Below are 72089 nucleotides of genomic sequence, written 5' to 3' on the forward strand. Positions count from 1 at the left end.
GACTGCTTTCTTCCATTTGCGCAACATCTCTAAAATTAGAAATATCCTGTCTCAGAGTGACGCTGAAAAACTAGTTCATGCATTTATTACTTCCAGGCTGGACTACTGTAATTCATTATTATCAGGATGTCCAAAAAACTCACTGAAAAGCCTTCAGCTAATCCAAAATGCTGCAGCAAGAGTCCTGACAGGGACTAGAAAGAGAGAGCATATTTCTCCTGTTTTGGCTTCCCTTCATTGGCTTCCTGTTAAATCCAGAAATGAATTCAAAATTCTGCTCCTCACATACAAGGTCTTAAATAATCAGGCCCCATCTTATCTTAATGACCTTGTAGTACCATATCACCCTATTAGAGCGCTCCGCTCTCGCTCTGCAGGCCTACTTGTTGTTCCTAGAGTATTTAAAAGTAGAATGGGAGGGAGAGCCTTCAGTTTTCAGGCCCCTCTTCTGTGGAACCAGCTTCCAGTTTGGATTCGGGAGACAGACACTATCTCTACTTTTAAGATTAGGCTTAAAACTTTCCTTTTTTCTAAAGCATATAGTTAGGGCTGGACCAGGTGACCCTGAATCCTCCCTTTGTTATGCTGCAATAGATGTAGGCTGCCGGGGGATTCCCATGATGCATTGAGTTTTTCCTTTCCAGTCACCTTTCTCACTCACTATGTATTAATAGACCTCTCTGCATTGAATCATATCTGTTATTAACCTCTGTCTCTCTTCCACAGCATGTCTTTATCCTGTCTTCCTTCTCTCACCCCAACCGGTCGCAGCAGATGGCCGCCCCTCCCTGAGCCTGGTTCTGCCGGAGGTTTCTTCCTGTTAAAAGGGAGTTTTTCCTTCCCACTGTCGCCAAAGTGCTTGCTCATAGGGGGTCATATGATTGTTGGGTTTTTCTCTGTATCTATGAAGCGCCTTGAGGCGACTTTTGTTGTGATTTGGCGCTATATAAATAAAATTGAATTGAATTGAATTGAATGGACAGATAGAGCTGGGTGTCATCAGCATAGCAGTGAATATTTTTTGCAATGTCTTCTAATGATGCTGCCTAAGGGAAGCATGTATAATGTAAACAGAATTGGTCCTAGCACTGAACCCTGTGGAACTCCATAATTAACCTCAGTGTGTGAAGAGGACTCTCCATTTACATGCACGAATTGGAGTCTATTAGATAGATATGATACAAACCACTGCAGTGCAGTACCTGTAATACCTACAGCATGTTCTAATCGCTCTAATAGGATATTATGGTCAACAGTATCAAATGCTGCACTGAGGTCTAGCAGGACAAGCACAGAGATGAGTCCACTGTCAGAGGCCATAAGAAGATCATTTGTAACCTTCACTAAAGCTGTTTCTGTGCTGTGCTGAGCTCTGAAACCTGACTGAAACTCTTCAAATAAACCATTCCTCTGCAGATGATCTGTTAGCTGTTTGACAACTACTCTTTCAAGGATTTTTGATATGAAAGGAAGGTTGGAGATTGGCCTATAATTAGCTAAGACTGCTGGGTCTAGAGATGGCTTTTTGAGTAAAGGTTTAACTACAGCCAGCTTGAAGGCCTGTGGTACATAGCCGATTATTAGAGATAGGTTGATCATATTTAAGATTGAAGAATTAATTAATGGCAGGACTTCTTTGAGCAGTTTTGTAGGAATGGGGTCTAAAAGACACGTTGATGGTTTGGAGGAAGTAATTATTGAAGTTAACTCAGAAAGATCAATTGGAGAAAAAGAGTCTAACTTAACATCAATGGTACTAAGAGTAGCTGTAGATAATATTACATCTGTGGGATGATTATTGGTCATTTTTTCTCTAATGATAAGAATTTTATTTGTGAAGAAGTTCATGAAGTCATTACTAGTTAACGTTAAAGGGATGGTTGGCTCAAAAGAACTCTGACTTTTTGTCAGCCTGGCTACAGTGCTGAAGAGAAACCTAGGGTTGTTCTTATTTTCTTCAATCAGTGATGAATAGTAAGATGTTCTGGCTTTGCGGAGGGCTTTCTTATAAAGCAGCAAACTATTTCTCCAGGCTAAATGATGATCCTCTAGATTTGTGACACGCCATTTCCTCTCCAGATTACGAGTCATCTGCTTTAGGGTACGTGTTTGAGAATTATACCACGGAGTCAGGTACTTCTGATTTGAGGCCTTAGTTTTCACAGGAGCTACAGTATCCAGAGTCGTACGTAGTGAGGAGGTGAAATTATTAACAAGATAATCGACCTCTGTTGGGGTAGCGTTCAGATAGCTGCTCTGCTCTGTGTTGGTACAGGGCATTGGAGATGATAACAGTGGGTGGATTATATTCTTAAACTTAGTTACAGTGCTTTCAGAAAGACATCTACTTTGATAAAGTCTACTCTTCACCGCTGTGTAGTCAATTATTGTAAAAGTAAATGTTATCAGGAAGTGATCAGACAGGAGAGGGTTTTCAGGAAACACTGTTAAATGTTCAGGTTCGATGCCATATGTTAAAACAAGATCTAGAGTGTGATTAAAGTGGTGAGTGGGTTCTTTTACATTTTGAGAGAAACCAATTGAGTCTAATAACAGATTAAATGCCATGTTGAGGCTGTCATTTTTAGCATCTACATGGATGTTAAAATCACCCACAATAATTATTTTATCTGAGCTCAGAACTAAATTAGATATAAAGTCTGAGAAATCAGACAGAAACTCTGTGTAAGGCCCAGGTGGACGATAGATGATAACAAGTAAGACTGGTTTCTGAGTTTCACAGCTGGGGTGGACAATGTCAAGCATCAGGCTTTCAAATGAATTAAAAGTCTGTCTTGGTCTTTCATTAATTAATAGGCTGGTGTGAAAAATTGCTGCCACACCGCCGCCCCGGCCTGTGCTTCGAGGTTTCTGGTAGTTAGAATGGCTCGGGGGTGTTGATTCATTTAAACTAACATAATCATCCTGCTGCAACCAGGTTTCTGTAAGGCAGAGTAAATCAATTTGTTGATCAATTATTAAGTTATGTACTAACAGAGACTTGGAGGAGAGAGACCTAATATTTAATAATCCACATTTCACTGTTTTACTCTTTGGTTCAGATGTGGATACTGTATTGTTCTTTCTTTGTAATTGTTTATGTTTAAGTTGTTTGTTGCTGGTTTTTAGTTTGTTTTTTGTCTTTTTGGAAGCTGACACAGTCTCTATGGAGATGGGTTTTTGGGGGGGTAGCAGGAGGAGAGAAGCTGCAGAGAAGCGTGTAAGACTGCAACTCTGCTTCCTGGTCCCAACTCTGGATAGTCATATTTTGGGGGGTTTAATAAATTTGTCCATATTTCTAGAAATGAGAGCTGCTCCATCCAAAGTGGGATGGATGCCGTCTCTCCTAACAAGACCAGGTTTCCTCCAGAAGGTTTGCCAATTATCTATGAAGCCCACATCGTTTCTGGGACACCACTCAGACAGCCAGCAATACACAGTATTTACTGTGTGTTGGATCAATAACTGAGATTCATGGTATCACACAGCTGTGCTGCTGCTGATGTCAGCACATCTGGAACAATACGAGGTATCTGCTACCAGACTGAGCAGGACGTGAGACCTGTGGACTGTTTAAAGCTGTCCCTCCACAGCTCACTCAGACCTGATCCACACCTCAGTGATATTCTCTGACTTCCTCAGTAGAGACAGAAACCATTCAGATCTGGGACCATCAGCTGACTGATGATGTCACACAGACTGTGTTTTTCAGGAACAGTGATTCTGATGTGAGCCTGCTAGCTGACAGCAGACCTGATGAAAGCACATGTTCACATCTGTGAGGACAGACTGGACTCTTTGACTGCACCTTGGTTCTCCTCAGAGGTCTGTACAGGAGCATGTCCACCCCCACTGAAGATCTCAGTCACTGTGAAACATAGAAAGCTGCTTGTGTGGCCTCTGCCTCACATGTAGATACAGCTACAGGTTTCTCTGTCAGTCAGACTGAAACAGTGTCCTGATGCTGCATCATTCAGCTCTGTGCCCCAGTCAGCATCACTGGGAGCTACCAGCGTTTCTGCCCTTTTCCTGTAACACTACACTCAGCACAGGCTCAGCTGGTATCCAGTGTTGGACTTTGGCTTCAGCTGCTGTGATAGATTCTCTAACATAGATCAGCTCTGCTACATGTTGTTAGATAAGTGCAGCTGCTGTCATGTCCTGATGTTTCTCTGGCTCAGCAGCTTCTCCATCAGAGGTTCACATGGAGCTGATCCAGTATCTCCAGTAACTGTGTTCTGTGCCTCACTGGTTCATCCTTCTGTCTGTGTGACGTCAGTCAGATGTTGAAGTTCAACTCTGTAATCTTCACTGTGTCACAGAGTTCAGTGAGTCCCGTTATTCACAGTATCAATCAGATCATCAGAGAACAGCTGATCAGCAATCAGTGGTGCCAACAGCGCCTCCTGTGGTGAGAGGATGCAATAATGCAATGTAGCATTTTTCCACTCAACACTTGCAGTCATGGAAACTGTCTGTTGGATCTGTGTGACGTTGCTTTCTTGGTTAGAGTTCCTCACAAATGTCCAGATGATTCTTCTAATGAGGCGTCGACCATGTTTGCAGCTCTTTGGAAGAAAACGTCGCCCTTTGCCATCCTTACTTTTCTTTGACTTCTTCAAATGCAGCTGAACTCCAGCTGGTATTTTCTTGGACTTTGCAGCTGTTTCTGGTCATCAGTTCATTCCTGCAAACCTCTGAAGCTGAACAACAATGATGCTGCATTGCTGGCTGATCCCAAAAGGTTGATTCTGTTCATCTGGACGTTTTCAGAAACGTTTGCTCACTGATCAGGTGACTTCTTCAGTCTCAGCTGACTGCAGCTTTACAAGCTTACAAACAGCACATTTGCACAATGACTGAAAGCAGCAGCACCTGATATATATGATACTAATATAATACATATACATATATAATCCATACTAATGATGAAGGAACTGAGCTCACAGTCCATTGTTCATTCAGTGAACTACTCAGTTTATTTTGGGCCTCAGAAATGCTCACTCTGTTTGTACATCACTGTCAGCAATAGACTCATTCTGCTGTGTGGACAGGAACACATGTGACATCACTTCCTGTTTGTGTGTGACTGAAGAGGAAGAAGTTTACAAGGAATCATTTAGAAGAGTTTCAAACATCAACTGATTGAATCCATGAATCTGAAAACGTGTTTGTGAGTGAAAGAGACAGACATGTACAGACTGAACTATCTGTTCAACAGTCAGAGTGTTTCTGTAACAGGAGACACTCTTTACACTCCACTCAGCACAGGGACACTGAGGAAAAAAGAGACCAGTCTAACCTAAACCCAGGATAAAGAGTTTGAGTGAATGTGGTGTTGAAGGTGTGGAGGTGGATCAGAGTGTCAGAGGAGACTCTGTAGAAGGACAGAGTGCCAGCAGGACAGTCCACATACACTGCTGCTCTGTTAGAGAGAGAGGAGGAGGAGGAGGAGGAGGAGGAGATGGATGTTTGTCTCTTATTGTGCCTGACAGACTGAGGACCATCATGAGAGCAGCTCAGACTCCAGGACTGATCATTGTATCCAAACACACAGTCATCACTGTCTCCTTTCCTTCTGATGCTTCTGTAACTCACTGATATAGAAATGATTCCTCTCCACTCGACCTCCCAGTAACAGCGACCAGTCAGACCATTTCTACACAGCAGCTGATGACGAACATCAAATCTGTCTGGATGATCAGGATATGACTGAACCTTCCACACATGTGTCACCTTCCTGTTGTTGTCAGACAGTTGGAGGTTTGTGTTCACTGTGTTTGTGTCGATTGTGAGTTGACAGGAATCTGATGGAGAGAACAAACACAATCCAGCTGCAGTTATTGATCCATCATCTGTTCATTGATTGACACTTTGATGATGACTCCTGACATGATGAAGATGGTTGAATGTGTGCTGCTTTGTTTTCATGAATCCCATTAAAAACACACTTACACTTCCTCAGACCTGGTCTCAACCATCGGACTCCAGCAGGCTCCAGCCTGAAAGGAGGAGGGGGGTCAGAGCAGCACAGTCAGCATGCACACATGGACATTACATGGCTCTCACACACACACTGTTACACACTGAGCTCAAAGCTCGGCTCCACTGTTTTATTCAAAGAAATCTACATTTATTTATCAGCACATTTAAAAACAGCTTGAGCCAAAGTGCTGCACAGAGTAGAGAGAAAATAGGAAACATACACAGTAATGACTATAAAGACTGGTCAGGATTGAAAGCTACAGAGTACAAATGTGTTTCCAACCGGCTTTTAAAAATGTCCAGTGTTGGTGACGACCTGATGTGAAAGGCGACTGTTCCAGAGTTTGGCTGCAGCCATCGATAAAGCTCACCTCTGTTTTTACGTCTAGTTCTGGTCAGAAGCTGCTTATCTGCAGACCTGAGGGCTCCACTTGGATTCTTTTGTTAAAGAGAGATAAGATGGAGCCAATCCATTCACAGATTTAAAGACAACCAGATCTGGAAGTGGATTCTACCACGTACTGGTAACCAGTGGAAAAAGCTGGTGATAGGTCGTCTAGCACAGACCCACCGCTGGAACCAGACAATTCTACTACAACAGGATTGGAAACCAAGCAGAGCTCTATGAGCTCATGCACGAGATCAAACTCTTTTGAGTTTACAGTTTTCCCTTTCTCTATACAACTTGAGCAGCTATTGCTAAGTAGGCCACTTTGCTCTGCTAAGGATTTATGTGACCATGATAGAAACTCTGATAAGCTAATGCTGCTAAGCTAATGCTGTTTATGGGCCCTGTTAGAATCAATATTTCATTCCCATTCTGTTGTTTGAGAACAATAACAGAAAAATGTGAACTTCAGAACAAATTTATTGTGAATTCAGCTGTGAATGTACAGTTTGTCATTATTTAAGCTTCCATTTCCACATGTTAGATGACACTTTATTAGGTACATCGGCATCTATCTCAGGTACACCTGTGACCTAAATGTTCCTGCAACCAGACTCCTTGGAGACCCCTACATAAATATCCATGTACTATCCAGCTAGACTAGTGTGTCTGTCCCTGAAAATATTCCTGCATGTGTGATTGTTCATGTCTCATCTGCAGGAAACAAACAGAAAGTGAGTGAAAGACACAGGAAATGTTTCCAGCTCTTCCTCCTCTATCAGACATTCTTCATACCTGAGAGTGTCCAGTCTCCAGCCGGGATCCTTCAGTCCAGCCGAGAGCAGCTTCATTCCTGAGTGACCTGGATGATTGTAGCTCAGGTCCAGCTCTCTCAGATGGGAGGGGTTGGAGCTCAGAGCTGAGGCCAGAGAAGTACAGCCTTCCTCTGTGATCAGACAGCCTGACAGACTGCAGACACACAAAACAACAATCTATCTGTCAACAGTTGTTTTCTCTTTGTCACAATAACATCTATCCATTTACATCCATTCAATGTAACTTTATTTATAAGTGACAATACCCAACAGACAACAATCGTCATCTGAAGTTGTTTAACAGTGTAAGGTAACAGCCTCCACTGTGAGCAGCACTTGGTGGTGGTGGGAAGAAGAACTCCCTTTGACACAAAGATCCTCCCAGTGAAAACAGGCTCCAGGAGGAGCATCTACCATGACTGGTTGCAGGGTGAGGGGAAAGAGAAGACATGAGCTCAGAGACAAGAACAAAACACAAACTAAGGAGACAGAAGACAAAAGTTAAGGACATGCAGTAGTGACATATAAAAGCATCAGGAGTGAAAAGAGGGGAGTGGAGAAGAAAGCAGAGCATCATGGGAAGTCCACCAACAGCCTGAGCCTATAGCAGCATAACTATGCTGCTATAGGCTCAGGGTCACCTGATCCAGCTCGAACTATAAGCTTTATCAAAAAGGAAAGTTTGAAGCTGATCTTCAAAGTAGAGAGGGTGTCTGTCTCCTGAACTCAAACTGGGAGCTGCTTCCACACCCAGTCCAACATAGCCAGGCTTTCTTTGCTGCTTTGACAAAACCTCAAATCCTAGTCAGAGATGATGAGCATCATCACAGTGATGATCATTTCTCTGTAACCCAGGCTTTCTGCTTCAGGATCTGTGCACGCTCACAGAACAAGGAGACCTTTAAACATCATTTCACTAAATGGATGGACTGAGCACAGCCTACAGTGGGGCCTGTGGGCCCGGGTGGCACTGCTGCACTGGGCCCCGGTCCGGATGGGCCTGGGCCCCCTTTCCCTGGCGGGTCGCGGAGTATGGGGGTGCCTACTGGGGTGAGCGTTGGACCTGGCCCCAGGGAGGGGTCACTTTCCCTTCCCTCCCCATCTCCACCTCCCTCTTCCCGCTCCACCACAACCACCCACACATGCAGGGCCTTGGAGTAGGGGTGTGTCACCAGGGTGCAGAGGAGGCATCCCCCCCTCTGTCCCCTTCTGGCTGCCTCTGCCTCAATTTTATCCCACAACTTAGACATTCACGTTACTCACACTCTCATTACACATACATATAGGATCTTGGGGGTGGGCACGCTACACGGAATCCAAATTACCATCAGGGTGTACACCTCACCCCTGGCGCCGTTGCCCACCTCTCAATTTTAAATACACGTAGACATTGAGGGCTAGCAGGAGGGGCTTTGTGCTTACCTGCTGCTCTCTGGCAGGTAGCTCCATGCCCTCCTGGGTTTTAAATGCGCCTTAGAACACACATGCATCAACACTACAATGAGCGGGTGGATGGAGGTTTGGAGTCGTCTCTCACCCGCCTTCGCCTACAGATCCAACAGAACCACAGAGGATGCCATCGCCCACATCCTACACACCACTCTCAGCCACGTGGACAAGAAACAGGGTAACTATGTGCGAATGCTGTTTGTTGATTACAGTTCAGCGTTTAACACAATAGTGCCCTGCAGACTGTTCACAAAGCTCAGGGATCTGGGACTTAACAGCCGTCTGTGTGCATGGGTTCTGGACTTCCTCACTGGCAGAACTCAGGTGGTGAGGGTGGGCAGGTGCTTCTCCAACAGCATCACCATCAACACAGGAGCACCTCAGGGATGTGTCCTCTCGCCACTGCTCTACTCCCTCTACACTTCAGACTGTGTGGCCACCCATGGCTCCAACACCATTGTGAAGTTTGCTGACGACACAGTGGTGTTGGGTGCCATCTCCAACAACGATGAGGCGGCCTACATGGATGAAGTGAAGAATCTAGCATCGTGGTGCCAGGACAATCACCTCCAGCTGAACGTCTGCAAGACCAAGGAGCTGGTGGTGGACTTCAGAAGGGGTCAGCACAGAGCCTACAAGACCATTATCATCAATGGAGCTCCAGTGGAGAGGGTGCAGTCCTTCAAGTATCTCGGTGTCCACATCTCCTCAGACCTGACATGGGCTGCCCACATTCAGGTCCAGACCAAAAAGACTAGCCAGCGCCTGTATCACCTACGACAACTGAGGAAGTTCAGGGTCTCTCCAAAGATCCTCAGGATTTTCTATACAGGCGCTGTGGAGAACATCCTCACACAGAACATGACATCGTGGTTTGGGAACAGCTGTGTGAAGGACCAAAAAGCTCTCCAGAGAGTGATCCGTACAGCAGAACGCTGCTGCAAGATTGCTCTCCCCCCGCTTCAGGACACCTACACCAGGAGATGCCGGACTAGAGCAGCGCAGATACTGAAGGACCCATCCCATCCTGGCAACAAACTGTTCCAACTTCTGCAATCTGGTAGAAGGTTCCGCATCTTCCGGGCAAGGACAGAGAGACTCAAGAGGAGCTTCTATCCCCAAGCCAACCCTTTCCCTTAAACACACACACCCGCCCTCTCACATCATCTATAACTGACTGAGACAGGACTCTCTTCCAGACACTCTAAACCAAGGCACAATGTACATTTCAAATTCCTTTAATTTTAAATATGTTTATATTGTCTATCCTGTAAAATTGTCAGATGTCTATTCATATTAATGTACAGAATTCACCTGCTTGCTGATACTACTGCACATTCACCCAGTGTATATACTTATATATAAGAACATTATATATATATATATATATATATATATATATATATATATATATATATATATATATATATATATATATATATATATATATATATATATATATAATGTTCTTCCTCTACACCCCCCCCAAAATTTTTGCACATGTCGAGGAGCGTGTCAGGCTACATTTCACTGTGTGTTATACTTGTATAACTATGCATGTGACAAATAAAGAACCTTGAACCCTTGAACCTTGAACCCCCATTATCTGCGGCCTGCTGGAGCGGGGGGGGGGGGGGGGGGGGGGGGGGGTTGGGAGGAGGAGTTGGCCGTCCGACTGCGGTCTGGAGTGTGGGGCCTCCCTGCTGCTGCGGAGTCGGGGCGGTCTGCCTCTCCCCACCACAGGGAAAAGGGTAACACCACCTGGGTCTGGGTGCAGTTCCCCCCTCCAGGGGCAAGGGTACCTAGACCCGGTTAGTAGAGTACGCTTGGGGAGTGTGATTGTGTATACAGCGTCTCTTTATATCTGTCTCCACGTCGGTTGAGTGTGAAGTGCATATGAGAGCATGAGGGTGGGAATGGATGTTTGTGTCTGTGTGCCTGTATGTCTGTGTCTATATGTCAGGTTGGGTATCAGATGCCACCTCTCTGGGGACATCTCAGGCCCTCCAAGGTTTGGAGGTCTATCTCCCCCCACCACTTCCCCTGCCGGTGGTGGACTCCCTCAGACATTGGTGCATTGGTGGTTCTTTGTGTCCAGGGATGGGCGTCCAGGTACACACCGGCTCACTCCTTGGCGGCCTGGAGCCTGGGGCTCGCTCGAGCCACTTCGGAGGTGGGGTGCCCCCGGCCTCTCGGCCTGGGGCTCGGTCACTCAGGCACAGCTGGCTGCTGGCGGAGCTCACGGGCGCGTCACTGCAACTCCCCCTGGCTTCTGCTCCGCGGCTGCTGAGTGAGCCCTCATCTGGGACTCTCCTCAGCTCTTTCTGGGACAGTGGCGCGGCTGCCCCTCTGTTGGTCTTCCTTGGTCTCTTGTGTTCTGGGGGCCTCTGGATGTCTGGAGTTTTGATCTCCTCCATACCTGCTTCATGCCCTGGAGGACGGGGCTGTGGCCCCCCCACACCCTCTAGCAGATCATTACATGAAGGAACCTTTTAAAAAAACAAGCGCGTCCATGCTCACAGGTGTACACACGGGTGATCACACCCACAAACTGCACCCTTTTTGGCTCCTACCTCAAAGCACACTGTGTGCTGTCGATCTTACGTGCTGCACAATAATGTTTAATATTTAGTATTTACTGTCATATTCCCATATATCATTGTGATGCTGTTTATTCTATTACTCTTGTTCTCTTCTGCTTGTTTTCTTTTTTCTTTCTCAACAGGTGATCCAGGTGATCGATATATGCATTTTGTTTTTTTCTCTGCCCATTCTGTTGGTTTTTGGTTTTTGCCCTTCTCCCCCGTCCCTCTTCTCAGCTGTTTTTCTTTCCCTCTTTCTTTCTCCCCTTCTTTCCCCCAATCAAGTCTGTCTCGTATTCAGCAAGTGAAAATAAAATAAACAATAAAAGGTGAATCAAATGGACCATTACAGCAAGGCTGGGATGGTCAATTTGGTAAAGTAAATCCGTTGGGCATCTTTCTTTGCCTTTAGACAATAATTCTGATGGCAAAAGAGCCAAACGGGACAGGCAGAGAGAAAAAAAAAAAGTAAAAAAAAAGTTTTTCATCAAAGTCTAATTATTAGGGCAACTTAACCTGTTATTATCTCGGTAACTCATTAATTGATTAATGTCAGCAATAATTTTAATCACAGTTTTTAAAATCATGATTATTGTGAAAGTGCTCACTGGCTCTGAATATAAAAGCCATGGGTCACAGGAGGGATGTTGATCAGTGCTGGCTTGAAATGGGCATCATTATGCATCTCAGCCAATGGGAGCATTGAGGGTGGGCCTAATACTACTACAGTGCTCACATGACCCAGGACAGAAAGAAAGGGGCGGGGACAGAAACATGGAGACAGGTACAGATCTTTGACATGTTCATTTTAAACTGTTCCAGGAGGCAGTGTTGATACAACTAAATTTATCTGGAAGCAAAGTTCAGTTTTTTATCACCGGCGTACTTCAAGTCTGAAGTATCACTTAAATGCATTACACACTGTTGATGGCAGCAAACAAACCACCCAAACAAACAGAGGTGGGAGGCTTGGGCAGACTACGTAGATTCAGCTGGTGGGAGGACTCTAGATAAACCAAAGAAAGACAAGCTAACAAACCCCACAGTGAAGTGAGTAGCTACAAACTGCAGGCCGATTAGTGTTGTTGAAGAAGTTGGTCTGAGGAACGTTCTTAGGATCAACAAATGACGGCATGTATGAGCCTCCCTCAAGACGCACCATCACAAGAAGAAAACGTGAGCTGTAGAAAAAGGAGAGACTACGAAAGCCACGGCGTTACAACATAAACCAGCTGTTGGTCTCTCTGGAGACTACTGGGTGTGGCTGGGTAACCATGGTTACCTGGGAGTTACAGAAACGTGCAGAACATGTGATTCATGTTGCACAGCAGTGGGACATTTGAAATAAAGTCAGCACATTCAGTACAGATAGTGCATCAAATATGATGCTGCCAGACGTCTGCCTTTGAACACGTCCCTGCATCGCGCACAACACCAAGGTTGCCATGGCAATCACAGCTAAAAGGAACAACGTGCACAGCTGGAAGTCTGCAGGTATATTTAACATGATGTATTTCTCAGTGTCCTGTCTGTGTGTGAGAGAGAAAAACAGCCTCTGTATGTGTGTGTAAATACAGCATGAATATGTAGAGGACATGTTTGTGGATATAAGTAAATGAATGCTCTGCGTCATTTGAATCTTTGATTCTTGATTCTGTTGCAGGTCTGTGACTGAACTTCTGGGAGGAGAAACGTTGGTTTCATGCTCTGTGATTCTGTGTTTTGTCATCTCTCTCAGGTGATGGAGACCTCAGATGATGACCCCGCCTACGTGGTCAAATTCAAGTCTACATTCAGAACAGACCTGGAGGACTTCCGGTGGCTCGTAGCACCGCATGGCCGCATAGAGAGTGACCTCCGGCACCAACCGTGTGTTTCCCCGGACTTGAGAGCTGTATTATGGCTACATTGCCATTTTTCGACGCAAGAATGAGTGGGGATAAATCTAAAAAGGGAGGATACGGGCTACGAAGCATTCTTGACTGTGAAATGGAGAAGGACGCCGCGGCTAGTGAGGCAAGCCTCGCATCGGGACAAGATGGCGACCGAGGTGAAGGTCTGGGTTGGCTTCGGGATGCTGTGAGTAGCGTACTGGTGGCCGAAATGGCTACATTGCGAACTGAATTTAAACTGACTTCAAAGCATTCGGTACGGAATTTCGGGAGGATATAAAGAAGCAAATGGCCGAACTCTCTAAGGAATTGAATCAAAGATTACACGAGATGGCGGATCAGGTGGAGGAGATGACTGGTCGGCTAAAGCACGTCGAGGACAACATGGCTGACTCGGAACCCTGGGACATTGGTGTTAGGGATACACTTGTGCAGCTGTTGGAAAATCAACGGGCGCTTCAGGTATGGAGGGCCGCGCTAGGCGCAAAAACATCCGGATCTACGGCATACCGGAAAACTCGAAGGGCTCGTCGGTGACTACCTTTGTTGAAAATCTGATCAAAGAACACCTAGGCGAAGATTTCGGCCCGGACCGTGCCCTCGGCATTGAGCGCGCACACCGCGCGTTGGGACCAAAACCACCCCCAACGCCCCACCACGCTCAATAATAGTGCGCTTCCACGGGTTCTTTGTTAAAGAAGAGATTCTCCGCACGGCGTGGAACAAAGGGGTACATATCCAAAACAAACGGGTGTATTTCGATCATGACTACTCTCTGGAAGTGCAGAAAAGGAGACGGGAATATATTCCAGTTAAGAAGGCTTTGAAGGACACCGGGATCCGCTTCCAGACACCACTAAGTAAGATGCGAGTGTTTTATGCGTCAGGCAATGTCCTATATAATACCGCGAGCCAAGCTGCCGAGGATTTAAGAAAGCGGGGAATAGTCGTGGGTAAGATCACCTTGGGGAACCAAACCAACAGGATGACAGAGGACACGATAAAGCAGCTACTTCCTTGGAAACGCAGACAGCACACTGCGGGGGCGGCTTCCAGCAGCACGTGCGGGAAAAACTCCAAGCATTCCGGAGGGAGCAAGAAAAAGTGTCAGCAGATGAGTGAGCAGCTGATCGCGGGACAACGGTGAGATAGCTGGCGGTAGAGTTTTGATAATCTAACTGCAGGAACACTGACTTTCGTATCCTTCAGAATTCATATTTCTTTAGGTTGGTGCCTACGGACATGGTTAGAGAACCACCACGTTATGTCTAGTAGCGATAAGAGACTGTTTTGTTTATTTTTTGCCGGTCACTCCCCTCTTGTCGGATGAGGGGCCCCACCCTGTGGCCAGTCCCCTCAATGTCAAAGGATACTATAATATACTTTGTATTGGAAGCTCCTGTTAATGTTTTGTGTGTTTGCTGTTCAGTGAGTTCTGGTTGTGATGTTCTGAGGTCTGGGTTGATTATGTTGTATTCCACATATCCACTTGATGGCTTATAATTTCTATAAAATGCTGTCACTAAATGTAAATGGCCTGAATAGCCCTATTAAAAGAAGAAAATTAATTGCCAAATTGAAAAAGGAGACAGTAGATTTGGCATATTGGCAAGAAACTCATCTAGATAATGCAGAACATGAGAAATTAAAAAAAGATGGGTTTCAGACATACATTCTATTCATCGTACAGGGCCGGGTAAAAACGAGGAGTAGCTATCCTTATCTCAAATAAAATAAAATTTGAACATATATCTACTATAAGTGATAAGGAAGGTCGGTTTGTTTTAGTAAAAGGTAGAATAGAGAATAAGGCGGTCACACTATTAAATGTCTATGCACCCCCAGGAAGCAACGCAAGCTTCTTTAAGAAGATATTTGATTTGATCTCTAAGGAAACGGTGGGAACTCTTATTTGTGCAGGAGATTTTAATTTACTGTTAAATCCCCGCATAGACTCAAATAATAGGGACAGGAAAAGCACGTCTGGAGGGAAACGGGTTAAAGGAATGTTAACGGAATTAGGACTTATTGATGTGTGGCGATCTATCCATGGGTCAGCGTCAGGATTCACTTTTTACTCTGCTCGACACTCAGTGTATTCGAGGATAGATTACTGTTTTATGTTTAATAGGGATTTGCACAGGATAAAAGATTGCAGAATAGGTCCAAGAGATGTCTCTGACCACAGTGGAATTTATATAACGTTACATTTGGATGGGACACGGAAGACAACTTTGTGGAGACTAAATACCGGTATGTTAAATGACCCCGCTTTAGTGAAACAAATGACAGCCGATCTTAACTTGTACCTGCAGGACAATGATAATGGAGAGACAAATCACAGTATTGTATGGGATGCAGCCAAAGCTGTCCTCAGAGGAAAAATAATTGCGTGGTCGACCATGATTAAAAAGAAAAAGTCACAAGAATTGTTACAAGTGCAGGATAGATTAATGGCCTTGGAACAGTCAGGTCTAAAGGATAAAAATACTACAGTATCACACCAGATCAGACAGATTAAGCAGGAGATAGATAAGATATTGAGCGAAGAAGTAGAGAAAAACACAAGATTCATGAAACAGAGGTATTATGAGGCGGGGCCTAAGGCGGCGAAGCAGTTGGCGTGGCGGTTTAGAAAACAGCAAGCTGAAAATAATATTTATAAGATTAGAGACCCGGTTGGTAACAATGTTGTAACTGACCTGGATAAAATTCAAAAAGCGTTTGAAAAGTATTACAAATCCTTATATAGTCAATCTACTCAGGGTGATGTAAATAAGATGACTGACTTTTTGAATTCCTTAGACCTGCCTTTGATTGGTCGAGAAGCAAATAGTAAGTTAACGTCCTTAATATCTCGGGAAGAAATAATTAAAGCTATCTCCAGCCTTAAATCCAATAAATCACCAGGTACCGACGGGCTCCCTGCCGAATGGTACAAAACCATGAGGGAAAGCCTTCTTCCCCTGTTGGAAACTAGTTTTAACTATATTTTGAAAGGAGGTCTGGTACCTCCCTCTTGGAAGGAGGCCTTCATATCTGTTTTGCCAAAGGGGGGACAGGATAGACTAAACTGCAAATCTTATAGGCCGATAAGTGTCCTGAACTCAGACTATAAACTATATACAACTATTTTGGTGCGAAGAATGGATGCTGTAATGCCTTCTTTGATTGATGAAGACCAAACGGGTTTCTTGAAAAATAGACAAACCCAGGGTAATATTAGACGAGCTTTACACATCATCGAACACATTAATAATAAGAAAAAAAGCTAAATTATTCTTAGCTTAGATGCTGAAAAAGCATATGATTCAGTGAATTGGGACTTCCTCTTTCTAGTGATGAAAAGATTTGGTTTCTGTAGCGAATTTATAAGATGTTTCCAAGCTCTTTATTCTCTCCCTACTGCCAGAATAAAAATTAACGGTAGCTTCTCCGATACTATTTTTTTAGAACGAGGATGTAGACAGGGGTGTCCAGCAAGCCCCTACCTCTTCAACTTGTTTATCGAACCTCTAGCCCAGGCTATACGTCAGGAAACATCGTTGAAAGGGATTGTAATAGGAGGGGACGAGTACAAGGTGTGTTTATACGCAGATGATGTCTTGGTGACAATCACGGATCCCAGCTCAGGTATACCAGTGTTAATGGGGATGTTGGAAACATATGGCCTGTATTCAGGGTATGTCCTTAATGTCAAAAAAACTCAAGTTCTGTCATTTAATTTTTCTCTGGACCAGACACTACTGGCAAAATTCAACTTTAATTGGGAGGCAACTGCTATCAAATATTTGGGAGTGTTTCTGCCTAGAGATCTGACACAAATGTACGATATTAATTACAGTCGTATTAATAGAGAAATATATAGCGATCTCAACATTTGGGCCTTGCTCCCTCTCGACCTTGGCAACAGGATACAGATAATTAAAATGAATATTCTTCCCAAACTACTCTATCTTTTTCTTGCTTTACCTATTCAAATTCCAGAGAAGCAATTCAGGGAATGGAATAAGCAGATTTCGAGATTCATTTGGCTTAACAAAAGACCAAGGGTGAAGTTCTCTACTTTGCAGTTGCCGAAAGACAAAGGGGGCTTGGCTCTACCTTCATTAAGGAATTACTACTTATCTGCTCAGCTGAGGTCCTTGGTGTGTTGGTGTAATCCACCTTTTTGTGCGAGGTGGAAGACGATTGAGATGTCTCTCTCGGACACGCCAATCCAGTCTAGACTTGGTCATGCAGCTTCTGATTTGGACGATACCTTGACGCCCAGCCACTGGGTCACTTTTACATTCAAAATATGGAGGGGAGTGGTCAAGCAGGCGCAACTCCAGGAAGAGATAAAACTTCTGAGGTGGCCAGCGTATGACCCTGATTTTTTACCTGCTTCCCACGATAGTAGAAGCAGTACTGACCCACACATACAGTTCTTACACACACACTGGACTTTCTGGACTTTGGTTTTGCACAACACTGGTCACTATATTCTTTATTTCCGGTTAATACTTGTACAGCTGCTGTTATTGTGTATATATTTATTTATATTTAGATTTCTTCATACATTCTTATATAGTTCTATATTGTGTATTTTGTTGTACAGTTATTTTATTTTCAACTTTAATTTATATATTTTATCTTATTCTTCCCAGTTAAATTTACCCTTCATTCTAATTTGTGTTGTACAGTTATTTCATTTTTAACCTTAATTTATATTTTATTCCTTCCTAGTTAAATTTACCCTTTTTAATTTTTCATATTTATTTCCTATCTTATTCATAGCCTTTTCCTTTTTTGTTTTCTTTAGGTCACGAGCAGTTGTCCAAGCATTTCACTACATATCGTACTGTGTATGACTGTGTACGTGACAAATAAAAATTTGAATTTGAATTTAGATTTAAACAATGGGTGTGGCATGGAATCACTGCTGGGTGTTTGGTTATTGTAAAATCTAAAATTATGGCTTTTGATACCCTATGCAAGACTTACGATCTCCGGAGGCATCTTCCTTGGGGGGCTCAACCCGGGGTAGCGGTCATGTCCGGTTGGGGGCTCTTTTCTGACTATTTCCTCGTGGCTGCGTGCAGCGGGGCTAGGGGAGGGTCTGTGCTGATGGACGTGGGTTACTGACCTGGTAGCCTGTCTGCCCCTGGGTGGGTCTGGGATGGGCGTGAGGGTCTGGGGGCGCTCCGTCTCTGGGCTGGGGCCCTGGCCGGGCCTCGGGGCCTTGGGTCCTGGTTTGTGTGTTGCCGGGGTTGTGGGCGGGTGGGTGCATGGGGGCCCATCCCTGGCGCAGGGTGCCGCCGGTGTGTCGAGCCACCTGTGGGGCTCTTCAACCGGTGGGGAAGACTGTCACACCTTGCAGGAGCTTTCCTCTCCTCAGGAACTCTCTGCAGGAGGGGGAGATACAGGAGAGGTGAAGGAAGATCTCAGCCTGGGCGTCTATTGTCTCATGTAGTCTGGAAGATGAGTGGATGGTGGGGTGGGTGCAGTTTTCTCTGTGGTGGGTTTAGGTGGACTGTCCCGGGCTCTGTGGGGCTGGGGGGCGCTGCTGCGCTGGGCCCCGGTCTGGATGGGCCTGGGCCCCCTTTCCCTGGCGGGTCGCGGAGTATGGGAGTGCCTACTGGGGTCAGTGGGGGAGCTGGCCCCAGGGAGGGGTCACCTGCCCCTCCCTTCCTTCCCTCCCCATCTCCAGCTGCCTCCCTCTTCCCGCTCCACCACAACCACCCACACATGCAGGGCCTTGGAGTAGGGGTATGTCACCAGGGTGCAGAGGAGGCTAACCCCCCCTCTGTTCCCTTCTGGCTGCCTCTGCCTCAATTTTATCCCACAACTTAGACATTCACGTTACTCACACCCTCATTACACATACATATAGGATCTTGGGGGTGGGCACGATACACGGAGTCCAAGTTACCATCAGGGTGTACACCTCACCCCTGGCATCGTTGCCCACCTCTCAATTTTAAATACATGTAGACATTGAGGGCTAGCAGGAGGGACTATGCGCTTACCTGCTGCTCTCTGGCAGGTAGCTCCATGCCCTCCTGGGTTTTAATTGCACCTTAGAACACACATGCATCAACACTACAATGAGCGGGTGGAGGGAGGTTTGGAGTCTTCTCTCACCCCCATTCTCTGCGGCCTGCTGGAGCGGGGGGGCTAGGAGGAGTTGGCCGTCCGACTGCGGTCTGGAGTGTGGGGCCTCCCTGCTGCTGCGGAGTCGGGGCGGTCTGCCTCTCCCCACTGCAGGGAAAAGGGTAACACCACCTGGGTCTGGGTGCAGTTCCCCCCTCCAGGGGCAAGGGTACCTAGACCCGGTTAGTAGAGTACGCTTGGGGAGTGTGATTGTGTATACAGCGTCTCTTTATATCTGTCTCCACGTCGGTTGAGTGTGAAGTGCATATGAGAGCATGAGGGTGGGAATGGATGTTTGTGTCTGTGTGTGCCTGTATGTCTGTGTCTATATGTCAGGTTGGGTATCAGACGCCACCTCTCTGGGGACATCTCGGGCCCTCCAAGGTTTGGAGGCCTATCTCCACCCACCACCACTTCCCCGGCCGGTGGCGGACTCCCTCAGGTGTCGGTGCGTTGGTGGTTCTTTGTATCTGGGGGTAGGCGTCCAGGTACACACCGGCGGCCGCTTATTGGGGCTCGCTCGGGCCACTTCGGAGGTGGGGTGCCCCCGGCCTCTCGGCCTGGGGCTCGGTCACTCAGGCACAGCTGGCTGCCGGCGGAGCTCACGGGCGCGTCACTGCAACTCCCCCTGGTTTCTGCTCCGCGGCTGCTGAATGAGCCCTCATCTGGGACTCTCCTTAGCTCTTACTGGGACAGTGGCACGGCTGCCCCTCTGTGGGTCTTCCTTGGTCTCTTGTGTTCTGGGGGCCTCTGGATGTCTGGAGTTTTGATCTCCTCCATACCTGCTTGATACCATAGAGGACAGGGCTGTGGCTCCCCACACTCCCTAGCAGATCATTACATGGAGAAACCTTTGGAATGCAAGCATGCTGATCCACACAGGTATGCACACAGGTGTACACATGGGTATTCACAGACGCGGACTACAGCTTTCTTGGCTGCTGCCTCAAAGCACACTGTGCGCTGTCTATCTTGCGTGCTGCACAATATCGTTTATTATTTAGTAACTATTGATATCTACTGCTAGCTAGTTTATTGTGATGGTGCTTTTTTTTCTTATTATGTTGCTCTTTGTTGTTTGCTTTCTCCTCTGTTTTTTTTCCCCATACAGGTGACCCAGGAGTTTTTTTTTTTTTATTTGTTTGTTTTTTTTTCTCTCTTCCCCCCCTTCTCACAGTCTCTTCTCCCCTTTGGTTTTCTTTCTTTCTCTCCCTCTCTTTCTTTCATTCTTTCCCCCTGTCCTATCCCACAGTCATGTCTGTCCCGTTTGTAGCAACTGAAAGTAAAATAAATTCATAATTATAATAAAGGTCAATCAAATGGACCAATATGGCAAGGCCATGATGATCCACTTGGTAAAATAAATCCGCTTGGCATCTTTCTTGGCCTTAAGACAACAATTCTGATGGCTATAGATCCAAACGGGACACAAAAAACCCCAAAAAAAACAAAAAAACAAAAAAGACTTACGATCTCGAGAAACAAGACTTTTTTCGATACTTGCAACTCCGTGACTATATTGGCAAAAGACTGAAGAGCTGTGTCCGTGGAGACTTCTCAATTGTTAATATTTTCATTGATGCTTATGACTCTGGGAGTAACAGAGCCTTGATAAGTAAACTGTATAAATGTCTGACTAAGCTCAAAGGGCACTCAACGATTTACATAAAGCAGAAATGGGAAAAAGAAATGGACATTGTGATTACAGAAGATGGGTGGGCACGGATCTGGGAGACACAGTTTACCACGACTAACTCCAACATGTGGCGGGACTTCTGCTGGAAGAACATTATACGCTATTTCATAACGCCTAAACAGAAGTCTAAATTCAGTGCTACACCTGCGTTTTGCTGGAGGAATTGTGGGGAAGTCATGGCTGATTACGGTCATATATTCTGGTCCTGCCCACTCATACGACCCTTCTGGATGGAAGTTATAAAGATAATTACAGAGGTGTTGGGATTCCACGTGTCTTGTACATTTAACTCATTGTATCTGGGATATTTTACAGACGATTTAGTTGCAGATGATGTTTACCTTCTGAAAGTTCTCTTGGCTTCTGCGAAGAAGGCCATAACAAAACGCTGGCTCTGTAGAGATCCTCCCACTGTAACACTTTTTACCTCAATAGTGGAAGACGTCAAATTGATGGAATGTATGACTTTCACTGTGCGACTGCAGGGAGATTTGGGAAGGAGACGGTGGAGAAAATGGCTGGACTTTACAGCTTGTGGTAGCACCCTTTAATGCATAGAATTAGTAATGCAGACTTGTTGACGTATGTGTGGATGTGCAGATGTATGTACAGGTGTATGTTATCTTCCCATGACCTCAGACTGTTTCTGTTCTTTTTTTCTTTTTTATTTTATCTTGTTGCATAAAAATGTTCCTAAACAAATAAAAAGTGTCAAAAAAAAAAAAAGAAAGAACAGTCCTGGAGACACGCAAGCAAAATGCCAACATTGTATATGTGAAAACTACTGCTGCACTGGAGCCAGGTTCAAGGAGCTCAAGTGTTTACCCAGATCTTACTGAACTCACTGCAGGAACAGAGGGTTGTTGGAGGGAAACCTGTGGAAGCAACAACATCCGAGCCACCAGAGAAGAAGTTGGCACTGTTGGTGCTTCATCAGAGTGTGAACAGGAGGAAGACTCAGCTGAGAACAGTGTGGTGGATACAGAGCAGAGCCCACCATCAGTACAGAGGCCTGTCCATTAGAGTGCTGCTCCAACATGCAGCACATGTACTTGGCCACAGCTGCAACATCTGTACCTGTGAAAGCTTCTTCTCTGTTGCTGCTCATATTGTACAGAAGAAGAGAGTTTCTTTATCATCAGAAAATGTCAATGAGCTTGTGAGTCTTAGCAGCTGGCTCGGTGCAGAGGAGGAAGAACATGTCAAGTCAGAGGAAGATAAATGCAGTTCATGTTGTCAACTCAACCTGGACTGTTGAAAGAGTTTTTCTTTGTCTGGTTTCTGACTGAGATTCTCCAAAGGAAATCCAGCACAAACACACACTTCACACACTCAAAGTCCTGCACAGTAAATGAGCTGATGAGCGTTTGTGCTGCTGCCTGATAACAGAACAATAGTTCTGCTGCTTCCTGTTCTGGAAACACACATTTATAAATGTTCACTTGCTGTTGATCAAAGGTATGTTGGTGGCTCTGGACGCTGAGGGGAACTTTGTAAAAAACTAGATCAAATGTTAATGTCCTGGCAGAGGCAAAGAACTTTGATTTGATATTTGATTAGATTCATGTTTCAGCTCAGACTGACAGAAATATTTGAACTGCTGCTGTGTTAAAGGGAACACTGCTGTTAGAAAGCACCTGATTTGTTTCTGCACACTGAATGTTGCACTTCTCATACTGCAGTACTATTAAAAGAAGTACACAATACACTACTTTTGAACTCATGACTGAATGTTGCTGTAACAATGCCATTAATGGTGATTCAAAGTGTTCATGGTTTCCCAGCACAACAAATGATTGCACAAGTGTGACTGATCCACTTTCTAATGTGTGTGTAGCCCACACTGTGTGTCACTGTGTCACAGGTGAGTCTGTGTGTCCAGGTTCTATGAGGACAACAGGATATAGTGACTGAGTCCAGCAGCTTAAAGTCTGACTCCATCCTCCATTTAAATAACTCACAGCAACAACTGAATAGCTTTGCCTTTGTGTAGCTGACACTTCATTTTAATGTCCTTCTAGCAGTTCCCAGGAACTACTTCCTGTCTTGTTAACAAAAGAGTATGTTACTCTTCAAAACACCTCCACTTCTCCTCTTATTAGAGGACTGCCTTATAATTAATCTGCTAATTCTGTCAGTTGATGAAAAAAAATGCTTGATCTCACCTGAGAGTTTCCAGTGTACAGTGTGGACTCTTCATTCCTTCAGACAGAAGCTTCACGCCTGAATCCTTCAGGTTAATGTTACTCAGGTCCAGCTGTCTCAGATCAGAGGTCTGAGAGCTGAGACCTGAGGACAGAGCTTCACAGCTTCTCTCTGAAAGGTCACAGTGACTCAGTCTGAAAAATAACAGATAAACAATTACAAAAATATCTAATGGCTAATCCAGTATCAAATCAAAGACAATCAGCTGTGACTAAATGTTGCTCCTACAGCAGTGATGGGAATAACTACTGAAGCTAATCCAGTATCAAAGCTCAGGAATCAGCAGCTCCCACCTCGTTTTCTTTGAACAACTATTTTTAGCTGCTGTGTTTTTGTGTTTCTGCAGACCTCAGACATCCTGCTGCTCTGGAGAACTGAAGCTCTAAAGGCTTCAGCCTTTATCTCCAAGAAACAAAGCTGATCATGGAGACCCAGCAGGTCAGCTGATCTGTGGACAGCACCAGCATCTTTAAGTAAGTCTGAGAGGTGAGCAGTCTTTGGAAGCCTTTACTGTCTGATAGTCTCAGAGCAGGATTTGGATCATTTTTTGGCTTTTCTTCTATTATTGTGTTTAGTTTCTGCTTCACAGAAATTCTCTGAGATGTTCTCTGAAATGTTTCCCACTGTTGGACAAACTTTCACAGTTTCTTCATAAAGGAGATCTCCTGTGGAGTCCATCTGTGATAATATGTTAAACACTGAATTATGATTCATATCTGAATGTACTGACTGTTAATTACTGATGAGAACATAATCAGTAAATATAAAAATGTTTGAGTTTGGCTTTGATGAATCAGAATAAAAGTAATAAAATAATGATTTTAGAGACAGGCCTAACTCAGGCCAGCTGACAGCCTGTGTACAAACAGACTTCAGCCATATGAGAGTGAGTGTGAGTGAATGAGAGCACACACAGGACACTGATCTCTGAATGTGTGTGACGCAGTGAAAAAGAGGATTGTACTGGATATACTGTGACTGACAAACAGAGTTTAAAGAGAAAGGTGTTTAGATTAAAATGGATTATGCTAAAGTGAACGTGCTAATGAAATCTGAACTGACTGAAATGTGAAGTGAAGATAATTCAGATGTAAAAGAGAGAAACTGATAATAAGGTGGGGCTGAAGATCAGTGAAGGGCATGTAAACACCTGATTGGCTGAGTAGATATCAGATCGACAGTTTCACAGTTTTCCCTGTGGATTATAACTTTAAGAAGATGTGACATTCATCAAGGAATCCTGCTCTCCGGATTATTTCCATGAACACTGAGCTGGAACACATCTACAGTGCTGAAAGTGCCCGTCTCACCACCAACCTCCCTGTGCACATTCACTTTTCAACCCTTTGGGAGAAAATAAAGATGTAAATCTGAGTATTTATCTATGTTAGTGCGAACACCTCTAATAGGTTGGTTTAGTCTTTCCAAGTCATATCTTCCCTTGGAGTCTGCGGTCCAGGCTCTTAAAATCATCCTAGTTTAACAAGCACTACAATCTAGAGGAGAGCTGCACTAACAGGTGTGACTGATGAGATCTGACCTGCAAGGATACTCATGTTTATGTATATCAGGACAAGCAGGGAAGACCTGGACATCAACTCTGTCAGGCTGCCTGAGTCCGCTCACCCACATCAGCTCAGAACTCTGCATTATCTACTGAGTCAGACTCAGAAGGATCAGGTATCAGAAGTTCTACAAAGAGTAGAACCAGACTTCCTGTATAGAGGTGTGTGGGCCTACTGATCCACAGTGTCAGCACAACTTTCACATCATATTCATCTCAGCACAACTAAAACATGGTGACTGACCTCAGGGTTTCAAGTCCACATCCTGGACTCTCCAGGAAACCACACAGATGCTTCACTCCTGAATCCTGCAGCTTTTTGTTGTTACTCAGGTCCAGCTCTCTCAGATGGGAGGGGTTGGACTTCAGTGCTGATGCCAGATAATCACAGCCGATCTCTGACAAATCACAGTCCTTCAATCTGAATAAAAAAATGAAAGATGTAAGTTTATTAGACAAAGTGTGAGCTTGAAATCATTCAGTGTTTCATCATCTGTTCAGAGCTGAAGAAGGTTCAGAATGTAGAAGTTTAGAAAACGGAAACTAGAAGCAGCTGAAGTCAACAGGAAGCAGCTTCAAACAGACAAGAGAATAAAATGAATTTTTCACATTGAAGTTGTACATTTATCATAAAGTTCTCAAGTTTTGCTGTGTGAAATGAAAAAAAAAACTGAACAGGAATCCTCAGAGTTGAACCCTGTGCACAGAGGTTCAGGTTCCTCTTCTGGGCCCTGTGCTTCGTACGTCGCTTACTACATCCAAGATCAAATGAAACATCCAAGATCAAATCATCGCGCTAACCGTGAGCTCGCTAATCCGGTTCCCCGAACACACCTGCTGTTGACGATTAGTACAGCTGGATGAAGTAATGTGCGATCACTGGGTGCCGTAAAAGGGGATACGCATCGATAGCAGAAACAGTGATCGGCAACCCGCTGATTGGTTGGCGAAAATGGCGAAGGAGCGCGCTCGGTATTTTTCGGCAGCAGAGCAAGAACTCTTGAGTGAGGGATTTCAGGAGTTTCAGAGTTTAATTAAAACGCAAGGGAACACTGCAAAGGCTGCAAAAGCAAGGAGAGAGGGCTGGCAGAAAGTTGCTGACAAATCAAACTCGTAAGTAATCCAATAATAACAATAATAATGGAGTGGATTTATATAGCGCTTTTCAAGGCACCCAAAGCGCTTTACAATACCACTATTCATTCACTCTCACACTGGTGGAGGCAAGCTACGGTTGTAGCCACAGCTGCCCTGGGGCAGACTGACAGAAGCCAGGCTGCCATATTGCGCCATCGGCCCCTCTGGCCAACACCAGTAGGCGGTAGGGTAGATTTATCATATCACACCATATTATCCAATATTATATTACATTATATTATATTATAATATGTTATATTATATCCCCTTTCACATTAGAGCCACAACAGGACCCACTAGAACATGGGAACAAGTAAAAGTGAAATATAAGAATATTCTACAGAATGGTAATATTTATCACTTATATTGCTTGTCGTCCCTTGGAAAGAGACCCTGGAATACTCTGTTTGTTTGTTCATAACAGCAACCAAGAAAAGGGCAGAGCAAAAAAAAAGACAGGTGGTGGTCCTGCACCCCCTCGTCAACAAGTTGGTTAAGTGAATAATACCCTCACGGGAAAATCGATATCTCTCTATGAGCACACTGTCGCGCTGAGCTAAAGGATCCTGTCTGTCCCGCAATATACGCTGAATTCTGAGGACTCTCCTTATCAATCTTGCACCTTCCGCAATGGGTTGCTCGCGTAAACGGACAGGATATGACTGCGACAGACTTCCCAAATCCACCTTCGCTTTTATAGCCGTGGTCTCTCATCTTGATTACACGAAGTAATTTACAATTACTACTCTGAAATATGAATTACATCTGTAATAATCACATACATGTAATAGAATGTTAATAGTACATTTCCCTTTTTTAGGGAATGACCTGTATGTATCTGTGTGAAATCAATAAAAGGATCAAGTGCTGCATTATCTTTAGTTACATTGATGTTATTTATTTATGGTGAAACAGTGGTGGAATATCGCTGTTGCTTTCGTATGAATGACGCGGACATACCTGCGTGGCCACGATCTAATCCTGTTTACATAAAGTAAACCTGCTCCCCAGCAGGTTTACGCTTACGGCTCTGTTGCTATGACAGCAAGTCCCGGATGGGCTTCGGGGAACCGAACGATCCAGGATCACGCGAAATCGTCAACAATCTAATCCAGCTAACTCACTTACACTGAAAAAAAGGGACTGGCCATCTCTTGGATTTATGTAAGCATCTTGCATGTATTTAACACAATTGCCTCATGTTTTAAAGATAAATGTAACTATATAGTGTAAAAACGACATGATATGCAGAAAGGGTGTATTAAATTGTTCATATCATGTTCAGGTGAAGTAAGTCAATAAGATAGCAACGTTAAATCTCGTGAAACCACGCGTGATTTCATCTCGCGGGCTTTGGATCGTGGTTTAAAAAATGCATCCATCTCAGTCAAGTCGAGCAGCCAACTCTACGTTTTTTGGTATGTCTTGATTTTTTGAATTAATATTTACCATATTTCAGCCAAATGTAGTTAAACGTCTAAAGTGCCGCCATGTAACATGCTAAAAAAGAGCCGTTAGCTTATTTGCTGTTTTATCTGTTGTCAAAGAATTGGCGCTTTTTCATTTGAATTTGTCTTTGGCACAAGAGCCGTAATATCACATTAAACCTAATTGCGAGGCACTCATAACATAATTTGGTTTTCTGTGTGAATAGATTTGTCAACTGACTCTTCAGTTACATTGTGTATTTACTGCACCGTGGTGTTAGTGAGATTTTGGACATTGAACAGCTTTAGCTAATATCATCAGCGGTATTATGCTAGCTTACATCCCTACCCCTCCTGCCCTCACCTGCTGTCCTTTTGTTTTTGTTTTTGTTTTTGTTGATGCACATTGAGAGACCACATCTATTCTGCATTTCACCAGGAGTCAGCTGATGGATTGTGGGTTCAAGGTGTTATGGTAAGAAAGTATATTCTATTTTCGCTTAAGGTTTCTGTAACTTAATTATAATAGGTTTTTTATAATTATTAGGTGCATGCATACTCAAATAGACCACCCTATTAATACAACTGAGAAATCCAAAATCTGCCATAGGTTTAACTTATACCTGTATGTATTGTCAGAAAGGTGATTACTGGACTCACATTAATGCACACTTGAACTAAAATGAGGTTGTAATTTGTGGGTTCTTGGGTTGCAAATCAGAAATAAACATCTTTGGATTTTTTTAATCCCATAAGATCTGGAAACACAGTTTTTATTCAACAAAACATTACTGATTAACCAAGCACAGTGCCTGCTGTTATTTCAAAATAATTTTATGTCATTTTAGATGAAATGCAGCATTCCAGTGCATCCCAACCATGCCTTTACAGTCAAGGTTTCTGACGGAGCTGAGTTTCTCTCTGACAGTCTGCTGAAAGTGTTTGCAAAGTGATCGGGGGAACAGGGCACAAAGCTAAAGGATGTAGCTGCCATAATGACAGTAAGAACTTTAAAATTCTTTAACTACAAAGTGTATATGTATTGCATTAGGTCAGTAAAAGATTTTTATGCTGCATCCATTGAAACAGTCAACTATTACCTGTGAGTACTGATTCCACCGAAAGGATGCCATAATTTTCGTCATGCATTTACTGGCCCACTGAGAAAAATTGATCTTTTAAAAAAAATAAATGTTCTGGAAACTATATATCCATAAAGTTGATGTCAAACAGGAACTTTTGATATTGCTTTGTAGATGCTGGTGTTGCATGTTGACTGGTTTAAGTTTTTGTCTGGGATCATTTTCTTCTGTGCTACTGAAAAGTTCACAAATCTCTGTTTTCTTTGTTATAATACTTTAGGATGACATTAATGCTCGAAGGGAGTCCCTCATCAAAGTGCTCCGCATCTGTGTGAAAGACAATTGCAACATCTTGGTGCAGGAGTTCATGGTGAGTGTTTTATGAGTAGATTGTGGCTTTGCAACATTTAAAAATGCATTTAGTTATCCACTTGATCCTCATTGGACTGGTTAGGACCAGTAGTCCTCTTTAATAATTTGAAGTTCACATGAGGCCTGGTAGTGAACTCGGCCGCCGGCCCTTGAGGCCCCACCCCTGTATTAGGGGTCACATCAGTGTGAAAAAACTTTAAATTTGTCATTCTAGTGAACAAAGGAAAATCCCACCAATATTTACATTAGCTTTTGTTTGAAAAAAAAAAAAAGACCAACAGCTAACCAAATTGTGGGGCTGAAAGTCTAAATTCTAACATCTTCTGAGTGACAAAACCTGGATTTCTGATGGGCCGGTGTCTTTCTAACAAAAACGAATGTAAAATTATGTTTTTCACCCTCTCTTAGAAACTCTGTTAGACCATGAATGGCAGCATGGCAGGCCACTCTTTGGCTATAGCTATTTACTATGTTGCTTGCATTGGTTTAAATTACTCTAACATTAGAACTGGTAGATTCAAAAGAGATGAGTTTAAAAGGGAATCTTAAAAAAATGTTTTGTGTTTAACCAGGACTTGACTGAGGCCACTGCACAGATTGAGAAAACCACAATGAACATCTGTCTCCAGAGGATGCACCAGGCAATGACTTTTCTGATGTTGGCATCATCATCGAGAGTATAGTAGTTCTTCAAGATCTGGATAACGTGACCTTTGCAGTAGCCATGCTGTTTGGACCTTTTTTATTCCTTCAATATGAGTTACCCATCACAACTCTGCTACACTTTTGAGGTGATTCAAAGGGTGGTAATGGAGTTGGAAGCAACTCAGCTCTCAAGAAAAGTTCACAACTAAGACAAAACTGCTCCTGCAATGAAAGCTCACTGTTATGCATGTGAGGTGACCAGCTCTAGGTGAGAAGACATTTAAATCTCACACTTGTTCTGCTGCATTTTTGAAGCTCAATTCCAGGAACAGATCGCAGGGTTCATTTTTATATACACTGCAACTGCCATGAGGACGAGCCGTTTTTTTGTTGTTGTTGTTGTTTGTTTTTCCTTTTACTCTGTACAAGTTCTCTGTTTGGCAGCATTTTTAAATTTCTCTTTGTATTTTTTCTTTCTTTTACTAGTGAAGAGATGTAGCATGAACAGTTATGCAGTCTAAATATCCCATATGGGCCGTGTGAAATGGTATTTTCAGTTTCATTCAGTTGAAGTAAAGAACGTTGAATATTTCTAAGTGTGCTGTTTTGAACCAAGATGTCACAGTATGATCAGTGCTGTAATTTTTGACAGTCACTGTATCAATGTTATTTTTGCATCTCTTGAATAAAGGTTTTGACCTGCAAGTGCTAATTTCTTTAGTTATTGGGGTAAAATGGGTAATGTTGATAGGAAGGTGTTTGCCAATTCAGTAACCCAATTTAATGTTAATGGAAACTAACATTACCTCAAATTGTTTAGTTATAATTGTTGTTTAACTGAATCTTGACGTCAGAGGCCTTAAATAGAATGTTTTGATTTGTTCTTTCCCAACATTTTTCAAAAGAAAGAGTCTAATTTCTTTGCTGTGATTGATTCCAGAGAACACGGAAGAACTGACATTATTTAACTGTTGATTTATGTAGATTCAGTAGTGGAGTAATGTCAGTTTAATTCTTTACCTACTGTCAATGCAGTGAAATTAGACATTTTGTTTTGAAAGGTTACTGGTGGATGCCAGCAACCATCTTGGAAGAGGACAATATAATCTGTTATAAGGCCTCCATTTGAAAATTGTGTATTTGATACTAGAATATAATAGCAAAATGTAATTTGAAGATAACATGCAGTATTTAAGTGACCAAGTAGTATTGGGTAAAAGTTATTGAATGGTGTTGGGATAAAGTGAGAAAATTGTGAAGGATTAAAATATTTCAAGAGCTCAAATTACTTCATCAAAACATGTTTAAGTCACATTTTATCAACACAAATTGCACAGGTTTATTGAACATGAATAAATTGTGTTAATTTAACTCAATTGTTTAAGTTGCTGCCAAAGCAAAACATCTGTGTGCAACAAATGTCCACCATTGAATTAAGTAAATCCAACAACATATTTTTTTCAGTGTAGCGCGGTACGAAGCACAGGCCCCAGGTCCCAAAGTGCAGAACAACAAGGTTTCAAACAGCTTCGTTCCAGCAGCATCAGCCACAGAAATGCAGAGATAATTCTTTGGATCTCTTGGTTGTGTTGTATGATGCTGTGTTTGCATATCTGGTGTCTGTGTTGCTTTGTGAGGATGGATCACTCATCTACTGCAGTCCCAGATAAACAGAGCTGGACCTGAACCTGGTAACTTCACTTAGAAGACACTTGTGACGGGAACTTGTGAGAAGTTTTGTGCAGACAAGTGTTGATTTTGAGTCTGGGACGAGGTCTCCACAGTCTTTGTGGAGATCCACATTCTGCATACTGCCTGTGAGAAGCTGCAGACATTTCTCCTCCAAATCCACTGAGCAGCTGCTCGTGGTGGTATTAGCTTCATGTGTGCGTGTTAGCATTAAGCCTCGGCGACACTCTGATGTGGACACGGTCACAGCTGGACGCGTGATGGACGAGTCGTCCTTCCTGTTAAACTTCTTTGAGGTGAGCTTGAAGCTGCTGCTTGAGGCGCATGCACAGCTGGTTATTGTACTGGAAATGTTCTGCAGACGAGTCCACGCACTCACAACAAAGATCAGTGTGGACTACGCTGTGCACACTCCAATCCAATGCTGATTGGTTAGAAAGTGGGCGGGAACAGGGAAGAGAGCGACAGCAGCGTTCAGCACAAACATGGAGGATCAAAGAAGAAGAACATCACAAGCTCAGATGGAGGCTGCAGTGGACACTTTTCATTGTTTTTTCACATTCGCTTTCACATCAGCTTCACCAACAACAGCACAAGCAGAGCAGCCCACTGACTGCGTGGCCGTGACGGCGCCCCCTGGTGACTGTAAACCACTACAACATGTAGACGGCCGTCTGCTGCTCATTTCTTTGCCACCATCACAGGAGCTCTTTATCCTGTTCTTCACTCTCATTGGTTCTTTGTGTGCTTGTTTTTTAGAACAGTAGTCATTGTGATTGTTCAAAGAAGACAGTCAGCTGTGACTAAATGTAGCTCCTACAGCAGTGATTGGAATAACTACTGAAGCTAATCCAGTATCAAAGCTCAGGAATCAGCAGCTCCCACCTCGTTTTCTTTGAACAACTATTTTTAGCTGCTGTGTTTTTGTGTTTCTGCAGACCTCAGACATCCTGCTGCTCTGGAGAACTGAAGCTCTAAAGGCTTCAGCCTTTATCTCCAAGAAACAAAGCTGATCATGGAGACCCAGCAGGTCAGCTGATCTGTGGACAGCACCAGCATCTTTAAGTAAGTCTGAGAGGTGAGCAGTCTTTGGAAGCCTTTACTGTCTGATAGTCTCAGAGCAGGATTTGGATCATTATTTGGCTTTTCTTCTATTATTATGTTTAGTTTCTGCTTCACAGATATTCTCTGAGATGTTCTCTGAAATGTTTCCCACTGTTGGACAAACTTTCACAGTTTCTTCATAAAGGAGATCTCCTGTGCAGTTCATCTGTGATAATATGTTAAATACTGAATTAGGATTCATATCTGAATGTACTGACTGTTAATTATCAGTAAATATAAAAATGTTTGAGTTTGGCTTTGATGAATCAGAATAAAAGTAATAAAATAATGATTTTAGAGACAGGCCTAACTCAGGCCAGCTGACAGCCTGTGTACAAACAGACTTCAGCCATATGAGAGTGAGTGTGAGTGAATGAGAGCACACACAGGACACTCTGATCTCTGAATGTGTGTGACGCAGTGAAAAAGAGGATTGTACTGGATATACTGTGACTGACAAACAGAGTTTAAAGAGAAAGGTGTTTAGATTAAAATGGATTATGCTAAAGTGAACGTGCTAATGAAATCTGAACTGACTGAAATGTGAAGTGAAGATAATTCAGATGTAAAAGAGAGAAACTGATAATAAGGTGGGGCTGAAGATCAGTGAAGGGCATGTAAACACCTGATTGGCTGAGTAGATATCAGATCGACAGTTTCACAGTTTTCCCTGTGGATTATAACTTTAAGAAGATGTGACATTCATCAAGGAATCCTGCTCTCCGGATTATTTCCATGAACACTGAGCTGGAACACATCTACAGTGCTGAAAGTGCCCGTCTCACCACCAACCTCCCTGTGCACATTCACTTTTCAACCCTTTGGGAGAAAATAAAGATGTAAATCTGAGTATTTATCTATGTTAGTGCGAACACCTCTAATAGGTTGGTTTAGTCTTTCCAAGTCATATCTTCCCTTGGAGTCTGCGGTCCAGGCTCTTAAAATCATCCTAGTTTAACAAGCACTACAATCTAGAGGAGAGCTGCACTAACAGGTGTGACTGATGAGATCTGACCTGCAAGGATACTCATGTTTATGTATATCAGGACAAGCAGGGAAGACCTGGACATCAACTCTGTCAGGCTGCCTGAGTCCGCTCACCCACATCAGCTCAGAACTCTGCATTATCTACTGAGTCAGACTCAGAAGGATCAGGTATCAGAAGTTCTACAAAGAGTAGAACCAGACTTCCTGTATAGAGGTGTGTGGGCCTACTGATCCACAGTGTCAGCACAACTTTCACATCATATTCATCTCAGCACAACTAAAACATGGTGACTGACCTCAGGGTTTCAAGTCCACATCCTGGACTCTCCAGGAAACCACACAGATGCTTCACTCCTGAATCCTGCAGCTTTTTGTTGTTACTCAGGTCCAGCTCTCTCAGATGGGAGGGGTTGGACTTCAGTGCTGATGCCAGATAATCACAGCCGATCTCTGACAAATCACAGTCCTTCAATCTGAATAAAAAAATGAAAGATGTAAGTTTATTAGACAAAGTGTGAGCTTGAAATCATTCAGTGTTTCATCATCTGTTCAGAGCTGAAGAAGGTTCAGAATGTAGAAGTTTAGAAAACGGAAACTAGAAGCAGCTGAAGTCAACAGGAAGCAGCTTCAAACAGACAAGAGAATAAAATGAATTTTTCACATTGAAGTTGTACATTTATCATAAAGTTCTCAAGTTTTGCTGTGTGAAATGAAAAAAAAAACTGAACAGGAATCCTCAGAGTTGAACCCTGTGCACAGAGGTTCAGGTTCCTCTTCTGGGCCCTGTGCTTCGTACGTCGCTTACTACATCCAAGATCAAATGAAACATCCAAGATCAAATCATCGCGCTAACCGTGAGCTCGCTAATCCGGTTCCCCGAACACACCTGCTGTTGACGATTAGTACAGCTGGATGAAGTAATGTGCGATCACTGGGTGCCGTAAAAGGGGATACGCATCGATAGCAGAAACAGTGATCGGCAACCCGCTGATTGGTTGGCGAAAATGGCGAAGGAGCGCGCTCGGTATTTTTCGGCAGCAGAGCAAGAACTCTTGAGTGAGGGATTTCAGGAGTTTCAGAGTTTAATTAAAACGCAAGGGAACACTGCAAAGGCTGCAAAAGCAAGGAGAGAGGGCTGGCAGAAAGTTGCTGACAAATCAAACTCGTAAGTAATCCAATAATAACAATAATAATGGAGTGGATTTATATAGCGCTTTTCAAGGCACCCAAAGCGCTTTACAATACCACTATTCATTCACTCTCACACTGGTGGAGGCAAGCTACGGTTGTAGCCACAGCTGCCCTGGGGCAGACTGACAGAAGCCAGGCTGCCATATTGCGCCATCGGCCCCTCTGGCCAACACCAGTAGGCGGTAGGGTAGATTTATCATATCACACCATATTATCCAATATTATATTACATTATATTATATTATAATATGTTATATTATATCCCCTTTCACATTAGAGCCACAACAGGACCCACTAGAACATGGGAACAAGTAAAAGTGAAATATAAGAATATTCTACAGAATGGTAATATTTATCACTTATATTGCTTGTCGTCCCTTGGAAAGAGACCCTGGAATACTCTGTTTGTTTGTTCATAACAGCAACCAAGAAAAGGGCAGAGCAAAAAAAAAGACAGGTGGTGGTCCTGCACCCCCTCGTCAACAAGTTGGTTAAGTGAATAATACCCTCACGGGAAAATCGATATCTCTCTATGAGCACACTGTCGCGCTGAGCTAAAGGATCCTGTCTGTCCCGCAATATACGCTGAATTCTGAGGACTCTCCTTATCAATCTTGCACCTTCCGCAATGGGTTGCTCGCGTAAACGGACAGGATATGACTGCGACAGACTTCCCAAATCCACCTTCGCTTTTATAGCCGTGGTCTCTCATCTTGATTACACGAAGTAATTTACAATTACTACTCTGAAATATGAATTACATCTGTAATAATCACATACATGTAATAGAATGTTAATAGTACATTTCCCTTTTTTAGGGAATGACCTGTATGTATCTGTGTGAAATCAATAAAAGGATCAAGTGCTGCATTATCTTTAGTTACATTGATGTTATTTGTTTATGGTGAAACAGTGGTGGAATATCGCTGTTGCTTTCGTATGAATGACGCGGACATACCTGCGTGGCCACGATCTAATCCTGTTTACATAAAGTAAACCTGCTCCCCAGCAGGTTTACGCTTACGGCTCTGTTGCTATGACAGCAAGTCCCGGATGGGCTTCGGGGAACCGAACGATCCAGGATCACGCGAAATCGTCAACAATCTAATCCAGCTAACTCACTTAGCGCGGTACGAAGCACAGGCCCCAGGTCCCAAAGTGCAGAACAACAAGGTTTCAAACAGCTTCGTTCCAGCAGCATCAGCCACAGAAATGCAGAGATAATTCTTTGGATCTCTTGGTTGTGTTGTATGATGCTGTGTTTGCATATCTGGTGTCTGTGTTGCTTTGTGAGGATGGATCACTCATCTACTGCAGTCCCAGATAAACAGAGCTGGACCTGAACCTGGTAACTTCACTTAGAAGACACTTGTGACGGGAACTTGTGAGAAGTTTTGTGCAGACAAGTGTTGATTTTGAGTCTGGGACGAGGTCTCCACAGTCTTTGTGGAGATCCACATTCTGCATACTGCCTGTGAGAAGCTGCAGACATTTCTCCTCCAAATCCACTGAGCAGCTGCTCGTGGTGGTATTAGCTTCATGTGTGCGTGTTAGCATTAAGCCTCGGCGACACTCTGATGTGGACACGGTCACAGCTGGACGCGTGATGGACGAGTCGTCCTTCCTGTTAAACTTCTTTGAGGTGAGCTTGAAGCTGCTGCTTGAGGCGCATGCACAGCTGGTTATTGTACTGGAAATGTTCTGCAGACGAGTCCACGCACTCACAACAAAGATCAGTGTGGACTACGCTGTGCACACTCCAATCCAATGCTGATTGGTTAGAAAGTGGGCGGGAACAGGGAAGAGAGCGACAGCAGCGTTCAGCACAAACATGGAGGATCAAAGAAGAAGAACATCACAAGCTCAGATGGAGGCTGCAGTGGACACTTTTCATTGTTTTTTCACATTCGCTTTCACATCAGCTTCACCAACAACAGCACAAGCAGAGCAGCCCACTGACTGCGTGGCCGTGACGGCGCCCCCTGGTGACTGTAAACCACTACAACATGTAGACGGCCGTCTGCTGCTCATTTCTTTGCCACCATCACAGGAGCTCTTTATCCTGTTCTTCACTCTCATTGGTTCTTTGTGTGCTTGTTTTTTAGAACAGTAGTCATTGTGATTGTTCAAAGAAGACAGTCAGCTGTGACTAAATGTAGCTCCTACAGCAGTGATTGGAATAACTACTGAAGCTAATCCAGTATCAAAGCTCAGGAATCAGCAGCTCCCACCTCGTTTTCTTTGAACAACTATTTTTAGCTGCTGTGTTTTTGTGTTTCTGCAGACCTCAGACATCCTGCTGCTCTGGAGAACTGAAGCTCTAAAGGCTTCAGCCTTTATCTCCAAGAAACAAAGCTGATCATGGAGACCCAGCAGGTCAGCTGATCTGTGGACAGCACCAGCATCTTTAAGTAAGTCTGAGAGGTGAGCAGTCTTTGGAAGCCTTTACTGTCTGATAGTCTCAGAGCAGGATTTGGATCATTATTTGGCTTTTCTTCTATTATTATGTTTAGTTTCTGCTTCACAGATATTCTCTGAGATGTTCTCTGAAATGTTTCCCACTGTTGGACAAACTTTCACAGTTTCTTCATAAAGGAGATCTCCTGTGCAGTTCATCTGTGATAATATGTTAAATACTGAATTAGGATTCATATCTGAATGTACTGACTGTTAATTATCAGTAAATATAAAAATGTTTGAGTTTGGCTTTGATGAATCAGAATAAAAGTAATAAAATAATGATTTTAGAGACAGGCCTAACTCAGGCCAGCTGACAGCCTGTGTACAAACAGACTTCAGCCATATGAGAGTGAGTGTGAGTGAATGAGAGCACACACAGGACACTCTGATCTCTGAATGTGTGTGACGCAGTGAAAAAGAGGATTGTACTGGATATACTGTGACTGACAAACAGAGTTTAAAGAGAAAGGTGTTTGGATTAAAATGGATTATGCTAAAGTGAACGTGCTAATGAAATCTGAACTGACTGAAATGTGAAGTGAAGATAATTCAGATGTAAAAGAGAGAAACTGATAATAAGGTGGGGCTGAAGATCAGTGAAGGGCATGTAAACACCTGATTGGCTGAGTAGATATCAGATCGACAGTTTCACAGTTTTCCCTGTGGATTATAACTTTAAGAAGATGTGACATTCATCAAGGAATCCTGCTCTCCGGATTATTTCCATGAACACTGAGCTGGAACACATCTACAGTGCTGAAAGTGCCCGTCTCACCACCAACCTCCCTGTGCACATTCACTTTTCAACCCTTTGGGAGAAAATAAAGATGTAAATCTGAGTATTTATCTATGTTAGTGCGAACACCTCTAATAGGTTGGTTTAGTCTTTCCAAGTCATATCTTCCCTTGGAGTCTGCGGTCCAGGCTCTTAAAATCATCCTAGTTTAACAAGCACTACAATCTAGAGGAGAGCTGCACTAACAGGTGTGACTGATGAGATCTGACCTGCAAGGATACTCATGTTTATGTATATCAGGACAAGCAGGGAAGACCTGGACATCAACTCTGTCAGGCTGCCTGAGTCCGCTCACCCACATCAGCTCAGAACTCTGCATTATCTACTGAGTCAGACTCAGAAGGATCAGGTATCAGAAGTTCTACAAAGAGTAGAACCAGACTTCCTGTATAGAGGTGTGTGGGCCTACTGATCCACAGTGTCAGCACAACTTTCACATCATATTCATCTCAGCACAACTAAAACATGGTGACTGACCTCAGGGTTTCAAGTCCACATCCTGGACTCTCCAGGAAACCACACAGATGCTTCACTCCTGAATCCTGCAGCTTTTTGTTGTTACTCAGGTCCAGCTCTCTCAGATGGGAGGGGTTGGACTTCAGTGCTGATGCCAGATAATCACAGCCGATCTCTGACAAATCACAGTCCTTCAATCTGAATAAAAAAATGAAAGATGTAAGTTTATTAGACAAAGTGTGAGCTTGAAATCATTCAGTGTTTCATCATCTGTTCAGAGCTGAAGAAGGTTCAGAATGTAGAAGTTTAGAAAACGGAAACTAGAAGCAGCTGAAGTCAACAGGAAGCAGCTTCAAACAGACAAGAGAATAAAATGAATTTTTCACATTGAAGTTGTACATTTATCATAAAGTTCTCAAGTTTTGCTGTGTGAAATGAAAAAAAAAACTGAACAGGAATCCTCAGAGTTGAACCCTGTGCACAGAGGTTCAGGTTCCTCTTCTGGGCCCTGTGCTTCGTACGTCGCTTACTACATCCAAGATCAAATGAAACATCCAAGATCAAATCATCGCGCTAACCGTGAGCTCGCTAATCCGGTTCCCCGAACACACCTGCTGTTGACGATTAGTACAGCTGGATGAAGTAATGTGCGATCACTGGGTGCCGTAAAAGGGGATACGCATCGATAGCAGAAACAGTGATCGGCAACCCGCTGATTGGTTGGCGAAAATGGCGAAGGAGCGCGCTCGGTATTTTTCGGCAGCAGAGCAAGAACTCTTGAGTGAGGGATTTCAGGAGTTTCAGAGTTTAATTAAAACGCAAGGGAACACTGCAAAGGCTGCAAAAGCAAGGAGAGAGGGCTGGCAGAAAGTTGCTGACAAATCAAACTCGTAAGTAATCCAATAATAACAATAATAATGGAGTGGATTTATATAGCGCTTTTCAAGGCACCCAAAGCGCTTTACAATACCACTATTCATTCACTCTCACACTGGTGGAGGCAAGCTACGGTTGTAGCCACAGCTGCCCTGGGGCAGACTGACAGAAGCCAGGCTGCCATATTGCGCCATCGGCCCCTCTGGCCAACACCAGTAGGCGGTAGGGTAGATTTATCATATCACACCATATTATCCAATATTATATTACATTATATTATATTATAATATGTTATATTATATCCCCTTTCACATTAGAGCCACAACAGGACCCACTAGAACATGGGAACAAGTAAAAGTGAAATATAAGAATATTCTACAGAATGGTAATATTTATCACTTATATTGCTTGTCGTCCCTTGGAAAGAGACCCTGGAATACTCTGTTTGTTTGTTCATAACAGCAACCAAGAAAAGGGCAGAGCAAAAAAAAAGACAGGTGGTGGTCCTGCACCCCCTCGTCAACAAGTTGGTTAAGTGAATAATACCCTCACGGGAAAATCGATATCTCTCTATGAGCACACTGTCGCGCTGAGCTAAAGGATCCTGTCTGTCCCGCAATATACGCTGAATTCTGAGGACTCTCCTTATCAATCTTGCACCTTCCGCAATGGGTTGCTCGCGTAAACGGACAGGATATGACTGCGACAGACTTCCCAAATCCACCTTCGCTTTTATAGCCGTGGTCTCTCATCTTGATTACACGAAGTAATTTACAATTACTACTCTGAAATATGAATTACATCTGTAATAATCACATACATGTAATAGAATGTTAATAGTACATTTCCCTTTTTTAGGAAATGACCTGTATGTATCTGTGTGACATCAATAAAAGGATCAAGTGCTGCATTATCTTTAGTTACATTGATGTTATTTATTTATGGTGAAACAGTGGTGGAATATCGCTGTTGCTTTCGTATGAATGACGCGGACATACCTGCGTGGCCACGATCTAATCCTGTTTACATAAAGTAAACCTGCTCCCCAGCAGGTTTACGCTTACGGCTCTGTTGCTATGACAGCAAGTCCCGGATGGGCTTCGGGGAACCGAACGATCCAGGATCACGCGAAATCGTCAACAATCTAATCCAGCTAACTCACTTAGCGCGGTACGAAGCACAGGCCCCAGGTCCCAAAGTGCAGAACAACAAGGTTTCAAACAGCTTCGTTCCAGCAGCATCAGCCACAGAAATGCAGAGATAATTCTTTGGATCTCTTGGTTGTGTTGTATGATGCTGTGTTTGCATATCTGGTGTCTGTGTTGCTTTGTGAGGATGGATCACTCATCTACTGCAGTCCCAGATAAACAGAGCTGGACCTGAACCTGGTAACTTCACTTAGAAGACACTTGTGACGGGAACTTGTGAGAAGTTTTGTGCAGACAAGTGTTGATTTTGAGTCTGGGACGAGGTCTCCACAGTCTTTGTGGAGATCCACATTCTGCATACTGCCTGTGAGAAGCTGCAGACATTTCTCCTCCAAATCCACTGAGCAGCTGCTCGTGGTGGTATTAGCTTCATGTGTGCGTGTTAGCATTAAGCCTCGGCGACACTCTGATGTGGACACGGTCACAGCTGGACGCGTGATGGACGAGTCGTCCTTCCTGTTAAACTTCTTTGAGGTGAGCTTGAAGCTGCTGCTTGAGGCGCATGCACAGCTGGTTATTGTACTGGAAATGTTCTGCAGACGAGTCCACGCACTCACAACAAAGATCAGTGTGGACTACGCTGTGCACACTCCAATCCAATGCTGATTGGTTAGAAAGTGGGCGGGAACAGGGAAGAGAGCGACAGCAGCGTTCAGCACAAACATGGAGGATCAAAGAAGAAGAACATCACAAGCTCAGATGGAGGCTGCAGTGGACACTTTTCATTGTTTTTTCACATTCGCTTTCACATCAGCTTCACCAACAACAGCACAAGCAGAGCAGCCCACTGACTGCGTGGCCGTGACGGCGCCCCCTGGTGACTGTAAACCACTACAACATGTAGACGGCCGTCTGCTGCTCATTTCTTTGCCACCATCACAGGAGCTCTTTATCCTGTTCTTCACTCTCATTGGTTCTTTGTGTGCTTGTTTTTTAGAACAGTAGTCATTGTGATTGTTCAAAGAAGACAGTCAGCTGTGACTAAATGTAGCTCCTACAGCAGTGATTGGAATAACTACTGAAGCTAATCCAGTATCAAAGCTCAGGAATCAGCAGCTCCCACCTCGTTTTCTTTGAACAACTATTTTTAGCTGCTGTGTTTTTGTGTTTCTGCAGACCTCAGACATCCTGCTGCTCTGGAGAACTGAAGCTCTAAAGGCTTCAGCCTTTATCTCCAAGAAACAAAGCTGATCATGGAGACCCAGCAGGTCAGCTGATCTGTGGACAGCACCAGCATCTTTAAGTAAGTCTGAGAGGTGAGCAGTCTTTGGAAGCCTTTACTGTCTGATAGTCTCAGAGCAGGATTTGGATCATTATTTGGCTTTTCTTCTATTATTATGTTTAGTTTCTGCTTCACAGATATTCTCTGAGATGTTCTCTGAAATGTTTCCCACTGTTGGACAAACTTTCACAGTTTCTTCATAAAGGAGATCTCCTGTGCAGTTCATCTGTGATAATATGTTAAATACTGAATTAGGATTCATATCTGAATGTACTGACTGTTAATTATCAGTAAATATAAAAATGTTTGAGTTTGGCTTTGATGAATCAGAATAAAAGTAATAAAATAATGATTTTAGAGACAGGCCTAACTCAGGCCAGCTGACAGCCTGTGTACAAACAGACTTCAGCCATATGAGAGTGAGTGTGAGTGAATGAGAGCACACACAGGACACTCTGATCTCTGAATGTGTGTGACGCAGTGAAAAAGAGGATTGTACTGGATATACTGTGACTGACAAACAGAGTTTAAAGAGAAAGGTGTTTGGATTAAAATGGATTATGCTAAAGTGAACGTGCTAATGAAATCTGAACTGACTGAAATGTGAAGTGAAGATAATTCAGATGTAAAAGAGAGAAACTGATAATAAGGTGGGGCTGAAGATCAGTGAAGGGCATGTAAACACCTGATTGGCTGAGTAGATATCAGATCGACAGTTTCACAGTTTTCCCTGTGGATTATAACTTTAAGAAGATGTGACATTCATCAAGGAATCCTGCTCTCCGGATTATTTCCATGAACACTGAGCTGGAACACATCTACAGTGCTGAAAGTGCCCGTCTCACCACCAACCTCCCTGTGCACATTCACTTTTCAACCCTTTGGGAGAAAATAAAGATGTAAATCTGAGTATTTATCTATGTTAGTGCGAACACCTCTAATAGGTTGGTTTAGTCTTTCCAAGTCATATCTTCCCTTGGAGTCTGCGGTCCAGGCTCTTAAAATCATCCTAGTTTAACAAGCACTACAATCTAGAGGAGAGCTGCACTAACAGGTGTGACTGATGAGATCTGACCTGCAAGGATACTCATGTTTATGTATATCAGGACAAGCAGGGAAGACCTGGACATCAACTCTGTCAGGCTGCCTGAGTCCGCTCACCCACATCAGCTCAGAACTCTGCATTATCTACTGAGTCAGACTCAGAAGGATCAGGTATCAGAAGTTCTACAAAGAGTAGAACCAGACTTCCTGTATAGAGGTGTGTGGGCCTACTGATCCACAGTGTCAGCACAACTTTCACATCATATTCATCTCAGCACAACTAAAACATGGTGACTGACCTCAGAGTTTCAAGTCCACATCCCGGACTCTCCAGGAAACCACACAGATGCTTCACTCCTGAATCCTGCAGCTTGTTGTTGTTACTCAGGTCCAGCCTTCTCAGATGGGAGGGGTTGGACTTCAGTGCTGCTGCCAGATAATCACAGCTGATCTTTGACAAACCACAGCTCTCCAATCTGTATAAAGAATGAAAGATGTAAGTTTATTAGACAAAGTGTGAGCTTGAAATCATTCAGTGTTTCATCATCTGTTCAGAGCTGAAGAAGGTTCAGAATGTAGAAGTTTAGAAAATGGAAACTCCAAACAGCTGAAGCCAACAGGAAGCAGCTTCAAACAAACACAACAAGAGAAAAAACTCTTAATGTTTCACATTAAAGTCATACATTTATCATAAAAACATGAAAAAGTCCTGTTTTTCCTTCCAGGAACCACAAGGCTTCACTTTTAAAGGTGAAGTGTGAAAGAAATGGACATATTTGAAGTCCAACACCTTTTTCACATTATTAAAGCAGACAAACTACAAGTTAATTTTCATTCCAACAAGTCATCTTCTGACTTGTACTAACAACACTGGTCGCTATGTGCAGCTGGCTTTGAGACCAGTGCTCAGGGAGCGTCTACAAAGTGCAGCATTGAAAGAACATCACACACTAATTTTCTTCCATCATCCAACCTGAAGAGGAAACAGAGACGGCTCCCCTTCAAAGTAAAAGCTGCTCCTTTTGGACACAATATCAAAGAAAGTCTACAGTATAACATAAGAAAAGACAGAACAAAGTTTTGGTTGTTTTTAAATTGTGCAGAAATGAAACTACACTAAGCTCAAATATGTGACAGACATTTCATCCCATATCAGCTTAGAGGGAACATTGGACACCTCCACAGTTCACTTGAACAAAACTTTACGTCAGATTTGTTTTCATGGTTTGATCCAGTGATGAGAGCCGTTTCCCCCATGTCCAGTCCTTGTACTAAGCTAGGCTAAACATGTCCAGTGCCTGTTTCTGTGCAGCTTTTAATCTGATGTTAATAAGGCAGAAATGGAGGAAGAAGAAAATGACTTCATCAATCAACATGCAGCTACCAACCCAAATGGTGAGCGCATCTACTGCAGGTGTGGTGCCTGTTATCGGACCCGGAGCAACATCCCCCAAAAACCCGAAGAGGAGAGTCCTGGCCCCTAGCCCTGCCATTGTAGCAGAAATGATGACGGATGATGATGGCAGCAGCAGCCGTTCATCTCTGCGTGAGTAGCTTAATGTTGTTCGTATGTAATTTGAGTAGGCTAACCACGTTATTACATTAATGCATGTAAGGTGAACTAGCAAACATCATCATAGCTACATGCAGCTGTCTTCTTGTTTGATGGCAGATACTCCCTTCACCCTGGCCAAAAAGGCTAAAATGACCAAAGAAAAAGTGGAAAACAGTTAAACATGAGAGGTTTTTGGACAAAGTTTGTGTTTTTTCCATTGTTTAAGCACTGCTTCCAATCAAGAGTGATACCATACATGCCCCATAGCTGCAGAAAAGGCTAATATTGTTATCTTTTTACCAAAAAAACAGCTGAACATGAGAGGTTTTTGGACAAAGTTTGTGTTCTCCATTCTTTAAGCACCGGTTTGAGCACTGTTTAAGCACCGGCACTGTTTCAAAAGTACCGGTTTGGCACCGGTATCGGATAAAACCTAAACAATACCCATCCCTAGTTATTACTGTTGTTTATGATCCCCTACATTATCCTACATTCAAATATATTCTCCAGCTACAATAGTGTTTGTGTTCCTAAAAGGATTTCATGAATGTGTTATTGTTCATGTCACATCTGTATGAAACAAAGAGGAAGTGAGGTTTATCCTTCATGATCACAAACTGTTCCAGCATGTAAACCTGAGATCTGTGTGGAGCAGCTGACCTGTACGATGTGCTCAACACAAACAGTATTTACCATCAGTTACTGTGTGACTGAACCACGTGGGTGTATGAAACATCGCTTTCAGTTTTAATAGCACATGGCAGCATTCAGACGAGAATCTATACAGTAACACTTTGATTTGTTACAGTGAGGAGACTGTTGAAGGAACGATGAGGGGAAACTGTAACAGCAGCAACAGAAACCAGGAGACAAAGCTGAGGTCTGGGTTCCTCTATGCTACACACAGCCTCCTGCTCCTGGACTTTAGTAAACACATAAATATCTCCAAGTACACTTGCTTCAGAAACTATTAAACTCATTACAAGTTTACTTCAGCTTTAAATTACTCACAACATCAGCACACATAAGTAAACAAAGTAACTCACACAGCTACTGTTCAAGTTTAGTCATCTTTAATACAAATATACCTCATTATTATGACTCTCACAGCTACCTGCTCATTGAACTGAACAATAATTCTGTTTTACCATTAAACCAAAATATGTGACTGTAAAAAAAATCTTCAGACAGTAATTAAGAATCTCCAAAGCAATCAAAAGATAAAGAAAAGTTCACCTGCCAATTCTATAAAGCTTGGTTGTTTATACAATATATCATTTAATGATATGTTTGGATCCTGACCTGAGAGTTTCCAGTGTACAATGTGGACTCTGCAGTGCAGCAGACAGAAGCTTCACCCCTGAATCCCACAGGTCATTGTTACTCAGGTCCAGCTCTTTCAGACTAGAGGACTGGGAGTTGAGAACTGAGGACAGAGCAACACAGCTTCTCTCTGAGAGGTTACAGCCACTCAGTCTGGAAGAAAACAAACAAACAAATTAATTAAATCAGTCAAATGAAACATTTTAATGCCAGCATGCAATACAATTATTGGTTAACTAAATAGCTTCATTAAAACACAACTCTTCTTCTATATCAGCACTTACTCCTTGTAAGCTCCACTTGCTCCACCTTCTGAGTCAGACGACATGAAAACAAACTGTAAATCTAGTAGAAACATGATTGGAAATCTTCTCAGATCCATTTGTACATTTAGAGCCTGATCCTGAAATATAGCAGCACGGACATTCACAGCAGCAAAGGGTTCTTGCTGATCTGAGCTGGCTTGGCCCTGGCTTATTGAAGATTAAAGAAAGCAGAATCAGCTGTTAAAAACTGGCTGCCCGCTGTGACTGAAACAATGGGACGGGTCGTGACTTCTCAAAAATGGTAAATGGCCTGCATTTGTATAGCGCTTTTCTAGTCATTAAGGAACCCAAAGCGCTTTACACTACATTCAGTCATTCACCCATTCACACACTCATTCACACACTGGCGATAGCAAGCTACATTGTAGCCACAGCTGCCCTGGGGCGCACTGACAGAGGCGAGGCTGCCGGACACAGCCGCCACAGGGCCCTCTGACCACCACCAGTAGGCAAACATGGGGTTAGTATCTTGCCCAAGGATATTTGGCATGCAGCCAGGAGGCAGCCTGGAATCGAACCACCGACCTTCTGATTAGTGGCTGACCTGCTCTGCCACCTGAGCTACAGCCACAGCACCCAACTCTCAAAATAAGATAAGATCTTGAAGAAGCTCATGGCGGTCGTGAGTTCTCAGACTTTGCTCTTTGAGCGCAAAACCGATAACCTCTCTTGGCTCTCCAACGGGAGATTGAGAGACGAGTGACGGACTGTTAGATCAGCTGTGAAATTGACATGCAGTTGTTCGCACCAAAGAAAACCACCATCATTTCATGCGGCTAACATACCGGCGCCAGCTGTGATCTCAAGGCTGGAGCTGAACATAACAAATCTCACCCTGATAACAGACGGTGTTTAGACTGTTCCTTCCCATCCTAAGCATGCTTATCCCCTCCCGGTGCAGACGGTGGGTCGAGGGGACCAGCGCAAATGCTGCAGGCTCGGATGCGCTGTCTACACCGGCTGTCTCTCACCTTTTACCCATCCCTGTGTCTTGTCATGTATTTCTATGGCGCATTACCTGCTCAGCCAGGTAAGCTACAGCAGTCAGCAGTGTGTGAGTTAATTTGAAGACAATGATGACTATAAGTCAGGTAAAAAAAAAAATACTATTATCAACCAACAAGGGGAAAACAGTGAGCTTGAATGACCAAGCTTTGACCAAGGGTGGCTCACTCCTCGGTCTTCTTGCCCAAGGAGTGAACCACCCTGCATGGCTATCAATGTGGTGCAACGAAGGCCATCATACAGTACAGGCCATCCAAGCTGATTTTTAACTTTTCGTCCCAGATACCACCTTAAAAATCATCTAGATTAGGATATGTTGGCTGATCTGAATTGTGTTATAGATCCAATCACAACAAACAGAGAGCTCTTGTGTGTCCAAGGTGAACAGGAAGAATATATACATGCATAAAGTCAATAAAGTCAGAAGGTTTGCTTTAGACTGTGCTGCAGTTTATCATCAAAGACTGACAAACAGTCACCGTGCTGCCAATAAATGGCATCAAGTCTGACTTGAGGTTTTTCTTTTTTTTGTTCTTTTTTTTTTTTTTAATCAAGATTAAATTTTATAGCAACCACAGCAGAGATGACCAGGGAATAGGGATGGGTATTGATAAGATTTTCACGATTCCGATTCCATTTTTGATTCTGTTTAACGATTCGATTCTTTATCGATTCTCTTATCGATTCTTTTTTAAAAAGGAGAACACTAAGGTCGATTAGCTTAGAACTTTGTTTTATATCTTCTCTTTGAACAAGATAGAAATTTACAAGTAACATGGCCTTACAAACCCAGCAGTGAGATCTTAAGAGATCCAGCCTACGGCTCTTCAATGGGGTGTCACAGGGTCCCCAGGAAAAAAAATTGTAAATGTAAAATAATAAAATAAATATTCTTCTGTAGCAATAACAAAGTATAACATAAATTATTCTGTAGCAATTACACAAGAATATCCAGTAATGTCCCTGCCTACAATTAAACACATTCACTTACCGAAAATCGGGGGCATCTGCTGTGGCAGCCTTTCACCACAAACTTAGTCTCTGCTCGGTGACATTCGTCTATCCTGGCCTGAAAGGAGACGCTACCGGTAGACTGCAGCAAGAACTGCCAGCATCTGAGCCAGACAGACTCTGTCTCTCTCATCATGGTCACCTAAATGCACAGTAATGTCAGGTTTTGTAATAAGGCAGATCGCGCTATCATACCGTATTTTCACAACCATAAGGCGCACTTAAAAGTCTTAGATTTTCTTCAAAAAGTACGGCGCACCCTATAGCGCAGTGCGCCCTGTGTGTTGTAATTAGGACGTAGTAGAGAACACCATGAGAACGCTAAAGGGTGAAGTGTGTGCGTTGACTTTATCGCACATACCTGTATAAAAGAACAGGTATGTGCGTTATGCAGGACATCGTTGTTTTAACAACCCTGAAAATGGCAAAGAGACACGCTTACGAAGCACAGTTTAAACTGAAGGCCATCAGCTACGCGGAGGAACATGGAAATCGAGCAGCGGCGAGAGAATTTAAGATTAACGAATTCGCAAATGGAGGAAGCTAGGAAACAAGCTCCGGCAGGTCAAGAAAACGCAGCTGAGTTTCCGCGGACATAAGGCGAGGTGGCCCGAGTTGGAGGAAAGACTAGAGAGGTGGATCATCGAGCAAAGAACGAGCGGGAGAAGCGTTTCGACGGTCACCATTCGGCTAAAAGCAGTTTCACTTTCACTTTTTATGAAACGGTGCCATTTTTCCATCCGGACCAGGACTACGGTAGCGCAGCAACTTCCAGCGGATTATAAGGAAAAGCTGGCCATCTTCCGCTCCTACTGCAGCAAACACATCGGCGACAAACACATCCAGCGATGGATGACCGATGGAGACCACAGTTTCACCAAGAGTGGAAGGCAGCGCCCGGCGAGTTACGCCACAATTTGCCAATGGATTGTGGATGCTTGGGCTAACATGTCTGCTGGCACTGTTGTTCGAGCTTTCGCAAAAGCCGGCATCATTTCCGAGGAGCCGCACGGCACGGAAAGTGACTCTGACAGTGAAGAAAGTGAACCTGGCATGTTTGATGGAGATTTAGCGCAGCTGTTCAATTCAGACACAGAGGATGAGGACTTCGATGGGTTTGCTTGATGATAAAAATGTGAGTACCAAACTTTGTTTTGCTCCTGCTTTATTTTTAAATACGCACACTTGTATGCTTGTGTGTTGTTGATGATGACGATTACTGGTAATAAAAATGTGAGTAAGGTACCGAACTCAGGTTTGCTCCCGCTTTATTTTTAAATACGCATACGGTACTTGTATGCGCCCTATGATCCAGTGCACCTTATGTGTGTGTTAAATACAGTAATGGCACACATAACTGAGACTGCGCCTTTTAGCACAGTGCGTCTTATGGTCGTGAAAATACGGTAATATGCACTGTTAGTTGATTATTTACCTGCCGCATTAACGGAAGAGGACGTGCAAACGTTACCGCTGCTGCTGGGTTGAGATTCACGAGTCCGGAGCGGAATTAAAAACACAACATTCATTTAAGGTCATCGCGTGTTTTGTGAGCAAATGCTTTTGCATATTCGCAGTGTTTCCTCCCTTAAATGAAATACAGTGGGGCAAAAAAGTATTTAGTCAGCCACCGATTGTGCAAGTTCCCCCACTTAAAATGATGACAGAGGTCAGTAATTTGCACCAGAGGTACACTTCAACTGTGAGAGACAGAATGTGAAAAAAAAATCCATGAATTCACATGGTAGGATTTGTAAAGAATTTATTCGTAAATTAGGGTGGAAAATAAGTATTTGGTCACCTCAAACATGGAAAATCTCTGGCTCTCACAGACCTGTAACGTCTTCTGTAAGACGCTTTTCTGTCCCCCACTCGTTACCTGTATGAATGGCACCTGTTTGAACTCATCATCTGTATAAAAGACACCTGTCCACAGCCTCAAACAGTCAGACTCCAAACTCCGCCATGGCCAAGACCAAAGAGCTTTCGAAGGACACCAGGAAAAGTATTGTAGACCTGCACCAGAATGGGAAGAGTGAATCTACAATAGGCAAGCAGCTTGGTGTGAAAAAATCAACTGTGGGAGAAATCATCAGAAAATGGAAGACATAAAAGACCACTGATAATCTCCCACGATCTGGGGCTCCACGCAAGATCTCATCCCGTGGGGTCAAAATGATCATGAGAACGGTGAGCAAAGATCCCAGAACCACACGGGGGGACCTGGTGAATGACCTGCAGAGAGCTGGGACCAAAGTGACAAAGGTCACCATCAGTAACACACTACAACGGCAGGGAATCAAATCCCGCAGTGCCAGACGTGTTCTGCTGCTGAAGCCAGTGCATGTCCAGGCCCGTCTGAAGTTTGCCAGAGAGCACATGGATGATACAGCAGAGGATTGGGAGAATGTCATGTGGTCAGATGAAACCAAAGTAGAACTTTTTGGTATAAACTCAACTCGTCGTGTTTGGAGGACGAAGAATACTGAGTTGCATCCCAAGAACACCATACCTACTGTGAAGCATGGGGGTGGAAACATCAGGCTATGGGGCTGTTTTCTGCCAAGGGGACAGGACGACTGATCCGTGTTAAGGACAGAATGAATGGGGCCATGTATCGTGAGATTTTGAGCCAAAACCTCCTTCCATCAGTGAGAACTTTGAAGATGAAACGAGGCTGGGTCTTCCAACATGACAATGATCCAAAACACACCGCCCGGGCAACAAAAAGGAGTGGCTCTGTAAGAAGTATTTGAAAGTCCTGGAGTGGCCTAGCCAGTCTCCAGACCTCAACCCCATAGAAAATCTGTGGCGGGAGTTGAAAGTCCGTGTTGCTCGGCGACAGCCCCAAAACATCACTGCTCTCGAGAAGATCTGCATGGAGGAATGGGCCAAAATACCAGCTACTGTGTGTGCAAACCTGGTAAAGACCTATAGTAAACGTTTGACCTCTGTTATTGCCAACAAAGGTTATGTTACAAAGTATTGAGTTGTATTTTTGTTATTGACCAAATACTTATTTTCCACCCTGATTTAGGAATAAATTCTTTACAAATCCTACCATGTGAATTCATGGATTTTTTTTTCACATTCTGTCTCTCACAGGTGAAGTGTACCTCTGGTGCAAATTACTGACCTCTGTCATCATTTTAGGTGGGAGAACTTGCACAATCGGTGGCTGACTAAATACTTTTTTGCCCCACTGTATCTACTTTTCAAGTACTGCAAGTTGCCCTGTTGTCATCTGTTCTCATAAAGTATAACCAAACTTTCGAGCGTTTGAGCCGCTTTCGCGCCATGTTTCCTGCCAGGTAAATGACGCTCCGCAACGTGGTGACGTCATTTGGGGTGACTGGAATCGATAAGGGAATCGTTTGCAAAAATGGCAAAAAATTCACAGGAATTGAAACAGTGGGAACCGGTTCTCAACAAGAACCGGGTTTCGATACCCATCCCTACCAGGGAAGGTGTGCTTGAGGGGATATAGCTAAAACAGCTCAAAGAGCTCAGTTCATCTTCTGACTGAAGATGAACTGAGGTGCTGTACCCAAGTCTGTAACAACATTTTGACAACAGTGTGAAAGAAAAACTGGAAGAAATGCAGGTTCAGGGAGGGACAAATATCTGCTGTAGCCAGATTGGAGTGAGAGGAGAGAGCAGGCCAACAACAACAAAGAAACAACAAACACACTGTGGAAGACCGAAGCAGAGTTTAGTTTAAAGTGGAACTAAGGATGTTTCTCTGGCTGCCATGATTCACTGAGTAATTCAAATGCTTTCTTTAATGCAGGACCCACCATGCATGTAAAAGCAAGTGTTTCACCAACATTTGTGACTAAAAATAGACCTGCAGTAGAAATGTATCTAGGAGCATGCATGTGAATATAAAGTATCACAACATCAGGCACATGCAGCCTAAATGTTTAAACAAAGACTGATAACATAACAGCAGCAGTGATGATCAGAGTTTATGGTGAATCCAGCGTCTTGAGTTCACCGAGTTCTGGAGGCATCAAAGTAAAGAAAAGTGTGCATGTTAGTCCCCATAGGGAAATAGTTCCTCTGCATTTAACCCATTCACCCAGTGAAGCAGTGGGCAGCCACCAATGCAGCGCCCGGGGAGCAGTGTGTAGGGACGGTACCTTGCTCAGGGGTACCTCAGGGTAGCCGTTCAGTGGAGTCGAACCCCCGACCTTCCGATCATGGGGCCACCACTCTACCTACTGAGCTATCCCTGCCCCTTTTTTTTTTTTTCCTTTTTTTTTGTAAAGTGAGAGGTTACAGTTGTATTGGAGAAATCCCAAAACTTTAGAATACAAATTCATAAAAAGACAGAAAACCTGGTGAAATAAATTACTGACACAGTTGGATGTTAAAAGTAAAGACATGAGTACAAATGTACTCACAGAGCTTTGTTGGAGGCTTTGACCACTGGCAGCAGCCTCAGAAGAGCCTCCTCTGAAGCAGAGTATTTCTGCAGGTCAAACACATCCAGATCTTCTTCTGATGACAGTAAGATGAAGACCAGAGCTGACCACTGAGCAGGAGACAGTTTATCTGTGGAGAGACTTCCTGATCTCAGGGACTGTTGGATCTCCTCCACTAGAGAACGATCATCCAGTTCATTCAGACAGTGGATCAGATTGATGCTTTTCTCTGCAGACAGATTCTCACTGAGCTTCTCCTTGATGTACTGGACTATTTCCTGATTGGTCTGTGAGCTACTTCCTGTCTGTGTCAGCAGACCTCGTAGGAGACTCTGATTGGTCTGCAGTGAAAGACCCAGGAGGAAGCGGAGGAACAAGTCCAGGTGTCCATTTGGACACTGTAAGGCCTTGTTCACAGCACTCTGGTGGAGAGATTGAAGTTTTAGTTTGTTAAATAGTTTAGATTTCTTGGAGGTTGTTTGTTGTTGTTCCAGCAGATTGAGTCCAGAGTTGATGAAGGTCAGATGGACATGAAGAGCAGCCAGAAACTCCTGAACACTCAGATGGATGAAGCAGAACACCTTGTCCTGGTACAGTCCTCTCTCCTCTTTAAAGATCTGTGTGAACACTCCTGAGTACACTGAGGCTGCTCTGATATCGATGCCACACTCTGTCAGGTCTGATTCATAAAAGATCAGGTTTCCTTTCTGCAGCTGATCAAAAGCCAGTTTTCCCAGAGACTCCATCATCTTTCTGCTCTCTGGACTCCAGTGTGGATCTGTCTCAGCTCCTCCATCATACTTGACCTTCTTCACTTTGGCCTGAACCACCAGGAAGTGGATGTACATCTCAGTCAGGGTCTTGGGCAGCTGTCCTCCCTCTCTGGTTTCCAGCACATCCTCCAGAACTGTAGCAGTGATCCAGCAGAAGACTGGGATGTGACACATGATGTGGAGGCTTCGTGATGTCTTGATGTGGGAGATGATCCTGCTGGCCTGCTCCTCATCTCTGAATCTCTTCCTGAAGTACTCCTCCTTCTGTGGGTCAGTGAACCCTCTGACCTCTGTCACCATGCCAACACAGTCAGGAGGGATCTGATTGGCTGCTGCAGGTCGTGTGGTTATCCAGAGGCGAGCAGAGGGAAGCAGTTTCCCCCTGATGAGGTTTATCAGCAGCACATCCACTGAGGTGGACTTTCTAGGGTCAGTTAGGATTGTAGTTTTGTGGAAGTCCAGAGGAAGTCGACACTCATCCAGACCATCAAAGATGAACACAACCTGGAAGTCTTCAAAGCTGCAGATTCCTGCTTCTTTGGTTTCAGTAAAGAAGTGATGAACAAGTCCCACCAAGCTGAACTTTTCCTCTTTCAGCACATTCAGCTCTCTGAAAGTGAATGGAAATATAAACTGGATGTCCTGGTTGGCTTTGTCTTCAGCCCAGTCCAGGCTGTATTTCTGTGTTAAGACTGTTTTCCCAATGCCAGCCACTCCCTTTGTCAGCACTGTTCTGATTGGTTCATCTCTTCCAGGTGAGGCTTTAAAGATGTCTTCTTGCCTGATGGTTGTTTCTGGTCTGTCTGGTTTCCTGGATGCTGTTTCAATCTGTCTGACCTCATGTTCATCATTGACCTCTGCAGTCCCTCCCTCTGTGATGTAGAGCTCTGTGTAGATCTGATTCAGAAGAGTTGGGTTTCCTGCTTTAGCGATGCCCTCAAACACACACTGGAACTTCTTCTTCAGGGTGGATTTAAGGTTACGATGACAAACTGGAGCTTGAAGTTCTGAATGAGAAGAAAAATAAACACTCAATTCCAAAAAGAACTAATCTTTAAAACATGTTGCTCCATCTTCCATCTCTGGAAAATGTTCATTTATCCAGCAGGTTAAATCTTTAGATAAATCCTCTTACTGCTCTGCAGACGGTCAGCCAGCTCCTCCTGCTTCATTCTCCTCAGGATGTCCACCGTGATCTTCACAAACGCCTCTCTGCTGCTGCTCCTCTGACTCTCTAAGCATTCTGGGTAATCTGGACTCAGAACCTTCTGGATCTTCTTCAGCTCGTTCTTCACAAAAGTGATGATGTTGTCCTCCAACAGCTGGAACAGAATATTTATGAATGAGCCAATCAGAGTGAAATCATGGAGCCAAACATCAGATCCATGTTGGACACACTGACGATCCACTGGTCTACAAAGAGCAGCATGGAGATGACTGTGAACAGAACAGATGTAACAGTAGTTGTTGTACATGTACAGACCTTAAATATGGAGTCCAGCTGTGTTTGATGCTGCTGGGCAGACTGACCACTGGGAACCTCTGAGCTCTGCTGCTCCACTCTGTGGAGGAACCATGAAGGATTAGATCAACACAGGATAAAGATCCAGGAGTTTCTGCTCAAATAATTTCATCTGAATCAAGTCTGTCAAGTTTTAAACTCTCAGATTGTGAACATATCAGTAATTTTCAGTCTGTTTTCATGGACGTCCTTTCAGTGGTGATGTCAGGGATGATTTTGAAGAAGCTCATTAAACTGAACCATCAGCAGATCACTGCTCCAAAACCAGAACATGATCCGAGTCTCCCTCCACCACCAGAACACCAGCTTTACTAACGTGGTAGACCAGTGTAGTACAGATCAATAACTGATGAGTCATTTGATCAAAATCACTGAGTGCTTCACGTCTGACCCTCTGATGCTTCTGTAGACATTTTGCATATTTAATGAATGTCTGACAGTTTTACATTCATTCTATGAACACAGTGGAAATGTTGTGTTATAGTCTCCATGTTGTTTCCAGCATCATAAATTCTTAAGTTCAGAAAATTAGATTCTTTCTTCACAGCTGAAAAACAACAACATTTATTCTCTATTGAAATCTGCATCGTCCACTCCAAAGGTCACAATCTGAAGGTAACATCTGGTTTTGTTCCCTGTGGTTAACTCTGAGCATCAGTATGGTGGGATTTATCCACTACATCCACACCACTGTGGTTCAGTGTTGTCCTGATGGAGTAACAGCAGCCAGTATGATCCAGGCTTTAGCTGCTGGGTCTCTGTGTGACCTCTCAGACTGTTTAACAGATCAGACACAAAGAGAATCAGAGCAGCTCTGTTCTTTAAAGACAAACATGAACCCACTCAGGTCACACTTTCCCCACAGATATGAGCATCACTGTCCTCAAACAGCAAATGACCAAGTCGAACATTTGGATCTTTTCTCTTTCATTGTTTTCTTTTTAATGAATCTTTGTAACAATCTGAGGATGTTTCAGGTCATATTTATCCAGGAAACACAAACATGTAAAGGAGTCATCACAGCTCTCTGACCTCGTTGCTCCAGGTTCACCACTGAAGTCTGGGGGTGGGGTTTTGGACCGGTCACTCCTCACAGACGGACAGCTGGACCCTGCAGACTCTGCTCTGTCCTCCTCTTCCTCCATCATCATCTTCAGTCAGTCTGAGAGGTAAACCACAAACACTCAGTGAGTTCACATTAACAGGAGTAACTGAGTTACAGTCGCTGACCTCTGACCTGCCATGTAACCTAGAAACTAGGTCAATATGTCTGTAGGTTCAGTCATCCAGGTCATGTGATCTAAGGAGCTTGGAGAGAAAAGAGACGTCTTTAAGTTTCTGGAAGACGTTTCATCAGAGAAGCTTCTTCAGCTCTAAAACCAAACGGTGGAGAGTCCCAGATATTTAAACTTGAGAGGGAAAGACAGCATGTCGCTGACCCACCACTGATCATGTGATGAGTCACATGATCAATAGTGGGTCAACAATATAACAACAATATAAACACTTATTTCAAGGGGGAAACTGAGAGCCTTTCCAGAGCAGAACAGAGCAGCCAACATCCTGTCACACTGAGCATGTGCATCCTGTCACACTAAGCATGTGCAAACACAGCAGCCAACATCCTGTCACACTGAGCATGTGCAAACACAGCAGCCAACATCCTTTAATGATAGAACAAAACTCAGACATCAAAGTTTCTCACATTACAGAATCAGATGAACAGACATGAAGGGATATTTGTGGTTTTATGCACAGAGTCAGAATCAGAGTCAGAGGTGTTCCTCATGATGCTTGGTGATGGAAACAGTCTCATCGACGTTTCCATCACCAAACTAGAGAAACTAGTAGCTGCACGCAGCAGAGTTTAGCACAGCTGATCTCTGTGACGCATCAACAGGAACAACATGTTGTTAAACAGGACTGTATAAAGACTCAGAGTCTGACTCACACCTGAACAATGAGGCTGTGCAGCATCGTCCTGTCACACCTGCTAAACCACTCGTATCAGTTTGAGCCCAAACACCAACATGGTCACATGACCGACGAGGCCAACGCGCCCAGACGAACGTCTTCCTCGTGGAACTAACTTGTTCCTGTTATCAGATTTGTGAGCAGCAGCTGAAACTACCACACGAATAAATGTTCTTCAAACTGTTTGATTCCAGCCAATCAATAATCTATAATCATGAGGATTCAAACACAAGAGCGGAACGTGTGGTTACATTGTAACCTTGGTTCTCTGAGTGAGAGACTCTCTCCCCTCTGTCACATATGTAACAGAGGGGAGAGAGAGTGTCGGTGTGATGGAGAACATCAGGTCCAAACATCACAGAAACAAACAAACTGTTAAAGGAGGAAACAAAGCAAACTTACAGTTTCTTCACACAGAGACACCAACAACAAGCTCCACTGTCCCACTCTGATCCCGTCTCCTCCTCTTTTATTCTTGCTCTGAGCTCTTTTTGGGTGTGTGTTTCTGTCTCCACCCACAGGAATGCATTGATACACTGTTGATAACGACTCGAGAGCAGACGTGTGACAGAAAGCAGAAAAATAACCTAAACACCTAAATAACATAAAATAAACTGAATATTTATTAATATGTTTAATTGATCTTTAAAAACTTTTCTGCTCCTCAAATCCTTTGTTTAAGTTCAATCTAAGGAAAGAAAAGCGTCTTCTTTAAGTTTCTCAAAGAAGTCCACGATCTGTAGGCTCATGGAAATTCATTTTGTTGTTTTTTTGAGCAGAAACACCAGAGTGTAGAGCAGGAAAACAATCCCAGCAGGACGTCTCTGTTGGGGAAATATCCCAGTTATTCCCCTGAGCCTGGTTAGTGAATTGAATCAGAGCTGTTCATCGATCCTACAGGTGCTAACATACAAACACGATCAGCAGCTTCTCTCATATGGAGAACACACTTCAACATCTGCAGCAAATCCTGTGTTTTATGTTGATGTGACCAACATCTTGTGTTGAGTCTTTGAAGATGAGGAGCCAAACACAGACAGTGGATACAGAAGGACTGTTTATTCAGGGCTTTAATACGACTGAACTGATGCTTCACATCCTGTTTAGAGACGATCGACCAACAGGCTCAGTCCTCACTCATCACACGAACTTCAGTCACACTGGGATCAACAGAGGAGACTGTTCACCATCACAGTTCAGCAACAATAATCAGAGCTTTTCTCTGCCCGTCTTGGTGAGGATCACATGTTCTGACACACAAAATATCTTCTGCTTTAACTCGTCTCTCTTTTTTAGTTTGGTTGTCGTGTTTTTTACTGTTTGTTCCTGTCAGTGTCAAATATGAGAGCAAACTGTTTTGTGCAGGAGCCAAACCAACACCAAGCTGACCAAGAGAACCTATAACACCACCAGAATTTATTATCCAGACTTTACTGACAGATTTATGTGCAAGTAAAGCTGTTTTTTCAATTATGTTCACTGCGTTCAGCCAAGGAAGCATTCGTTCTTGGAAGTTCACCAAACGAGTAAATCCAGTTCAGCAGAGTTCCAGTTTGTAGCACAGCTGATCTCTGTGACGCATCAACAGTAATAACAGTAGGGGTGAGCGATAGAAACGATATACGATAGAAACAATATAAATTTGGCCAACGATAGAGATTGTGACTATACCGCATGTTGATGATGTCATCAAGCTGCGCCTGTTTTGGTCGAAAGCATCGCAGCGGCTACAACAATTATCATCTGCAATTATGGCGGGCGACAGTCATAGCAAAGAGATGAAGCACTTTTGAAATATGGGGAAAGCCGAAAAGTTGGCGTTCATCCTCCAGCTTCACTGTGCTAATGTTATGCTAACATAGCTGTGTCACTAGCAATCATGTAGCACAACATTATATACCAGGTAGTCCAACTTCAGTAACCCTGCAAACGTCACTGCTGTTTAGTCTTCATTTATGTTGGAAGTGATAGCAGAGCTGTACGTTTGAATTAGTTTCAAAAATCTCTCAGTCAGAATATGCTATGAAATGTTTAGGTGGAAACTAGCGAGCTAACTTCCTGTTAACTTCTAACTCCGTTAAATGTAATAAATTCTGTTTTCATGGATGCCTGGATGTAGGGCTGCTCGATTATGGCAAAAATGATAATCACAATTATTTTCACTGAAACTGAGATCTCGATTATTTGACGATATTTATTTAACAATAACAATGTATTGAATAATGACTTTATAGATTGTCAAAAAATAATATAAAATAGTGTGCAAATACTGATAACAGTGCAAATGTTTGCAATATAAAAATAAATGAAAAATGTAAACATCTATGTTTAGTGAACTTTGCAGTGTTGCTCTGTGGTGCAGCTACGACACCGTAGCAAAGTTTACACACTGTGTCTACTTGATCCACGTCTGACTGAACCCATGTTTCCACACCACTGAAGTTTTTTTTTACCTCTGTTCAACCAACAGCAGTCACTCTCCTCTCCAAATAACTTCTGCTTAGCTTTCCAAGCTTCCCTCGGGTCCTCTTAATCAGCGGTCCCCAACCCCTGGGCCTCGGACCGGTCCGTGAGTCGTTTGGTACCGGGCCGCGAGAGTTGAGGCTCAGGTGTGAAATGTATGGTTTTCAGGGTTTTTATCGGTTTTCCATGTTATTTTGTTATCGTTTTTATCGTTTACTCGGTTTTCCTGGGTCTTTTCACGTGTGTTATGAATAAATCTTTTTTTCGGTACCGGTACTAGTTTTATTTTGTTGTATTTATCCGCGACACCTTAAAGGCCGGCCCGTGAAAATATTGTCGGGCATAAACCGGTCTGTGGAGCAAAAAAGGTTGGGGACCGCTGCTCTTAATTGTTGTGACGCGTGTTCGAAATGCAGAGAGGTGCGCTCGATTTGCCACACGGAGCAGCGTGAGAGTAAAGCATGAGGGAGGGGCTAATAATCGGCTCAGTCATTTTTAATGATCGTTGAAAGCCCAGATCATAATCGAGACTAAAATTCGATTAATTGAGCAGCCCTACCTGGATGTTAAACTTAATTGTTACACCTGGTAAAGCAGCAACGCTGATGATTTTATTAAAGATGAAAGAATTTAGACCGTTTTTAACTCTCAGTGTTCGTTTGACTTTGGGACCTGAAGCTGTTGGAGTTTTGGACCCAGATTACTCCGTGAAGCTCCTCACTACGGCAGCCGTAATGCTCTGACGATCCATCAAGCAGTGCTGCTTACCAAAGTTGTACTAAAACATTTTTAACAGATTTCTGCAGCCAAAATCGGTTCGAGGTCAGTAAGCACAACCAGAATTCATACATAAGGCACACTCTCGATTTTTGAGGAAATTAAAGGATTTTAAGTGTGGAAAATATGTTATACAGAAGAATATATCGTGATATGGATTTGAGGCCATATCGCCCAGCCCTAAACAACAGGTTATTAAACACATCAGTTTGATCTACAGATCAGATCATACATCAGGTTTACTTCATGTAAAATAAACGTCTCACTCTATGAGCTCCATCAGTCTGTGTACCTCCTCATTGTCATTTCTGAGCAGAGTTTACCTGCACACTTCCTCATGTCTGACAGTGTCACAGTGTGTGTGTGTGCCAACATTAACCAGCTTATCATCAGCTCCTTGTGCTTCATGAATAACTCAGACTGACAGAGTAATGAACAGAGCACAGAGGGAGGCTCTGCTCTGGTCCATCAAGCAGGATTCACATAGTAACATGTTTTTCCTTTGAACACTTCATTGTGTTTAACTTGAAACAGATTAAAAAGTGTTCGATTGTGCACTTCACACAGTCCTGAGTCACAGAGGCTTAAATGTGTTTGATTCTGAGAGGCTTTACTCCTGCATCAACATCAAGTATATGTAGGATTTAAACCGCAGTGAAAACATCCTTAAATATTGATGGTGTGTGAGAGAGTCTGTATTTACTTCTGATTATCTCTGTTTGCAGTGACCCTGAACTGAGCTGGAGCAGCTTCATGTTGTTTTGACGTCACTCAGTAAAACCTGAATGTCGGCTTCTGAAGAACAAACTGGTTTCATCTGTTTCCAGTTAAAGGGACGATCATTGTTCCACCAGTGATGTTGGATCCAAAGTTTCATTCAGATTGTTTTAAACTGTTTATCAAAGACAAATGTTTGAGTGCAGAGTTACTGACTGATAACCAGAGTGGATTCAGCCAATCATCAAATCATCTCATTGGTTTTATTTTATGTAAATACAAACGTCTCACTTCCTGATCTGCTCATAAAGTTCCTAAAGACAAACTGTTAAAGGAGGAAACAGAGCAAACTTACAGCTTCTTCACACACCAACAACAAGCTGCACAGCTGCACACTAAACACAGACACACAGGTGATTCCTGGAAGGAGGCGGGGCTTCACCTGAAGCAGGACAGGTGGAGACTTGATAGGAATTTTCCCCGTACAGGGAGGAGGCTGATCTTCAGATGAGTTCCTGTTAAATCTGACGAAACAAAGTTAAAAGTGGACTCAGTCTTGTCTGATTTCACTCTGTTTTTCACTGAGCAGGTTTAAGTTTTATTAATGAAAATCAGCAGAGCTTGGTACTGATGGAAGAACCTCCTCTAATCGTTGTCATTCAGAGTGATCCAACCTGTTTGTGAATGCAGCTCACAGACTCTCCACATTTCCACACGACTTAAATGGTAAATGGCCTGCATTTGTATAGCGCTTTACTCTACATTCAGTCATCCACCCATTCACACACACATTCACACACTGGTGATGGCAGCTACATTGTAGCCACAGCTGCCCTGGGGCGCACTGACAGAGGCCAGGCTGCCGGACACTGGCGCCACCGGGCGAGTCCCTTCATGCATCGTTGACCAACGTGGACGTGGTGGAGTAACAGTTGTGGAGAATGCAACAGCTGAGGTTTGAGAAAAGGAGCTAATAGCCAAGGTCAGCGGCTCTCCTACTTCCTCATAAGGAAACTTCTCAGGTGGATGTCTTTCTCTGTCAGAGCGCCTCCACCTTACTGGCTGTGGTGCAGTGAGATCTGAGTCAGTCTTGGTAGGAGTCAAGTCAGGTTCATCAATCACAACATGGTCTGAAGACCAAGCACCTGAGTGAACATAGTCAACATGACTTGTGCCAAAGACTTCAGGTGTGTCAGGTTGGTGGGTTTGCCAACCAGGTAAGGACATTTCTGGTATAACAGTGTCAGAGAAGTTCTGACGTGCACTGTTGGGCTTCCTGTTAGACTCTCTTGGTAAACCTCAGAGCCTGACGTCTACAAACCAACTGTCCTTTGACATTTTTAGATGTGGGGTCAAAAGCAGAGCTGATCGAGGATTTCAGTGATGGCTCCAAATATCTAACCTGCACTTTTACATAGCAGCTGCTCCGTCTGTCAGTAATTTAAAAACTTTTAATAAGCTGCTGTTTCTCACTGACCGTCAGCTGTAGCTGAGCAGGATATCATTGCATTTGAATCCTCCTGGCTCTCTTTAACCCGAGTTCCTTCTGATTGGTGTCTTGGTTCTACAAAGAGAGTCTGCTGCCTGAGGGCCCCACCTCCTCCTCCACCTACTGCTGTGGACATTTACAAAACGTCAATCCAAGAAAAATTGTCTGGTTTGTAATAGATAGTCATTTTTTATTAGAGTCTGCAGCAGGAACCAACCTGAACCTTGTTATGAGCTGAATCAGTGCTGACTGTAGAAATGCTGTTTCAGTGGCTGCTGCAGGAACTAACATGGAAACGTGTTCAGCAGCTTTCCAGCTCTAATATAGGAAACACAAGATCAGAGTTTGGACACACTGGAACCAAACAGTTTTGTCTCGGACTTTTATTTCAGCATCATCGTTTGGGTTGAATTAAAACCTTTCAGCAACGCTAACCAGACTTTACAAGGTAAACGTGTATCTCCAAGAATGTCTTGCTAAGAGTCGCGTGTTCTGGGAAACAACACACAAATCAGTGGCGTCAATAAGGTTATGTTTCATGTAATACTCTAGACTTTACTGTGAGACCATCACTAACATGCAGACGTCACAAAGTTGTTCACGAATCACATTAATCCAGAGTCACAGACATGCAGAGACACTTCCAGGTATAACATATATAATCCACACAGTCAGTCACAGCTGAGCTCTTTACTGAAGTCAGCATCAGCTCTCTGCTCGCTCTCACATCATATTCATGACAATCAGACGTGTTTCAATGATGCTGCTGTTTTCAGCCAAGCACACAGTCTCCATGGAAGTTTAAACTGGAAACACTGGTAACTGCAGCAGAGTTTCATTTGGAGCAGACCTGATCTTTGTGACGCATCAACATGTCAACACAGTATTTAACAGAACTGCAGTTTGCATCAGATCATACATCAGACTGACCACGTTTGTCATTTCATCAAACCTGCCATTAACATATTCAACAGTACTTACACGATCTTAAACATGTTTTCTTTTTAAAATGTTTGCATATTTATTAAATATAAACTGTGCAGTATTTCATTGATAGAGGCCAAGAAAACACAGTTACAGGAGAAATGTATTTAAGCTTGAAATGTAGCTGCACTCGGTAGAATTGAGCCAACTGGTTGTCTTCATTTTCAGTTCTGATGAGCTCACATGTTTAAGATCATCGGTTTAAAAAACCATAAGGCCGTGGATCCTTAAGGGTTTTATGGTTTGAGTTTACAGTGAGAGGTGTTGATAATGATGTTGGCTGTTTTCAAGTTGAACAATCTTCCAGGGAAGTTTAAACTAGAAAAACGAGTCACTGCCTGCAGCAGAGATTCAGTTTGCAGCATTCCTGATCTTTGTGCAGCAGCAACAACATGTTGTTAACAGAGCTGTGTAAAGACTGACTCACCTCACCAGGCTCTCTTTCATTCACATCATACACAACATTTACTTCATTACAAGCTGTGCTGCTCAAGTTACTGGAAATAAGTACTCAGTTACTAAGTAATCCCATGTCTTTACTGATTACTTATATTCAAAAGTATTTGGTTACTTTACTCTTTAAAAAAACACGACTTGAATACGTAATAAAGTAGAAAGTAGACGTTTCAGCCCGAGACTTTTTCTGCATAATCCATCATATAGAAATGAATCAAATTAAAAAGCCTTTCTTTTAATTGTTTTATTGTTTTTAATCTTTTTATTTTATGCATCAAGAAAAGATTAAATTATATTATAGCTGTTTTTGACTTGATGAAATGTGTTTAACATTTAAACCTATTTCCTGTATATTCCAGCACATGACATAAAATAATGTTTTGTGTTTCCACTCCCGAGTGGGGCGGGTGGAGGTCTGCCCACAGCGGTCATGTCAGGGGGAGGATCCGGGGGTTTCTCTGTCAATGTCACGTTCCCATGGCAGCGTGCTTGCTCAGATCTGAAGTGTTATGGTCCTGGGTGGGTGGCCCAGTGTTTTTTGAGTTTTGGTTTCTTCTCATGGTTCCTTAGTTTTTTAGTGTTTCTTGAGTTCTAGTTTTAGGGTTTGTTATGTGGCTTCCTTCTGCATTTCCTGTTTTATTGTGAAGGTCTGTGTCTTATGCCAGAGTGTTCAGTTTGCGTTTCCCCTGTCTCGTCTTGTCAATCAGAATCGGCCGTGCCTCCCTCCTGTGTGTAGTTTCCCCTCTGTGTATTTATAGTGTGTGTTGTCTCGTGTTCGTCGCTGGTTCGTCTGTGTCGGTGACTGCATGGCCCCTCTATGAACATTGTGGCTTTCCTAATGGCCCCTGTTGAGTCTAATTGTTGAATGTTGTCAATCTGTTTCTTAAATTTTACAGGTCTTAGTTCAATCTGTAGGATCAAGACATTCCTGTGATCCTGACCACCTCTCCAGCCACTCTGTGCTGGGGGAGGATTATTGTCGACACATCTCTTGTGAAGATTCTGTTTCTTGTGTGGTCAGCTTCCTGCCCTTTAGTGGCTTCACTGTGTTGTGCACAGTGAACCAATACAGGAAGTGAACCATATATTGGGTGTGGGGGAGATTAACATTTTATGGCTAAGGATGCTGTTAGAAACAGTTGGAAGTGACGCACACAGAGAGACACACATTCTCACACACACACACACACACACACACACACACACACACACACACACACACACACACACACACACACACACAAACACACACACACACACACACACGTTCTTGCACATGCATACAGATGTTTACACACACACACACATAGTGCCTTGTCTTAGAACCATTTGGGGGTTTTACGGTGGGAGGTGCTTGTGCTGTGATGTGTATTGTGTGAACTGTTATTCCCAATAAAAGGCAGCAAGCAAAGGCTGGATTTGGGGTCATTTTGTGGTAGGATTCGAAGTGCGTTCCTAAGATACCGACGAGGCGTCCCTTGCGCAAGTAAATCGATCAATCGCTGACGGTCTTGTTTTCTTCATGATGAATAAGTCTCTAAACTAGCGGGGCTTGTGGAAACACAGACCCAACAGCCCCACACTCAGAAACATAGATCCACCACTTTCTTTTCTACTGCACTGAGGTCTAGCAGGACAAGCACAGAGATGAGTCCACTGTCAGCACCACTTGTCTTTTCCCAACCATTAGTCCTGTTATTGCGCCTGTTGATGTGGGTGTGGCCAATGAAATGTCTCCATTACCTGTGTTGACACCAGGCTGTGACATTCCACAGGTGATGGTGGCACACTGTTCATTCTTGGTTTTGGATCCTGATGTGTGGAGCCAGGGTTTTGGCCACAGCTACTTTCCCCTGTAGACCAAGTCCATGTAGAACAGGCTGCTTACAGCACCCCCTGGTGGTGTTAAAGTGGAGTTGAACCATGAGTGAGAGATGATCTCTTTCCTCTTGCTCTGCTGTTTGTCCTCATATGATCCTCCTTCCTGGCAACAGTGGGATGCATAAATTGGTTCTCATTGTCCCTCTCCTGCTCAGCCAGAACCCTGAGCCTTTAGTCACACTCCTGGGTTCTTGGGGACAGGATAATGAAGGATGTGGGGACCACCAACTAATTCAGGTAGAGGTTGAAGATGATGAACATATCTGGCAGCTGGTCAGCACATGCTCTAAAACATGACCTGGAACCAAGTGTGTAAATGCGTGACTCCATAACCACAGACTGGGCTCACTTTAAAAGCTGGGGAGGAAATTCCCACTCACCGATCTGCACCATGGAGCGCTCCCATCAAACCATTATCTCAGGACACTGTGTTGTCTTCGTAGCGCTTGTTAAAAATAACACAGCATCCACTTGTGCTTTTCGAGTTACTGCCCACCTTTATTTTGTCACACCACAGACCAGTCTTCTTTTATGTGCTCCCCTGGAGGCATTCATGAACTTTCTTATATACACTGCCCCCTGCTGGTAAACCTTATCATTACATTAACATCTACATATCAACACATCCCCTTTTCTCTGAATTATATACAACATAGGTCTTATAAACTAACATATACACATAATAATTTTTTTCATTAATAATTTTTCAGTTTTTTTAAACACCATGAGAATATAAGATAAAAACAAATCCAGTTCACTAGTTTTACTTCACTCTGCTTGCTTTCTGCATAGCAGGGCAAAGTTGTGTGTAGCTTACGACTCATCGGCAGTTCTTCAGGGGATAAAACACAGTCAAGAGGAGCAGTCCTGTAGCTCAGCAGAGCTAAATAAGGATCTGATTGACTGTCTGTAGCCTTCTTCAGAAGCTGCTTGATGATACGCATACATAATAAGATAATTTTAAGAGCTGTTTGATAACTACTCTTTCAAGGATGTTTGATATGAAAGGAAGGTTGGAGATTGGCCTACATATCCTCAGCATAACCATGTATAATATCCACTAAACTTACAAAGAGGTTATACACACACAATACGGTAACATTATGTTGAAGCACAGTACGTATCACTCTGTGAGGCTCCGCCTACGATAGCCGTAATGCTCCCACAATCCATCAAGCGGTGCGGCTTCGTAGCTTAGCAAAGTTGTACTGAAACATTTGACAGATTTTCGAGCGCCGTGCACATAAAATCGTTTCGAGGTCAGTAAACACAACCAGAGTTCATACATAAGGCACACGGGATTATAAGGAGCTCTGTCGACTTTCAGAAAAATCAAAGGATTGATTTTAAGTGCGCCGTATTTTCCAAACAACACGGTAATAACGACGGCCTGCTAGCATGCTCTTCCAAAAATAGTGCTTTGTTGTGTGTCTGACGGACGAAAGCTAAACCAGTTCCACCAGTGAAGCTGCAGCATTTTTACAAACCAGTTCTGGTTCATTGGTTTCATTCAAGGATCCACTTTCACCCTTCAGTTACACTTTTTGACAGCTGAGAACAAAACACAATATTTTGCATCATCTCTGCAGTGTCTCTTCTTTCCTCTGTTGTTGTGCTTTTAGCTCCAAACTGTTTCAAATGGTTTGTCAGCAAGCTGACCTCTGACCTCTGCAGTACTAACTCCTGACCCGTACAAAGAGCGGGCGTTTCTGACCTTTGACCTGCAGCTGTATGTCTCTCAGTCTCAGTTCTTCTCTCCGTCACTGATGGAGCAGGTGTAGTTGCTGCTGACAGTCAGTCGTTTGTTTTCTCAGAGTGAGGCTGAAGTCTGAACTGTTCAGAGCATCAGGTCTCATCAACGTGCGCTGCTGTAACGCCGCTTTGTCCTCTGAGATCACCAGGTATGAAACCTGAGTGCTGACAGAGCAGCATGTTCCCCCTCATTCACCTCCACCACCACAGCCAAGGCATGCTGGGAAACTGAGGACACACAGACGGAGAACTGAAGTGTCTGCTGTGTGTTCATCTCAGAGTCCTCACAGGTGACACATTAGCTCCAGAACACCAAGCCAGGTGTTTGAAGCCTGACAGGGATTCTTCCCATCCAGAGGGAGGATTTAGCTGCACAACAATGAACATTAGTGTGTAGTTTAGAAACACAGACTGTGCCTGCACTGCATCTAGTGAAGAAAAGTGTTACTGCCAGAGAACGAGGCTCCTTTAAAGCAGCTGATATTAAGGTTGAAAAATCAACAATAAGCTGATGTAATCAACGTTTCACAAAATGGTCAGCAGCTAAAATCTGGAGCCGTTCTTTGGTGGTAATTAACAGTTTGTTCTTGTTAGCTAATTATGTCATTAAAGGTAGCAGCAGAAGCCTTGTGTTGAAAGCCCATTCACTCACACATTCACACAGTATGTGTGTGTCTGTGTTACACTGTGGACATCCCTTCTGTTGGAGCGCCATCTTGTGGCAGGTTTAAGAAATGTTCTTCTTGTAAATCCAAACTGATGCACCTCCATAGCAGACTGTGGAGGCTTTCAGTGACATGAAGACTTGATTTATACTGTCATATTCTCCTGTTACACAAAGCACAGCACGCTGAACATGGATGAACTGAAACTCCCAGCATCTGACTGAGGAAAAGCACAAATCATTCTCACACTGACTCCTGCTTGATTTTAGATTTGCTTTCAAATCCTCACACTTTCATATGAAGCACTAAATGGGCTCCAGACTGTTTATCTCAGCTTCCTGTCAAACACACTGCTGCTCACACCGAGGCTCAGTTTACTCCTCCAGCCTGGCTTAACCTGCTGTCTGTTAAAAACAGTCCCACACTCCTCTGTTTAATCCTTCTGATCAGACTCTTTGATTTTGTATTGTTTTTACCTGAAGCTGTGTTTTTGACATGGTTCTGTCTGTGAAATAAAGCTCACACACACACTGCTACAGTCCTTCATACACTTAGAAACGAAGCTGCTCCTTTCCTCAGTGCTGACACATAAAGAAGAGTTGGTTTTATATCCAACACGTCTCTGTTCCAGAAAACAGCTTCAGCAGCCTCTGAGTCTGAACTTGGAGTTGGTTATAAGCCACAGGCCTGTGTGCACAGCAATGAGGAAATATAATGCAGTAAGTGAAACATGGATGTGTGGAACAGATTATCCCAAAGGTTGATTCTGTTCATCTGGACGTTCTCAGTGAAACATTTGGTCTCTCGGTCAGGTGACTCCTTTAGTCTCAGCTGACTGCAGGTTTCCAAACCTTTGTCACTGGATCACTCACTTCATCTCCAACGTGTCCCTGACACAGACAGCTGGAGCCGTTACAGCAAAATCATTGATCATCGTTTTTAGAACATTAGCTGGTGTTGGTGGGCAGGCTAGCAGTGCTAATTGTTAGCACTAGTTCTGCTGCTCTCCCTTTGTCTCTGTTATTGTTGGTCTTTAGTGAACAATAGAAAGTGTCTTCATGAGACTGTTGCCTAATGTTCAAATGTAGATAACACCACCTGCACCAACCTGTTACACAGCACAACCCTCTGGTGTAGCTTTGGCTGGAGCACATATTGGCAGCTCCAGTGACATCACCACTCCATGGTGACATCATCTCTACAGACTGTGGCTGTTACATATCCTCACCTGGTAATAATAAGACTGTCCTCAGCTGCACACAGCTCCAAGATGAACAAACTGAAGTAAATACAAATTAGAGTTACGATAGATTGAAATCTTGTAATCAGAGCTAATTCTTAGTGAAACTCTCACAACATCATATCATGATCCTGGGTTAGTGTCTCGGTCTCAGATCACAACATCAGCACAGGCTTGGCTTGGGTGAGGTATTGAGTGGTTCTTGTCCATGACAGCTGCAGGTACAGTGCCATCAGCCATGCTGCACCACATGTCTGCCCAGGAACATTAGTGTGGCTGAGTCTCATGTAAACATTGTGCTAAAGTGGTGGGAAAGTGGCTGCAAGCTGGCTGCACTGTGTCCAATACTCTCAGTATGATATCCACAAACCTCTGAGTGTCACAGAGTGGGCCTGTGCTCAGCTCACTGTGCCCCATTCAATTCTACTTGCATAGTTTTACAAGTAAAATTAAATATACAAGTTGCTCAATGATAAGTTATTGTAGTAACAACTAAGTCCATGGTTATTATTTGTTAATAGTAGCTTAAAGCTTCTGCACCAATCATGGAGCAGCAGGTTTAGAGCATGTGGATCTACAAAAGTAAGTCCCAGTAAGATGGGCTGAGCCTTACATACTAGAAGAAACATGTCATTCCCAGCAGATGAAGCGCCCTTTAAAGCAGGATCTCACTTTAAACCTAAAGAACTTGCTATGAGCATGCAGTGCATTCATGGTTATTATTCATACGATTGTGGGGAGCTAATAAAGTGCAACTATCACATTACATTTTATTATTAAATTGTTGTTAACAATCCCTTCACTTCTGCTTATCTAATTCATGGTTGCAGGATGGCTGACAGCTTCCATTAGGCAGGAGGTAATGTCCATTCTGGCCACAGTGCAACCCACAATGTGTAACTGACACTATTATATTGCATTATGTCACATTGTTACATCTTTTTAATAAATGATGACAGTCAGCTGAATTTGCTGCCCCCTTGGTGGAGGACATCAGGATCAGCTGCTCCATCACAAACACCACAGAAGAAGAACAACACTGGATCAGATTATCTGGACGTGTTTGACAGGGACAGTGTTCATGTTCATGGACATCAGGACAAAAACAGACGATGGAAACCTGCCAGATTTGAGCTAAACTGCTCGTTTCCATGTGTAGTCCCTGGGAGGTCACATGACCAACAAAGACACCCAAGCTGTGTCCCAAAACGTCGGCTGCATCCTCCGGAGGCCGCATTTGAAGGCCGATGACGTCACAGCCAGGCGACGAAGGCTGTCCCGATTCCTCGACTCCTTCAAATGCGTCCTTCATTCCCCCGAGTTTGAAGGATGGGTCGGGTGTGTCCTTCGTTGCCCACCATATCCCAGAATTCATAGCGCGGCCCAGCCAAATTTCAGCTGCCAACAATGGCGGCCCCTACTAAGTTTTAAAATTTAACGAGGGAGCACTACTTACTTACAATGAATTCCTTACACTATATAATTTTCCCGTCAGTGTTGGGGAATTCTCAATGGTGCTTGGTGCCATACCCTCAGGGACTTTAATGTTATATAAAAACACTGACAGCTCAATATCTGCCTCAGTCACTCTCCCTGATCCAGCTGAGTCAGCAGTGGGAAAAATCTGCTTTTCACAGGAACTTGGTAACAGCAATAAGAGAATACGTAGTTTATTCCAAGAAGATATCATGTCTCTCCCATATATAGAATATCTTACTGGAACCGACATGTTCCAGATATCACCTGGAAGACAGTCTGGATGATCCCATAAATATCTAATTGTGAACAAGGTGAAGGAAATCTCATATAAAATTCTTCATAAATGTTACCCAGCCAGTCACTATATGGTGACATTTAAAAGAGACATAAATACTAATTGAACTTTCTGTGGGGATCATCCAGAAACTGTGGCACATCTCTTTTGGTTCCTCTACACAGAGATTCTGGAAGAATTTAGCAGTTTTGTTATTGTCCATATTTTAAGGGAGTTTTCTTTACGATGGAAAATGTTTTATTCTGTTTCTTTAAGTTCCCCAGGAAGAATGATAAATGTTTTTTTATAAAATATTTGTTAATACTTTTAGCTATTTTATATCCATGAATGTAAGTTTATTAATAAAACACCATATTTCTGCCGTTTTATAAGGATATGAATTGTACATACAATCAATTTCAGACTCAACCAACAAAAAGCCTCTCAGAACAATATTTATATGTTGATTTTTTTCGTCTACTCATATCATAATTTTTTTACTCCTGGTTCTGTATGTTCATGTTCTGTTCTTTTGTAAACTTCATCTGTTTGTATGTTGTATACTCATTGTGTTTCAATAAAGTTCGATTTAAAAAAAGGTACGTTCTAAACGAAGCTTCAGACGTCACTGATCACGTGACTCTGGCCAAACGAATCAAGCCTCGACACGGTGCTTCTGAAGCAGCGCGTTGATCTTTCTGACACACGCACCGGAGCGTCAGCTTCAAGCGGACCATCACTACGTCTCACATCTAAAGGTGTCAAGGTAACTTTGAACTGAGTTCAGTCAATCTGGAGTTTTTCCAAGTTTTCTGTTGCTCTCTGTGAGAGAAGAGCTTTAAAGGCGGGGCTCTCCAGAGTCCAGCAAAACAGGAAACCACAGCTGGGTGTGTGTAAGTGTGCAAACCAATAGAATGCATCGTGGTGGGGGGGGCATCACGGGCATTGGCAAGAAAAAAATAAAATAATCGGTCGTACCCACGCTTCCCCGACGTCATGCCAGCGCATATTGGGAAATTCGTAGGCACCGATCGGTTTTCTATCAGCCATTTGCTGGGAGTAAGGGCGCCCTCCGTTTGCGAGGTGCGCCTGCTGCTGGCGGCACAGGGAGGAGAGGGCGGGGCGGCGGGGAGTCTCTGGCTGGCTGGAGCGGCATCTAATAACCAACTCGCAAAACAAAATAAAAACAACAAACAGATATTATGATACAGACTTATAATCTGCACCGATGTTTTTTCTAAATTCTATAAAGTGAGCGCGAGAGCCCTCGGTGCGCCTGCGCGCTGCTGAAGTCAAAGTAAACTTTATTGTCATCTCCGCTACAGACAGTCCAGCATATAGAGAGACGAGACGACGAGGCTGCAGTTACAGCGGTGCAAGTAAACAAACAATAAATATAAGAAGAGTAAGAAAATAAATCTACACTTTAGGACTCGGGGTAAAGGATCAATAATTTACAGTTTGATGATTTAAAGTCTCACACAACCCGTCAAAAGGGGCGGGGCCGGCTGCTTCCAAGTAGAGCACATTTCATTTATAATGATGTAAATCCAAGCCCATCATGGATTCACGATCTGAATCCTGGGTTG

At 43.5% G+C, this 72089-nt stretch overlaps 1 protein-coding gene and 1 long non-coding RNA gene across 2 annotated transcripts; one reads left to right on the plus strand and one right to left on the minus strand.

Annotated features, from left to right (window-relative positions):
* Window positions 1-24936: 24936 nt before the first annotated feature.
* LOC143416073 (NACHT, LRR and PYD domains-containing protein 3-like) lies at window positions 24937-53900 on the minus strand. The gene is made up of 7 exons (XM_076881447.1): window positions 53876-53900; window positions 52034-53834; window positions 45265-45438; window positions 42707-42883; window positions 38079-38255; window positions 33451-33627; window positions 24937-25132 (listed from the first exon to the last, which is right to left on the minus strand). Exons 1-7 carry the CDS (start codon window positions 53898-53900, stop codon window positions 24937-24939), a joined length of 2727 nt encoding a protein of 908 aa, XP_076737562.1.
* LOC143415891 (uncharacterized) lies at window positions 26984-30079 on the plus strand. Its single transcript, XR_013096314.1, has 4 exons — window positions 26984-27750; window positions 28124-28276; window positions 28638-28727; window positions 29302-30079. It is a non-coding gene; the product is annotated as an uncharacterized LOC143415891 (long non-coding RNA).
* Window positions 53901-72089: the final 18189 nt, after the last annotated feature.

Source organism: Maylandia zebra, unplaced genomic scaffold (assembly GCF_041146795.1).
Source record: "Maylandia zebra isolate NMK-2024a unplaced genomic scaffold, Mzebra_GT3a scaffold11, whole genome shotgun sequence".
Taxonomy (NCBI): domain Eukaryota; kingdom Metazoa; phylum Chordata; class Actinopteri; order Cichliformes; family Cichlidae; genus Maylandia; species Maylandia zebra.

Coding starts and splice junctions, on each gene's coding strand:
- LOC143416073 (XM_076881447.1), bottom strand. CDS start 53,900: ATGGAGCAACATGTTTTAAAGATTA. Junction 53,835..53,875: donor GCAACATGTTTTAAAGATTA/GTTCTTTTTGGA, acceptor CTTCTCATTCAG/AACTTCAAGCTCCAGTTTGT. Junction 42,884..45,264: donor TGTACACTGGAAACTCTCAG/GTCAGGATCCAA, acceptor TTCTTTATACAG/ATTGGAGAGCTGTGGTTTGT.